At 41.9% G+C, this 72,089-nt stretch overlaps 2 protein-coding genes across 2 annotated transcripts; both read left to right on the forward strand.

Moving 5' to 3' along the window:
- Nucleotides 1–943: 943 nt before the first annotated feature.
- Nucleotides 944–11,147, forward strand: LOC133361382 (zinc finger protein OZF-like). The gene is made up of 2 exons (XM_061580311.1): nt 944–1,006; nt 5,981–11,147. The coding sequence occupies exon 2, from the start codon at nt 6,021–6,023 to the stop codon at nt 7,569–7,571; it is 1,551 nt and encodes a 516-aa protein (XP_061436295.1). The 5' UTR covers nt 944–1,006; nt 5,981–6,020; the 3' UTR covers nt 7,572–11,147.
- A 1,798-nt stretch (nt 11,148–12,945) lies between these two features.
- On the forward strand, nt 12,946–58,231 carry LOC133361383 (zinc finger protein ZFP2-like). Its single transcript, XM_061580313.1, has 2 exons — nt 12,946–12,986; nt 56,654–58,231. The coding sequence occupies exon 2, from the start codon at nt 56,664–56,666 to the stop codon at nt 58,203–58,205; it is 1,542 nt and encodes a 513-aa protein (XP_061436297.1). The 5' UTR covers nt 12,946–12,986; nt 56,654–56,663; the 3' UTR covers nt 58,206–58,231.
- The last annotated feature ends 13,858 nt before the right edge of the window (nt 58,232–72,089 follow it).

A 72,089-nucleotide genomic window follows, 5' to 3' on the forward strand; every position in this document is an offset into this window, starting at 1 on the left:
GGCTCTCGCAACTCTCTGGCCAGTGATCTACCTTTAGAAAGCCATCTCACTTCTGTGTTTTAAAGATGATGTGTGGTGAGTGCACTGCGCTACGAACCCGGCGATCCGAGTCCGATTCCCGCTCACGGCCACCACGATTATTTTTACTGGCCCTGGGCTTCCCCTAGGTCGTCTCAGCCTCAAACGAGTAACTGATGTGGTGTGTGAACATCGCCACTGGGGAGACAAAGGCGGCCGGGCGTGGTGAATCCAAGTCCCGGGCGAAGCTAGTCTTCAATATATGAAAGGAAAATTTGTGAATGTGTTGTCTGTTCAAAATGTTTAGCTGTACTTCCCGACATGCAACAAACTTGAAATTTGCCATGTGGGTACTTTGCAAAATGTACACCATGAAAAATTTATAAAAATATAAACTTTTGTTTTTTTTGGGGGGTGGGGGGGGATGGGGGGGGGATGACCATGAAGTGTGTGGTGAGAATCGATATCTGCTGAGCGTTTGTGGTATCGATTAAAAGGGAATAGGCCGATTCTAAATAAATCTACAACCTTCGATTCCTTTGCGCGATCTAAAGAATCGAATTTTGACGCGCGAGCGTAAGTTTATTTTCCACAGCGCGTTGGGATTTATTTACATTTTATAAAAAAAGTTATTCATAAGAATAATAATAAAAAAAATTCATTTGTATAAATTATGTTTTTAATTTTCTTGAGAAGTTTTTCAATACATTTTTCCCCCAGGCAGTACCTAATAAATGAAACAAACTATCAACTGGCGGTTAATTAACATAATTTATTCATAAATGCTATCGCTAGTTCATTGTGACTGGTTCAGCATCGACGACTCATCACTAGACATGAGCCCGTCTCATTAACATAAGTTATTCAGTTACACTGCCGCTCGTTGGGGGAGGGGATTGTGTTGAACACCGCAAGTGACGTCATGTCACCTCCTGCTGCCGCGTGACGTCACGAGCTGCTACACCGCGCTCGCTCTCCCAGATCCGAGGTGAGAAGTTAACATCGTTGTTGTTGTCGTGGTGGTTGTTGTTGTTTGCCCAGGTAGAGCCTCTCTCCGTCTCTCTCTCGTAGGGATATCAATTGAGTAGCAGCGAGTATGGAATCGATGTCCAGGTTGGAACATTACAACGCGGGGCCGAGCCACGCGGGGCCTTGCCTCCTGCCCTCGCCTGATTGCATTTGCTTTAATCCTCTGCTTAAGTTTAATTCGTCTTCATCTGGCTCACTACTTCATGGGACCTCCTTTGCCAGTAGCAACATATAAGAAGAGGTTTTTCCCCCCTTTCTTGGCAACAAAACAGGTGTTAAGATATTCTTGGTTCTTTCGGTAAAGTCACGCAGAAGGGAAATAATAAAGTGATACAATTTCTTGCTGTGGATTTCACAGCTGACGATGATTGCTCGTGTTGCAGTCAAAACGTGAGAATTTTTTAAATTTTTTAATTCTGTTTTTCTTCTACGTGACGGTGTGAAAAACAGCAAGAATTTATAAAAAAATTTTTATGAAATTTTCTTGCTCGTGTTGCAGTCGAAACGTCGTGAGAAATGTTTTTATTTTATAGTTTTTCTTCTACGTGACTTTAGGTGTGAAAAACAGCAATACATTTTTGCCGTGTTTTTCACACCCGACGCTGATTGCTCGTGTTGCAGTTGAAAAGTCGTGAGAAATGTTTTTAATTTATTGTTTTTCTTCAACGTGACTTTAGGTGTGAAAAACAGCAAGAAATTTTTTGAAAATTTCGGATGATTTTATTGCTGTGTTTATCACACCTGACGATGATTGCTCGTGTTGCAATCGAAACGTCGTGAGGATTTTAAATTGTTTCATATTTTACTTTACCGAAAGAATCAAGAATATGAATCCCTGCAGTCACGAAAGCTTTAAATAAAAATTTAGGTGTTAAGATGTTTAAACGCCGACCTGAAACCTTTTGCAAGCAATCGTGTCTGCATTAACCACAATATACTCGCGATCAATATGCAAACAAAACACATGCTGTGATAATCTGTGCATTGTCTGTGAAACTGATTGGTCCACACTAGAGACGGCTTTCTTTCGAGCCTAGTCTCTAACGGTGTTAGATCAGAGGACAGCGCCAAAAGGCGTACACAGCACAAAGACAACGCCACCATCAGAACAATGACAGCTCGGGGTGAGCAGTTACATCATGGGACCTCCTTTGCCAGTAGCAAAATATAAGAAGAGGCTTTTCCCCTTTTATCATTTAAAGATTTGTACAATTTTTGTTTTGGGATATTTTTTGTATATGGTTTCTCCGTGTTTATTTCAACTGGTTGGACCATCTCTAGCTCCGCACACCTACCTTGATGCACCCATCTCAGGCCTATATAAGACCTTATCTCAGCAGCTTTTTCTCTCACCTGAAGACGATTGCTTGTTTTGCGATCGAAACGTCGTGATCTATTATTTTCTATGTACGCGACTTGACCAAAAGACCCAAAGAGTATTAATTCCTGCAGTCACGAAAGCTTTAAATCAATAAATAACTATGTAGTTTGAGAAGCTCCCAATGCACCATTGGAACCTCCTTTGCCAGTAGCAAAATATGATAATTGTTTTTTTACCCTTTTATCTGGCAACAAAACTGACACCTTTTTTTTTACCAGGAGTCATGTTTGCATTGACCACAATACCTGCGGTCAGAATGCAAACAAAAACACAACTCTGATAATGTATGCACTGTCCTTGAAATTGATTGGTCCACACCCGAGACAGCTTTTCTTAGAGCCTAGTCTCACATGCTGTTGGACCAGATGACGCCAAAAGGCGTACAACTCAAAGACAATGCACCATCAGAGTATGAGAGCTCGGGGTAAGAATTTACACCATTGGAACCTCCTTTGCCAGTAGCAAAATATGATCATTGTTTTTTTACCCTTTTATCTGGCAACAAAACTGACACCTTTTTTGAGTTGTACGCCTTTTGGCGTCATCTGGTCCAACACCATATTAACTGCCCTGCTGGTATGCTGCAGGGCAGTTAATATATATTTTCTCTGCAACAACGATGAGGTCGGAAGAGCGACGCCCACATGAATAGGTGGAGCGCTGGGTTCCTAAAACCCAGCAAGACAGTTGGGAACACAGCTGGTTCATCTGTCAGTCATCCCTTGACACCTGGATCATTCCCATTACCTCCTGACAAGGAATCCGCACTTACATGGCCTTAAATTGCACCTATCATGGCATTAGCACAGGGATAAGGTTACTTGCAATTCGTCATGAATGGTGGATTTTTGTTTATATATGTTAATGATGCATGTGAAATGTATGTGTATTTAAGAGTTTATCTTTGTGGGGAGCTGTGGTGCAGTTATTTCACTGCATTATGAACTCAACAATTAGTTTGATTATCACCGACAGCAAACATGATTGATAAGTGAAAGCTGAACTGCTTGTGGGCCTCTGCTATGTTGATTGATCTTAAATTAATTACATGATGAAGGGAGGAAGCGTCAATACTGAGCAGATGAAGGCGGCCAGACATGGTTCTGGACACACCACCACTTTTTACCATGTGTGACAGTGTCAAGTTTGTATTTGCAGTAAATTATATTAACTATTGAACATGGAGGTGAAATTAAAACAATCGTTTATTTTAGTTTCCCTCTGGAACTTTTTGGAAGAATGGAAACAGGAAATTAACAGCACATATGCTGCTGAATTAAGATCTGTTCATCCAAGCATTCAAGCAAATCTGAGCCTGGCTTCACACCTCTAAAGTTGAGATTGAACATTTATTGATGCATTTCTGCATAATACAAATAGTATTATTCCCAACGGCCTTTGCTATGTTAGCTGAAATTTGCTTTTATAAATACTACTTTTGCAGCCAATAAGCCGAAATTGTGTGCTTGGTGTTGTTGTATATGCCGGATTATGAAATTTTGATAAAGAATAAAAGAAATTAATGACATTTTAAACAATGCGTAAATCACATAAATTATGTTAATGTATGTAATTATATTAATACATTATGATAATTGATATAATCGTATTAATGTATGCAAATGCATGTGATTATGTTAATGTTTATGTAATGTTAGGTCTCCAAATTCATATCTCATCGCAGGTTACATTTCTTATGAATAAGAAAGTTTTGCATGGACTGGGAAAGAAGCACTCGAACACTTGGTGTTAAGCAATTTTAATTCTAAACAACATATGACACTAATATGCAAAGGCAAAAGTATTCGTCAATAGATTCATTGGCAAGATTATGCAATTAACGAAAATAAATGTATCAAACATTTCGCATTCATGTAACTCGACGGCAGCAACTGCTTTGCACAATCAGTTGATATTGAATGCACCGCCTTGAAATGGCAACCCTTTTTGAAACACAAAGATAACTTTTTGAAATTCTTATTCGTGTGCGTGTTGTGTGTGCGTTGTCCCCTTGTAAAATTAATATTTTAAGCCGAGGCAAGGCGCTGTGTGGGAGCTTGTGGGGTGGGGGAGGGGATACAACCAGCTCTTCAGAGGTTACTTCTCGCTTGGGCGTGGCCGCAGCGAGCCCGTCCTGCTTTCTCTCTCCACTGCTAGATTGAGCGGCGTCGGCACGACGCTCGCCGTCGTGGCGTGCAATGATTCCGTCGTCGGATAGCGCCGTTCCTCCACTGCTGGATGACGAGTCGGCACGACGCTCAGTGACGCCCGGGTGTGCTGCTCGTGCACTCTCTCCACCGCTTGATGAGTGGCGTCGGCACAACGCTCACCGTCGTGGTGCGCGATGATTCCGTCGTCAGATAGCGCGCAGCTCCTCCGCCGCTGGATGACGAGTCGGCACGGCGCTCCCTGTCGTGGTGCGCGATGATTCCGTCGTCGCTGCTGGACGTCTTGTTTGTTTTCACTGGGTGTTGGTCGGTGTGTGTGTGTGTGTATCAAACACACGGCGCATTCGATGGCGCTCTCTCTCTTGGTGGCAGCTCCAGTCTTCTCCACTGCTGTATGATTGTTGAGTCGGCACTATGCTCACCTTCGGTGGTGCCCAATAGCGCTCGCAGCTCATCCGCAGGTCGTCAGTGCTGACACTCTTTCTCCCTTGGCGTGCAGCTACCAGCTTCACGCGGGTACTCGCTGATGCCTCTCCCACCCTCACTTCAGGGGTTTCGTTGGGTCAGGTTCTCTCACGAGAATGATAGCTGGAATTTCGCAAGCTTCACTCGCACTTAACCACACCTCGCCACTTCGTTCTGCGAGAAGCGACACCGGCCATTGGTATCAGACTTCTGCGACTCCAACGACCCCTCCTCGTTCCATCTTTCCTCAAAGCACGATGCGCCCCAGCTCCCCTTGCGAGCCCCGTCGCAACGCCGCGTCGCAAGCCGAGTCCCGAGACTGAGCACGACTCGAACCAGACTGCTCACAGACTTCTGTGCGTTTGTGCTTAAACTCAAAAACGTGAACCCCTCCCCTCTGCGCATTTCTTGCGAGAGAGACAACAAACCGAAAAAAAACCAGACACCCTCCCGACCCCTCCTCGCGACCCTTTCTAACCCCCTAAGTATTTATGGTGCCATCTGTTTGTGCCGGACCGTTGGAGACAAAGGTGGCTGGGGGAGGTCCTGACGTTTGCAGTTTCTTTTGGTGGCATTCCACTTTCCCAGATGTCTGTCGTGGAACGTGGCGAGTAGTGGGTTGTTTTCATGATTTAATAATAAATAAATAAATATGTAAATTTGTTGCCCTATTTATTCTTAATCTTCATTTTTGGAAAACAGGGCATATGTACAACAGTGTTTTGGGTTAACATTTATTTTGAAGATACTAGGGCTTCCAGGCATATTTATAACCATTTGCCCTCTCATTGTGTGTCTGAACATCCCGCGTGATGAATTGGGGATAATCTTGAATATATGAATAAAGATAGATGTGTAAGTCATTACTCTGTGCCTCGATACTGATGAAGATGGTGTGGACATTTTTTTCTGTCTGCAGCTGATGCTTCTGCTGATGCTTCCTCTGCAGAATTGGTCTGATGGAGCAAAGGCACACAGCGCGGCTCGGTAGACAAAGACAACAATGGGACCAGTATGCAAGCAGCATGGATTCTACTGGAAATGTTAAACAGGACCAGAGATCTCCAACGGGAGAGAAACCCTTCAAGTGCAGTGTGTGTGGGAAGGCATTTTCATATTCATCTTATCTTAAAATACACCAGAGAACACACACAGGAGAGAAACCCTTCAAGTGCAGTGTGTGTGAGATGGCATTTTCACAGTCATCTTATCTTAAAATACACCAGAGAACACACACAGGAGAGAAACCCTTCAAGTGCAGTGTGTGTTGTAAGACATTTTCAAGATCAATTTATCTTAAAAAACACCAGAGAACACACACAGGAGAGAAGGCCTTCAAGTGCAGTGTGTGTGAGATGGCATTTTTAGATTCATCAAATCTTAAAATGCACCAGAGAACGCACACAGGAGAGAAACCCTTTACGTGCAATGTGTGTGGGAAGGCATTTTCAAGTTCGTCTTATCTTAAAATACACCAGAGAATACACACAGGAGAGAAACCCTTCAAGTGCAGTGTGTGTGAGTTGGCATTTTCAAGTTCATCTAATCTTAAAATCCACCAGAGAACGCACAAAGCAGAGAACCCCTTCAAGTGCAATGTGTGTGAGAAGGCATTTTCAAGTTCATCTTATCTTAAAATACACCAGAGAACACACACAGGAGAGAAACCCTTCAAGTGCAGTGTGTGTTGGAAGACATTTTCAAGTTCATTTTATCTTAAAAAACACCAGATAACACACACAGGAGAGAAACCCTTCAAGTGCAGTGTGTGTGAGATGGCATTTTCACAGTCATCACATCTTATAATGCACCAGAGAACGCACACAGGAGAGAAACCCTTTACATGCAGTGTGTGCGGGAAGGCATTTTCAAGTTCGTCTTATCTTAAAATACACCAGAGAATACACACAGGAGAGAAACCCTTCAAGTGCAGTGTGTGTGAGATGGCATATTCATATTCATCAAATCTTAAAATACACCAGAGAATACACACAGGAGAGAAACCCTTCAAGTGTTCTCTGTGCGGGAAGGCGTTTGCACAGTCAACACAGCTTAATACACACCAGATAACACACTGGCATCAGAAGACCCCCAAGGAGTGTAGTCTGAAATCGACTTGTGAAAGTCAAAGTGCTGCAATGAGCCCATCCCTCCTGAAAAAAGAACCAGAAGTAAATTCCAGCTTGGACACTATGAAATGTATCAAGATGAAATTTGAAGAGGCGAAGGTGAAATTTGAAGAGGCGACGGTGAAGAGCGAAGAAGTGACAGTGAAGAGCGAAGAAGTGAAGGTAAAATGTGAAGATGAACATTCAACTCCAAAATCGGACCTTCACATCAATGGAGGCACTCCAAAATCGGACCTTCACATCAATGGAGGCACCGTGAAGCAGGAGGAGAATTCTGACTGTGAGGCAGAGCGAGGCAACTCCCAGCAGTTTGTGGAAGTGGAGGTGTGGGTGGACTTCTTAGACAATACAAAGTCAAATGGAGAACCTGTAGATGTGTAAGCTTGGGACAATGAAGCTGCAATAGAACGTGAAGTTGAACACTCCATTCCTAGGTTCAACCTGCAGAGTAAGAGCGGTCAGTATTTGTGGACCTGTGGGTTGGGTAGATCTCTAATTAGGAGCGAGAGCCAATAAGCTCCCAAGCATTCACTATGTTATAAACAGGACCCTGCGGGGTGGGCTGGTAGGAACGAATAACCAAAGAATATAAACAATGTATTATTACACTTGTTTAGCCAGGAAAGCCCCACCGAGTCTAAAGGTTTTTGTAGGGTCCTGCCAAGTGTTTGCAGTAGGGGGCGATGTTGCTACACCTAATCGGACGATCCGAAGGGAGATTTTGAGGCCTAGTTCTAGGCTTTAGGCCTATCTGTAGGCTTTAAGGCGCTGTGACCTAATTTGTAATTTAAATGTTTTAATTGTTAATGTATAATTTTAATGTTTTAATTATTAATGTAAAAGCTTTAAATGTAAATGTTTTTTTATTTTTAAACATCAGGGAATGTAACATTGTTAAACATTAACTCCCTTTCACACACGCGGGGGTACGATACGAAGGGAGACTGTGAGGCCTAGTTCTAGGCGTTAGGCCTAGCTGTAGGCTTTAGGGCGCTGTGAGTTTTTTTTATTTAATTTCAAAGTTTTAATTATAATTATTAATGTATAATTTAAATGCTTTAATTATTAATGTAAAAGCTTTAAATGTTAATGTTTCTATTTTAAAACATCAGGGAATGTAACATTGTTAAACATTAACTCCCTTTCACACACGCGGGGGTACGATACGAAGGGAGACTGTGAGGCCTAGTTCTAGGCTTTAAGCCTAGCTGTAAGCGTTAGGCCGCTGTGAGTTAATTTTTTATTTAAATATTTTAATGATTTATGTAAAAGCTTTAAATTTAAATGTTTCTATTTAAAAACATCAGGGAATGTAACATTGTTAAACATTAACTGCCTTGCACACACGCGGGGGTACGATACGAAGGGAGATTTTTTGGCGTATTTCGAGGCTTTAGGCCTAGCTGTAGGCTTTAGGGCGCTGTGAGTTAAATTTGAATTTAAAAGTTTTAATTAAAAGCTATCTCAGGGAATTATAAGGTAATGTTACACTTGTTTAGCCAGGAAAGCCTCATTAATTTAAATGTTTTAATTAAAAGCTATCTGAGGGAATTATAAGGGAATGTTACACTTGTTTAGCCAGGAAAGCGTCACTGAGTCTAAAGGTTTTTGTAGGGTCATGCCAAGTGTTTGCAGTAGGGGGCGATGTTGCTACACGGACGGACGGTCGGACGGACGGTCAGGCGGACGGACGAAATCATCTATTGTAGGCTGGTCCACTTCGTTCCTACCAGTATACTATTAACATTTATATGGTGCTTGCTTAATTGCCTCAGCAACTCGGAGTTTTCTATCATATCTCATCACAAACACTCAAAGAGCACGCCTTTTGGCGTCCTCTGGATTAACACCGTTTGATACTAGGCTCGAAAGAAAGCTGTCTCTGGTGTGGACCAATCAGTTTCAAAGACAATGCATATGTTGTGTCCTATGACTAGCCACACAATGATCCGAGGGGAGAGAAATTCACGTAAAGACAGAGACACGACCCATACATCGAGACTACTGCAAGTTACAGAAGACTACAAGCGACAGAGAGTACTGCGACGGGCAGACTCCGGGGCATGTGTCTCGCAGAGAAGAGGGGCGAGGTGATGCTTGGTGCTGAGTTCGGCATGGACTGACAGTATCGCTGAGAGTTTCATTCTACATTTATCCTGATGTTTTGAGTCGCATGCAAAGTCAAGGATTGCGATGAGTTGTATTGTAATAAGCTTTCACAGTTGTTTAAGAGGTGTGCAAATACAATTTACAAGTTTTGAGAGTGAGTTCCAGCTCCCATGAGCAGCTGCGATCGGCAGGCTCCGGGGAAACTGCCCCCGTGACTGGCACATCGTCAACGAGCTGCACCAGCAGAAGCCACGAGTCTACGAAATAAACACAAAGAGTTACTTACTGCAAGCAGCAAGATCTGGGGTGGGACTCTAGCAATGGTTCACCGAGTACGAGCTCGGCGCTGACAGAAGAAGTATCTCTCAAAGTTATTCTACACTGAGTGCCAGCTCCCACGAGCAGCTGCAGCCCAGGAGATAGAGTGACGAGCAACGACGAGCAATCAACCGGGAGAAAGGGTGGACGCCCAAGCATCGACCAAGCCAGCATCGCAGAGAACCAGCTGCACGGTCAACCAGGCATCGCCAGAGAGCACGGAGCCGGAGAGAGAGCGTAGCAGCGCCACCGAGCAAGGGTGTCAGCTGCCAGCGGACAAGCGGCGAGCGCTGTCGAGCACCTTCAAAGACAAACATCGTGCCGACTCTGCTCATCCAGCAGGGTAAAGAGCCTGACCAGCTGCCCGTGAGGAGGAGGAGAGCGCCAGCGAGAGCGCCGTGGGTTCGACCCACACACACCGACCAGCACCAGCTGTGAACCAAGACACGAGTGAGGAACGGCGACCTGCAGACGAGCTGCGGGCGCTATCTGACGACGGAATCATCGCGCACCGCCGACGGCGAGAGTCGTGCAGACTCTTCACCCAGCAGTGGGCAGCAGCTCCAGCTGTCGCCGAGCAAGAGAGAGAGCGAGGAAGCTGTGTACATGACTCTCCCCCACACTCGCATACCACGTATCATCCAGCGTCTTCTTGACGCAAAGAATTGATCAAGGAGACAAAACCACCAAACACACACATACCGCACATACCGGGACTAATAATAATAAAAATAATGATAAGAGTGTGTCAAGTATTATCTGATAGTGAAGAACATTGCTGCCCATTGAGTCACGTGGATACGGTCGTTGAGAAGTTTTTTTAGTCGTTCTTTTTGTTAATTTTAACTGTACCGATGAATTCATTGACGAAACTAAACGTTTAGAAACCTACGTTACGAATCCACACACTCACAGGGAGACTCTTGTGTTGAAATCTTTCTTTTGATCACAGAATCTTGCCCGCTATTTTATTGAAGCCTTAGCCAATTGATAAGCATTTGCTGAAGCAGGCACACTGTGCCGCACACCATTGTTCCAAGACATTTAGTTAATTAAATATTCTACCAATGAATTCATTAAGGTCTATATTTGCATTCGGGACATGTTTCTTTATTGCCGTTTGTATGAATATCGTCACATTAATTTTTAAGGACTTTATCCTATGCTCGCGTTACTCTGAGGAATTAACCGATTGCTCTGTTACCCAGTTTAACAACGTAATCATTGAGGGTTAAATGTAAGGATCAATGAGGAGCACATCTCCAGGAGTACAGTGTTGACAATTCCAAGCATAAGAGTTCGCATATTAGAGTTATGTTTTTGTTTAGAAATTAAAGTTGCTTAACACAGAAGTGTCTGAATGGTTCCTTCCTAAGTTCATGCATAATGATCTTATTTATAAGAACTGTATCCTTTGGCGAGATCTGAATTCTGAGACCTGATAGAATTACACTAAAACATAATCAGTAAAAGTTAAAGCGAGAATCTTTGTGTTATCACGATTAGTAAGAAGACGATTTTTTCACGGACCAGCGGGGGGGGGGGGGGGGGGGGGTTGCAGGGATGGTTTCATGATGATTCAAGAACATATTTATTGTGCACTTTATTTATATTATTACATTGTAGTATGAAATAATTATACAACTCGCCATAATGCAGAATCAGTGGGAGCCCTGAGCTTGTTTTCCTGTAACGAGATGGTGGGAGACGGTGACAACCGAAGTGTGTTGCATATGTCCAGTCTACTCCATAATCTCGTTTTGGTTGCTGTCACTGCAGAAAACCCTGCTTCACAAAGATAGGATGTTGGAAATGGAAGCAGGCTTTTCAGTGCTTTTGTGACAATCTCAGGATATTCCGCCTTGACTTTAATCCAGAACGTATAGAGATTTGAAGTGGTCTCAAAACATACTTTTAAGGCCACCTTCGTTTGCGATCTCAAGCAGTTGATCCTCTTCTAGCACAGACAAAGTCGATTTACCTGGCTTATTCACAAATGGGTCGCGGGTCCATTCCTTCCCAGTTCGGGGGTCTTTTGTGGTTGGGAAGTAATGCTCAAACTCTTTTAAAAGCTGAGATAGGTTTTAATGCACCAGCTGGGAGAAAGGCCCTGGCTCAGTCTCTTTCAAAATCTCTGCTAGTGTTTGAAACATGTCAAAAGCTCCAATGTTCACTCGTCGCCCCCATAATTCCAGTGTGGCTTTGAATGCAGCCACTTTATCTGCCGAATTGAACAGAGTTGTCGATCTCCCTTGAAATGACATTGATTACGTTGAGCAGGCTTAACATGTCACACAAGTTAGCAAGTTTTTGGACCCATTCTGTGTCACTGAAATGTGCTGCCAGTGGTGACTGTTTTTCTAAAAGATGTCTCTGGAGTGGCTCTCGCAACTCAAAAACTCTGGCCAGTGATCTACCTTTAGAAAGCCATCTCACTTCTGTGTTTTAGAGATGATGTGTGGTGAGCGCACTGCGCTACGAATCCGGCGATCCGAGTTCGATTCCCGCTCACGGCCACCACGATTATTTTTACTGGTCCTGGGCTTCCCCTAGGTCGACTCAGCCTCAAACGAGTAACTGATGTGGTGTGTGAACATCGCCACTGGGGAGACAAAGGCGGCCGGGCGTGGTGAATCCAAGTCCCGGGCGAAGCCGGGTAGTCAAGCTAGTCTTCTATATATGAAAGGAAAATTTGTGAATGTGTTGTCCGTTCAAAATGTTTAGCTGTACTTCCCGACATGCAACGAACTTGAAATTTGCAATGTGGGTACTTTGCAAAATGTACACCATGAAAAAATTATAAAAAAAATAAACTTTTGTTTTTTTTTGGGGGGGGGGGGGGGGATGACCATGAAGTGTGTGGCGAGAATCGATATCTGCTGAGCGTTTGTGGTATTGATTAAAAGGGAATAGGCCGATTCTAAATAAATCTACAACCTTCGATTCCTTTGTGCGATCTAAAGAATCGAATTTTTCCACCGCGCGTTGGGATTTATTTACATTTTATTAAAAAAATTATTCATAAGAATAATAAAAAAAAAATTATTTGTATATGTTATGTTTTTAATTTTCTTGAGAAGTTTTTCAATAAAATTTTCCCCCAGGCAGTACCTTATAAATGAAACAAACTATCAACTGGCGAACCATTAACATAATTTATTCATAAATGCTATCGCTAGTTCATTGTGACTGGTTCAGCATCGACGACTCATCACTGGACATGAGCCCGTCTCATTAACATAATTTATTCAGTTACACTGCCGCTCGTTGTGGGAGGAAATTGTGTTGAACACCGCAAGTGACGTCATGTCACCTGCTGCCGCGTGACGTCACGAGCTGCAACACCGCGCTCGCTCTCACAGATCCGAGGTGAGAAGTTAACATCGTGGTTGTTGTTGTCGTGGTGGTTGTTGTTGTTTGCCCAGGTAGAGCCTCTCTCGTAGGGATATCAATTGAGTAGCAGCGAGTATGGAATCGATGTCCAGGTTGGAACATTACAACGCGGGGCCGAGCCACGCGGGGCCTTGCCTCCTGCCCTCGCCTGATTGCATTTGCTTTAATCCTCTGCTTAAGTTTAATTCGTCTTCATCTGCCTCACTACTTCATGGGACCTCCTTTGCCAGTAGCAACATATAAGAAGAGGTTTTTTCCCCTTTTTTGGCAACAAAGCAGGTGTTAAGATATTCTTGGTTCTTTCGGTAAAGTCACATAGAAGGGAAATAATAAAGTAATACAATTTCTTGCTGTGGATTTCACACCTAACGATGATTGCTCGTGTTGCAGTCAAAACGTCGTGAGAATTTGTATTTATTTTATTTTTCTTCTACGTGACTTTAGGTGTTAAAAACAGCAAGAAAATTTTTCTAAATTTTGGAAAATTGTCTTGCTGTGTTTTTCACAGCTGATGATGATTGCTCGTGTTACAGTTGAAACGTCGTGACATGTTTTATTTTTTTATTTGATTGTTTTTCTTCTACGTGACTTTAGGTGTGAAAAACAGCAAGACATTTTTAGAAAATTTTGGATAATTTTCTTGCTGTGTTTATCACACCTGACGATGATTGCTCGTATTGCAGTCGACACGTGAGAATTTTTATGTTATTTTTATTTTATTGTTTTTCTTCTACGTGACTTTAGGTGTGAAAAACAGCAAGAAATTTTTGGAAAATTTTCTTGTAGTGTTTTTCACACCCGACGATGATTGCTCGTGTTGCAGTCGAAACGTCGTGAGCATTTTTATTTATACAGGTAGGAACAATGTTCCACACTACCCACCAGGGATTTATTGTCTGTCTGTCTGACTGTTTGTTTGTCGTGCATAAATAAATATATAACATAAACAGCTCTTTGATTGGTGGAGACCTACTTCCGGGTACGGGAGAGGGGAGGTGCCTAAGGGAGGAGGGTCAGGGGAGGGGCCTAAGGAAGGGGGGAGTCAGGAAAGGGGCCTGAGGGGGGGGTCAGCGGAGGGGCCTGAGGGAGGGGCCTAAAGGAGGGGGGGGTCAGGGGAGGGGCCTAAGGGAGGCGGGTGCGATAGTTATTAAGGGGGCTGTCTGCCTGGCTACCTAAAGTCAAGTTATTTTTTTATACATACAGGTAGGAACAACAAGTTCCACACTGCCCACCAGGGATTTGTCCGTCGTGCATCTTATTCGCTGCGTTAACTCTTTCATGCCACTCGAGGCCATCTTGGTGCCAGTCCTTTCTCACCCCACCACCTCTGTGCTCTCTCCCTCCCACACCGATGGTGCTTCAAACAATGGTGCTTCAAACAATGGCGAATAGGCTTCAACGTTAATATTAAGAGTCTGCTATTAAGAGTCTTCAAGGCGGTACGTGACTCCACAGATATTTGCTTTATTACTAAAAACACCATGAGTATATTGATATGCTTTTTTCTCGTATCTCTTGACGCAGAATAAGCTGCCTATGCACATATAATATCGTATTGTAAGTTAGAGTACTGGCGAAGCGTACTCAGTGTTTTGTATCTCCTGCACTTTTATTATCGATTTGTACCGTTTGCTTATGGAATATTGTATTGATTCCTAAGTCATGGAATCTATAATCTACTTTTTGAGTACTTGACCAAACTGCTTGGTGCATGGCACGCATTTTTACAGACGCATGTTGCAATGTCATTGTTCTGATCATTATAGATACAATATAAACAATATAATAAACGTACACCACTTGGTCAAGCCACTGCTAGATGAAGGCCTAACCATGCCATGTCAGTCATTGAGCTTGTTTTGACCATACTTCACTCCGGTCATTGTGGGTGTGCTGAAGATTGGTAATGCGTTTTTTTAATAGGCTTTTGTGCATGCAATTATCGCAACACCCTTAAAAATTCAATGAACATCCCTAACTGGACATGTGTGCATGGTGGCAATGGCTGCCTGTGACCATGTTTACGATTCAACTGGAGTCCCCCCCCACTCCCAGCACACTTTCCAGTTTTTCAATTAATTGTGATAGATTTACAGTCATTATTTCATTATTTTTATTTCATTTTGACCATCTCTATTTTAATTCATACAGTTATTTTTTGGTTACTTTACTTTCTCCTCAATGCAACATTGCAAAAATGCAAGTAGAGTTTTAATTAGGCTTGGCCAAGACACATCGTGGCTAAAAGGGATAATAGCAAGTGGACAGAACTTGGGATGCAATGTCAACCGATGGAGAAAACACGTGTGAGAAAATAACCACCACAGAGATGAAGCAATGAGATCATTTCATGCGCATGAGCTGGGTGGATCACAAGATCATGAGGGATGGTGACAATATCGGGGAAAATATTGGGGAACCTTTTCTCCCAGCAGTAGATTGAGCATGGCTGATGATGATGATGAACATTAGCATGTAATGTACATGCATTGTAAATAATCTAATCTCACGTGACTTGTTTATTTGTCAGGAGCATAATAAATTTCAGTTGATGAATTTATTTTACGTGCCTACTCAACGCTTTGGGTAGTTGCTACATTTGTGGGTAAGACACGAGGTTGCCATTTCTTAATTTGAAAAAAATAGGTTTGGCATTTCTTATTTATAAATTATTCTGACATGATACATATGTAACGGGTTCCGGAGACACTTCTAGATGTACTTCTTTATTACAATACAACACTCCAACAGTACTCCAACTCTCCAACAGTCCTGATACTCTGTTACAGCCTAGGTACACAGCCTAGCTACACAGCCTAGATACACAGCCTAGATACTCTACTCTGGCTACGCTCCGGAACTCGCCCTCACAAGGCCGTAGAGTCGGGAGTTCCAGAGTCCCAGCGCTGGCTCTCACAGCATCCCAGGGTCTTCAGATGGCTGGTCGTGGGTCTTGGGTCTTGAGTTACAACTGCCCCGATCGTCCAGGGAGCTCTCCTTTTATGCCTGGTCCGACGAGGGGTGGGGCCGTGTGCGCCACCAGACATCCCACAGAGCACACACAGCCCCCCCCCCCCCCCGTTGGCGGCGCCAAAAAGGCTTAAGCGCCTGGGAACCCAACGCCTGGCGCCCAAAGGCTTAAAAGCGTCTGGACCCCCTGGGAACCCAGTGCCTGGCGCCCAGAGGCTTACGCGTCTGGACCCACCTGGGAACCCAGAGCCTACAGCAGCCCCTCCCTTCTTATGTCACTACATTACCCCCCTCTACGTAGCCTCCAGCCGACCCGGCTGTCAAAAAAAAATACAATTGTACAAGAAATTATTTGTTAACCATCAGAATGAGTGTGTGACAATCAAGAAAAAATAATGAGAAGAAAGCGCCTCTTTCCCTCCTGTGGTCACCGATGCAGAACAACACTGTATAAACACATATATGCAGGATGAACGCACGCCCCAATCGCCCACTATACATGATGGCAAGGTGAGTGGCGTCGCGGTGGGACGAGAGTTCGTGGGCGGGGGTCATGAAAATCGTTTGAGTTTTGAGCGAGTCCGAGTGGCAGGTCCATCGGTCGCGACGGAGGCGGGAGGGGACCGACGACCCGCTGTTGCGCTTGTGTCCTGGGTCGCTGATCCCGCGGGCAAGCTTGTTCTCGCTTGGTCGGCCGTGGCGGATTTCATTCCCAAGGCACCTGAGGGCGGGACAGCGGGACCTGCCCGAGAGTTAGAAGCAGGATCATCGCGGCGCGGCTAGTCATGCATTTCGCGCTCTCGGCCCCGGAGAAGTGAAGGAGGTGTGTAGGGTTGAATGTAAGGTTTTAGATGTGACGGGTGCACGAACCAACGTCGCTTGCCATGCTGGATCCTGACACACTGCGGGCGGAGAACGCGAATAATAACAACCGGGCCTCTCCAAGGCTTAAGCAGTTTTGAGGAAGTAGCCAATGGTACCTGCGGGCAGTGGAGCCAGGCGCGGTCCCCTTCCACCCAAACGTGGCGGGATGTGTGGAGATTCCGCAGCCGCTCGTTGGCAAGCTGACGGGCTTCTGAGTTATTTTGAGCAGCCTCCCGGGCATCCATGAGACGACGCACATTAGCACGGATGTGGTCGGCAATCTTAGCCTTAGGTGCGGGCTGTTTAATGTGCAATTGTACGTCGATTGGGGGGCAAACGTCCCTACCATACATAAGATAGAATGGCGAGTACCCCGTGGCAGCATGGGGCGCCATTCTATAGGCGGCCAAGACACCAGGTATGTGGAGATCCCAATCAGTCTGTGACTCAGACACCTGGTGGCTTAGCATGGAGGTAAGTGTCCTATGTAATCGCTCGACCATACCGTCAGTCTGGGGGTGATATGGCGAGGTGCGAATTTTGTGTGTCCCTAGCAGGTTGCACACATCCCGCAACAGCGTGGAAGAGAAATTTTTCCCTTGGTCGGTCAGCAGGCGTTCGGGAGCACCCTTGTCCAGGACGTAGCCCTGGAAAAAGGCCTCCGTAATGGCTGCTGCAGACTGGTTGGGGATTGGCCAGGCCATGGCCCATCGGGTAAAATATTCGACCCCAACCAAAAGGTACTTACTACCCCGAGGAGTAGCGGGAAACGGACCCAAAATATCCAATGCGACGATCTCATTGACCCGGGAAACTTTAATGGATTGGAGCGGCGGGCAGGACGGCCTAGCAGGTGGTTTCCGCCGTGCACATTCTGTGCAACCTTGCACAAGGTCAGCCACATCGTTTGCCATGCCCGGCCAGAAAAAGTCCAATTGGATTTTAGCTAGTGTTTTCTGAACACCCAAGTGCAAGAGGCGACTGGGTTTCCCACACAAGTCGCCCCCGCAGGGAGGTGGGCACCACCAATGTGTGGGATTGGGACCCCCCATCCCAATGCATGAGGACGCCTTCCCGGATGACATATGATACGGGGCCCCCCTGCCCCCTGTGACCCTCGGCATCCCTAGCGCGGCGTCTCAATTTGAGGAGGGAGACGTCTTCCATCTGAAGACGTCCCCAGACGTCCAACCCGAGGCCCAGCAATGCGTCCTGCGGAACTTGCGTGGAGGGAGCCCCGTGGTCCCCGACCCCATCCCCGGCCGCAGCCGCAAGGGATGGGGGCGGTACCCCGTCAGGCTGCCTACAACGCCCCGCACCCAAAAAACAAGCACAGCGCCCATTGTTCGGCAGTCGCGACAACCCGTCGGCGTTCCCGTGTTAAATCCCCTTGCGGTAAATGACAGTGAACGCAAAGTCCTGGAGGATCTCGAGCCAATGCGAGAGCTGTCCAGATGGTTGGTCCACTCGCAAGGCGTATTGTAGCGCCGCGTGGTCGGAGCGTACTGTGAAATGCCTGCCATACACGTATGGCCTGTACTGCTTTACGAAAAAAACGATAGCAAGCAATTCGCGGCGCGTCACGCAGTAACGTTGCTCCGCGGGCGACAGCACCCTGCTGCCATAGGCGACGACGCGCTCCACTCCATTGACAATTTGCGACAGCACCCCTCCAATTCCGGTGTTGCTGGCGTCTGTATCCAGAATGAACGGAGTGGTAAAATCTGGATAAGACAGGGTAGGAGCATCGACCAGTGCTTTTCGGACGGCATTGAAAGATGCCTGTTCTAACTCTCCCCAGCGGAATTTGACCCCTTTGGCCGTTAATGCGTGGAGGGGCTTCGCGATGGATGCGAATCCCGCAACAAATCGTCGATAATATGAGGCGAAGCCGATAAAACTCCGCACCTCCCCAACAGAGGTAGGAGTTGGCCATGAGCGCACGCAATTTGTCTTTTCGGGGTCCGTGGCAATTCCCGAGCGGCTGACAATATGGCCCAAATAACGAACCGAATCCCTCATGAGGTGGCACTTTTGCGGTTTGAATTTGAGGTTAGCCGCTCGCATTTTAAGGAAAACTGCCTTCAATCGCGTGAGGTGTTCATCAAAAGTTTTGCTGAACACGATTACATCGTCGAGGTAGATTAGGCAAGAATCCCACTGGAGCCCAGCGAGGACCAGCTCCATCAGGCGCTGGAACGTCGCCGGGGCCGAGTGAAGACCCATGGGAAGTCTGTTGAATTGGAACAGTCCCTGCGGCGTGCGAAAGGCCGTCTTTGGTTTGGATGCGTCATCAAGGGGTAGCTGCCAAAACCCCGAGAGGAGATCCAAGGTGGAGAAGTAATGCGCACCTGCTAAGGCATCGAGCGACTCGTCCATCCTGGGAAGCGGGTAGGCGTCGGCCACAGAAATCTTATTAAGTTTCCTGAAGTCAACACAAAAGCGGAGGCTCCCGTCGTGCTTCTTAACAAGAACGATCGGCGCCCCCCATGGGCTATTTGATGGCGCAATGACATCGGCCGCCAACATATTGTTGACGGCCACCCGTACATGTTCCTTTTCGGCCGGGCTCAACCGGAATGGGTTTTGACGAATTGGAGCGGCATCACCCGTGTCGATGTGGTGGCTTAGCAATTTAGTGCAGCCAATGTCGAATTTGCTTTGACTGAAAACGTCAGCGAAATCGCTCAGCAGCGTGCGTAATTTAGCATGCTGTAATGGTGACAAATCGGCAGAAGTGGAGCAAAGCGCGTCGAGCCATCCTGTGTCAGGACCTGGCTTGGCAACGGAAGAGAACTCGCCCCCTACGTGACCCACGATCACATCTTCTGGCGGGGCTGGCGTCGCGTGAGCAAGCACCATTCCCTGACAGATAACGGCCGTTTCCAATCCCGCGTTAAAGACCTGGATAAAGGGGTCGTGGTCGCTTCGCACGAGCGTTTGTGCACACACGAGGTCCGGCACCCGCTCAGCTGAACGCGAAGGCCCGATCACAGCACCCCCCATGAACGCCGCCAACGCCTGCACCGTCGTAGATGCGGAGTGCAACCGAGTGGGTGTGGGTAGGAAGGCCATGCGTCGGCCGGAGGGGAGCTCAATACACCCTTTGTTAATGAGAATTTTAATGGGCATCTTCCCCAAGAAATCTGTTCCGAGGAGGCACGGAACGGCGAGGGTTGATGAGACCAAAATGGGCCCAACTAATTGGACGTCAGCAATGCGGATCTGAGCATTGATCCGTCCGGTGATGCCCAACGAACCCCCATTTGCGGCATAGCATGGCACATCAGCTGGCTGCAAGGGACGGCATGTATCGGGCAAAATGTTATAAATTATGTCTGAAATGATGGTCGCCGACGCACCCGTATCGATCAACATACGAACATCAACGCCCTCGATGGAACCCACTACGGCAGAGGACCCCGCCGCAGCGGCAACGACCCTATGGGCCAATTCGGACCATTGACCCGGTCCGAGCGCCCGGTTGTTCAATGATGGGCCCGAATCCCCCTCCTTCGAAGCATGACCCCCCTGTGTGGTGTGAGGGTGCGTGCTTGTTGTAAGTGGGGGCCGAGAGTGCGAGATGTCGTGACTCGCCTGGGTATGCCGAGGATAAGGTGGTGGCCGAGGCGCCAGAGGTCCTGAAGTCCGGCGTCGGGGGACCCGGCAGCCGGACGCCACATGGCCCCGAAGGCCACAGTTGTGGCAGACGATGGACGCTCCGTCCTGGCGCGAGGTTGGCCGGTCCCGCTGGTGGTGATCTCGCTGGGATCGCCAGTTGGACGATCCGCGATTTTCTGTTGCTGCGAAGGCCTGATGAGGCCCCGAATGCACGTCATAGGCTTGTGCATCAGGTGGGCCTGCGCAGGCGGCGATGGTCGTGTCCTCATCGCAATGTAGGTGTGCTTGGATGCACCTGGCAGCACGTAGCGACGTGAAGTCGTCGTCGTCGTCGGCTGTCGGCATGGCAACTCGAAGCTGGCGGGCCAAGCTCATGAGCTTCTGCAGCACGAGTGACTCCACAGCGTCTTCATCCATGCGAGGGTAGGCAACCTTCGCCATGGCCAGCAGCGCGCTGCGGTACCCCATCGCCGACTCGGAGGCCTTCTTCCTCCTCGCATCGAAGCGGTGACGTGCTTCGGATGGGGGTCCATAAATCAGCCGCATCTGATGAAGGGCATCCGTGAGCGTGGCATGTTTCGCGCGTGGCACAGCAAGGAGTGCTGCGAGGGAGTCGTCGTCGAGCATGGCCGGGAGGCCCTGGAGCGCTTCATACTCCGACCAGCCGGACGTCTCTATAAGAGAGACGAACCGGCGTTCGAACGCTGCCCACTCACCCCCCTCTGAAGAAAATGCCTTGAGTGCCGGCAGGCGTTGCTGGACGTGAGCCAAGCTTCCGTTGCCTGGCAACCCGGCTAAAGCTGGCTGCGCGTTCGCAGCGCTCTCACTCGGCGGTTGCCAACAGCTGTCACCCGGCGGTGAGGCACGCAGCGCTGACGACGCGGCGTCCTCGGGATGGCCCACGCTGGGCCCGGAAGTGACGTCGCTCCCAGCGGCCACTGCTCCCTCCGCAGAAGTGACGACACACCCGGATGTGTTTGTGTTGGAGCCGGCGGAATGGCGCGGCCGCTGCGCCGCCTCTCTCCCTCCTGCCTCCGCCTGTGAGCGACGCATGTCGTCCAGGATGGAGACGGTGGCGTGGAGCAGCTCGGTGAGGCGAAGCAGCGTTTCCTCCATTGCTGCTCCCGACGCTGGAGGAGGATCGGCAGGTGTGGTGGACGCCTGCTCAGCCGGCGGTGCGGCGTCGTTGTCGGCCCGAGTTGGCTGCCCCGTCGCCGCTTGCTCCTCAACATCGCCGTCAGGACTGAAGGTACGTGGCTTACTTCTTGTCTCCATTGCCACCTCTGACGCCAAATGTAACGGGTTCCGGAGACACTTCTAGATGTACTTCTTTATTACAATACAACACTCCAACAGTACTCCAACTCTCCAACAGTCCTGATACTCTGTTACAGCCTAGGTACACAGCCTAGATACACAGCCTAGATACTCTACTCTGGCTACGCTCCGGAACTCGCCCTCACAAGGCTGTAGAGTCGGGAGTTCCAGAGTCCCAGCGCTGGCTCTCACAGCATCCCAGGGTCTTCAGATGGCTGGTCGTGGGTCTTGGGTCTTGAGTTACAACTGCCCCGATCGTCCAGGGAGCTCTCCTTTTATGCCTGGTCCGACGAGGGGTGGGGCCGTGTGCGCCACCAGACATCCCACAGAGCACACACAGCCCCCCCCCCCCCCCCCCCCCCCGTTGGCGGCGCCAAAAAGGCTTAAGCGCCTGGGAACCCACCTGGGAACCCAGAGCCTACAGCAGCCCCTCCCTTCTTATGTCACTACACATACATCGTGAGTGTGATAAAGGATAATTGGCAGTATTTTATTATTATACAGCTATTATTGACAGTATTTGAATCTTATACAGGGAGGAACAACAGGTTCCACACTGCCCACCAAGGATTATTTGGCTGTCTGTCGTGCATATTTGTCTGTCGTGCACTCTGCGCAGTTCAGTGACTGTGACTGTCTTGGCATATTGCAGTTTGCTTGACTGCAAAAGTTTTCTGGCGCGATCGCCGACGTTCAGTGCAACCATCGGCGGTGTGGAGAAAGTGGGGATGTTCGCAACCATCGGCGACGTCTGGCCACAGTACGGCGGCGGGCGCACAATAAAGGACGAGATGCCCGAAGATCGTGCTGCCCGACTGGAGCGCGCGCGCGTCTCGTTGGCTGCCCGACGTGCCGCGCCCCAGACGCCCGAAGAGCGTGTTGCCCGACTGGAGCGCGCGCGCGTCGCGAAGGCCGAGGAGCGCGCGCGCGTCGCGAAGGCCGAGAAGCGACGCGTCAGCATCGATACTAAGGACGCCATGCTGGCGTCTCTGGCTGAGACCGCTCTCGCTGAGCAGGACCCTAGTGAGGAGACCGTCAGGTTCCTGGCGAAGTCGCAAAATTTCGCGAAGGATCCGCGTCTGGCGCTGCTGTATTTCCACCTGTGCGCAAACCATCCCGATGCCTTTGTTTTCAATGATGAGAGCCTGCATAGGCCTAATGGACCCGCGGTCTGCGAGCGGATCCTACGAGCCATTGGCGGCGCGGTAGGCCACGACGATGCTGTGCACTGTCAGCGCAGTGCGGCTGCCCGTGACCCCGGCACGGGACACATCGCGGCGTGCGCGTCGTGCAATGAGTTTCTCTTTGATGCAAATAAGACCATCGTCGACGCCGGCCCCGTCGAACAGCTTCCCATTGTGTTCCGCCTCACCAATGAGCAAGTCGCCGAGCAGTGCACCCTGCCGGAGCATCTCATTGAACGGCACGTCTCCGTGCTGCGCGTGAACGACGTCCGGTACCATCTCAATCCGGATCTCGTGCCCGACATCAACAACGTCGTCCTGTGCTCGACCTGTGCGAAAAATCCGGCCGATCACGACTTCAGCCTCTACAACGGGCACGACTGTGGTCGGCGGGGGTCGCTGCCCAAAGTGAACAGCACGACGCTCAACGCGATTTTACCCGCCCGAGCCTTCAATATTGACATCTTGATAAGGGCCAGCCACTCAACGGGGAACGCCATTTGTTTCATGCAAGACGGTCCTGTCGAGGTGGCCAACGTGCTGCCCCGGGTTTCCCCGGTGTGACACCCGCAGGTGACCTTTCTCGGGCCGCGCGACGCCTGGCGGAAGGCGCAGGCTCGTTTCCGCGACATGTACAACATCGACGTCACCGGAGCGTACCAGTGGCTCGAGTTCTGGACCGGGGTCAAACATCCGCGATTCGACGGCATTACCATCGACAATTCCTCCGAAATGCGCCGACGCCTGGACGAGGAGGGTGCCGCCATCGAGAACGACGCCATCTGCAATGACGATGTTGACGTCGCTGCAATGAATGCGCACGTGGACGATGACGACGTCAACAACGACGTGCCAGAGTCACGGCGGTCTTGCCCAAACAATCTCTCCTCAGTGGCGGTGTCAACCTGGCGCTGCAGGCGCTGAACTACATCATTCACCCCGACGACAAGAATTCCGGAGATCGTGTTCCCCCTCCTATCGCAGTGGTTTCACGCGGCGAAGACCCAATCGTCAAGTGGGACGAGAACGATGTCCTCATATCGGCGGTTTTCGCGTCTTTGTTCCTTCTGGGCAAGGGATTGTCCAAGGGCACGTTGCGGCCAAATATACATTTGACGAAATGGCGAATGGACATTGGCAAAAACGGCATGTGGCAACCACGCGTGGGACCACAGGCTCGCAAGCCACTCGTCCCGCGCGGGAAACGGTCGCGGCCGGAGGAGCCAGCTCCGACGCCGCAAGAGTCTGCTGTGGCGGTGAAGCGGCGACCAAGCCCACCTCCGCCCGGCGTCACTCCACGTTGTCCGCCCCCTGTCTCGGTCGAACACGTTGTCTTCGTTCCGGGATACGGAAGGCTGTTCCCGAACGACTTCCGCTGCTTACAACCTGGCCAGTGGTTGAACGACACCATCATCAACCTGTTCGGGCAGTTCTACTGCCTGCTGCGAGCGGCATACGTCCACCTGTTTAACACGTTCCTGTACACAAAGTTCTTGGCGGGCCATCTCGACGACTTGAATTGCATCTTCGATGGCGTGTCTTCCAGGCCGGTGTGGATCATACCGATCCACGACCAGTCGCACTGGCAGATCTTGGTCATCGTCAACGCCACGTGCCACCAAGGTCGACTGCCATGCTGTTAGACTCAATGGCTGCGTGCGGGCAGTCGTGCAACGCCAAAAACATCGCGGCCTTCGCCAGCACGGTGGTGGACTGGGTCGTGCGCGCCGAATCGGTGAGCACGCCGGTGGCGATCACCACCGTGGCAATCACCACGGTGCTTGTGCCGCAGCAACCGAACGGCTACGACTGCGGCGTCTACGCCCTGCTCAACATCATGCACCTGGTGCGCCATTACGACAACATCGTGGCCGTTCAAGGACCAGGTCAGGTGGATTGGCGCGCGTGGTACACGCAGGAGGCGGCGTCACAGCACAGGCGCGACCTGCTGCAACAACTACATGAACTTAAAGACCTACACCAATAAATCAACAATCATCATCTGATGCAATAGTAACAGCTACAACTTCCAACACGACTACGATATCCAACACGGATCGCACGAATGCGCTGTCCAACCAAGTTCCTACCTGCTCACTCTGAAGGAACGTGTTTTCATTTTCTTCTAGGTGTGAAAAACAGCAAGAAATTTTTTCAAAATTTTGGAAAATTTTCGTGCTGTGTTTTTCACACCTGACGATGATTGCTCGTGTTGCAGTCTAAATGTCGTGAGAATTTTTTTTTATTTCATTGTTTTTCTTCTACATGACTAGGTGTGAAAAACAGCAAGAAAATTTTTCTAAATTTTGGAAAATTGTCTTTCTGTGTTTTTCACAGCTGACGATGATTGCTCGTGTTGCAGTCGAAACGTCGTGACATGTTTTATTTTTTTATTTTATTGTTTTTCTTCTACGTGGCTTTAGGTGTGAAAAACAGCGAGACATTTTTAGAAAATTTTGGATAATTTTCTTGCTGTGTTTATCACACCTGACGATGATTGCTCGTATTGCAGTCTAAACGTGAGAATTTTTATGTTATTTTTATGTTATTGTTTTTCTTCTACGTGACTTTAGGTGTGAAAAACAGCAAGAAATTTTTGGAAAATTTTCTTGCCGTGTTTTTCACACCCGACGATGATTGCTCGTGTTGCAGTCGAAACGTCGTGAGAATTTTTTTTTTATTTAATTTTTCTTCTACATGAATTTAGGTGTGGAAAACAGCAAGAAAATTTTTCTAAATTTTGGAAAATTGTCTTGCTGTGTTTTTCACAGCTGACGATGATTGCTCGTTTTGCAGTCGTAACGTGAGAATTTTTATGTTATTTTTATTTTATTGTTTTTCTTCTACGTGGCTTTAGGTGTGAAAAACAGCAAGACATTTTTAGAAAATTTTGGATAATTTTCTTGCTGTGTTTATCACACCTGACGATGATTGCTCGTATTGCAGTCGAAACGGGAGAATTTTTATGTTATTTTTATTTTATTGTTTTTCTTCTACGTGACTTTAGGTGTGAAAAACAGCAAGAAATTTTTGGAAAATTTTCTTGCCGTGTTTTTCACACCCGACGATGATTGCTCGTGTTGCAGTCGAAACGTCGTGAGAATTTTTTTTTTTTCATTTTTCTTCTACATGAATTTAGGTGTGGAAAACAGCAAGAAAATTTTTCTAAATTTTGGAAAATTGTCTTGCTGTGTTTTTCACAGCTGACAATGATTGCTCGTTTTGCAGTCGAAACGTGAGAATTTTTATGTTATTTTTATTTTATTGTTTTTCTTCTACGTGGGTTTAGGTGTGAAAAACAGCAAGACATTTTTAGAAAATTTTGGATAATTTTCTTGCTGTGTTTATCACACCTGACGATGATTGCTCGTATTGCAGTCGAAACGGGAGAATTTTGATGTTATTTTTATTTTATTGTTTTTCTTCTACGTGACTTTAGGTGTGAAAAACAGCAAGAAATTTTTGGAAAATTTTCTTGCCGTGTTTTTCACACCCGACGATGATTGCTCGTGTTGCAGTCGAAACGTCGTGAGCATTTTTATTTATTTCATTTTTCTTCTACGTGACTAGGTGTGAAAAACAGCAAGAATTTTTTTCAAAATTTTGGAAAATTTTCGTGCTGTGTTTTTCACACCTGACTGATTGCTCGTGTTGCAGTTGAAATGTCGTGAGAATTTTTTTTTTATTTCATTGTTTTTCTTCTACATGACTTTAGGTGTGAAAAACATCAATAAAATTTTTCTAAATTTTTGAAAATTGTCTTGCTGTGTTTTTCACAGCTGGCGATGATTGCTCGTGTTGCAGTCGAAACGTCGTGACATGTTTTATTTTTGTATTTTATTGTTTTTCTTCTACGTGACTTTAGGTGTGAAAACAGCAAGAAATTTTTGGAAAATTTTCTTGCCGTGTTTTTCACACCCGACGATGATTGCTCGTGTTGCAGTCGAAACGTCGTGAGAATTTTTTTCATTTTTCTTCTACATGAATTTAGGTGTGGAAAACAGCAAGAAAATTTTTCTAAATTTTGGAAAATTGTCTTGCTGTGTTTTTCACAGCTGACAATGATTGCTCGTTTTGCAGTCGAAACGTGAGAATTTTTATGTTATTTTTATTTTATTGTTTTTCTTCTACGTGGGTTTAGGTGTGAAAAACAGCAAGACATTTTTAGAAAATTTTGGATAATTTTCTTGCTGTGTTTATCACACCTGACGATGATTGCTCGTATTGCAGTCGAAACGGGAGAATTTTGATGTTATTTTTATTTTATTGTTTTTCTTCTACGTGACTTTAGGTGTGAAAAACAGCAAGAAATTTTTGGAAAATTTTCTTGCCGTGTTTTTCACACCCGACGATGATTGCTCGTGTTGCAGTCGAAACGTCGTGAGCATTTTTATTTATTTCATTTTTCTTCTACGTGACTAGGTGTGAAAAACAGCAAGAATTTTTTTCAAAATTTTGGAAAATTTTCGTGCTGTGTTTTTCACACCTGACTGATTGCTCGTGTTGCAGTTGAAATGTCGTGAGAATTTTTTTTTTATTTCATTGTTTTTCTTCTACATGACTTTAGGTGTGAAAAACATCAATAAAATTTTTCTAAATTTTTGAAAATTGTCTTGCTGTGTTTTTCACAGCTGGCGATGATTGCTCGTGTTGCAGTCGAAACGTCGTGACATGTTTTATTTTTGTATTTTATTGTTTTTCTTCTACGTGACTTTAGGTGTGAAAAACAGCAAGAAATTTTTGGAAAATTTTCTTGCCGTGTTTTTCACACCCGACGATGATTGCTCGTGTTGCAGTCGAAACGTCGTGAGAATTTTTTTCATTTTTCTTCTACATGAATTTAGGTGTGGAAAACAGCAAGAAAATTTTTCTAAATTTTGGAAAATTGTCTTGCTGTGTTTTTCACAGCTGACGATGATTGCTTGTTTTGCAGTCGAAACGTGAGAATTTTTATGTTATTTTTATTTTATTGTTTTTCCTCTACGTGGCTTTAGGTGTGAAAAACAGCAAGACATTTTTAGAACATTTTGGATAATTTTCTTGCTGTGTTTATCACACCTGACGATGATTGCTCGTATTGCAGTCGAAACGGGAGAATTTTTATGTTATTTTTATTTTATTGTTTTTCTTCTACGTGACTTTAGGTGTGAAAAACAGCAAGACATTTTTGGAAAATTTTCTTGCCGTGTTTTTCACACCCGACGATGATTGCTCGTGTTGCAGTCTTAACGTCGTGAGCATTTTTATTTATTTCATTTTTCTTCTACGTGACTAGGTGTGAAAAACAGCAAGAATTTTTTTCAAAATTTTGGAAAATTTTCGTGCTGTGTTTTTCACACCTGACTGATTGCTCGTGTTGCAGTTGAAATGTCGTGAGAAATTTTTTTTTATTTCATTGTTTTTCTTCTACATGACTTTAGGTGTGAAAAACATCAATAAAATTTTTCTAAATTTTGTAAAATTGTCTTGCTGTGTTTTTCACAGCTGGCGATGATTGCTCGTGTTGCAGTCGAAACGTCGTGACATGTTTTATTTTTGTATTTTATTGTTTTTCTTCTACGTGACTTTAGGTGTGAAAAACAGCAAGACATTTTTAGAAAATTTTGGATAATTTTCTTGCTGTGTTTTTTACACCTGACGATTGCTCGTGTTGCAGTCGAAACGTCGTGAGAATTTTTATTTATTTCATTTTTCTTCTACGTGACTAGGTGTGAAAAACAGAAAGAATTTTTTTCAAAATTTTGGAAAATTTTCGTGCTGTGTTGTTCACAGCTGACGATGATTGCTCGTGTTGCAGTCGAAACGTCGTGACATGTTTAATTTTTTATTTAGTTTTTCTTCTACGTGACTTTAGGTGTGAAAAACAACAAGACATTTTTAGAAAATTTTGGATAATTTTCTTGCCGTGTTTATCACACCTGACGATTGCTCGTATTGCAGTCGAAACGTGAGAATTTTTATGTTATTTTTATTTTATTGTTTTTCTTCTACGTGACTTTAGGTGTGAAAAACAGCAAAACATTTTAGGAAAATTTTCTTGCCGTGTTTTTCACACCCGATGATGATTGCTCGTGTTGCAGTCGAAACGTCGTGAGAATTTTTATTTATTTCATTTTTCTTCTACGTGACTAGGTATGAAAAACAGCAAGAATTTTTTTCAAAATTTTGGAAAATTTTCGTGCTGTGTTTTTCACACCTTGACGATGATTGCTCGTGTTGCAGTAGAAATGTCGTGAGAATTTTTATTTTTTTATTTCATTTTTCTTCTACATGAATTTAGGTGTGGAAAACAGCAAGAATTTTTTTCTAAATTTTGGAAAATTGTCTTGCTGTGTTTTTCACAGCTGACGATGATTGCTCGTGTTGCAGTCGAAACGTCGTGACATGTTTTATTTTTTTATTTTATTGTTTTTCTTCTACGTGGCTTTAGGTGTGGAATACAGCAAGAATTTTTTTCAAAATTTTGGAAAATTGTCTTGCTGTGTTTTTCACAGCTGACGATTATTGCCCGTATTGCAGTCGAAACGTGAGAATTTTTATGTTATTTTTATTTTATTGTTTTTCTTCTACGTGACTTTAGGTGTGAAAAACAGCAAAAAATTTTAGGAAAATTTTCTTGCCGTGTTTTTCACACCCGATGATGATTGCTCGTGTTGCAGTCGAAACGTTGTGAGAATTTTTATTTATTTCATTTTTCTTCTACGTGACGAGCTGTGAAAAACAGCAATAATTATTTTTCAAAATTTAGGAAAATTTTCGTGCTGTGTTTTTCACACTTGACTGATTGCTCGTGTTGCAGTCGAAATGTCGTGAGAAATGTTTTTATTTTATTGTTTTTCTTCTACGTGGCTTTAGGTGTGAAAAACAGCAAGACATTTTTAGAAAATTTTGGATAATTTTCTTGCTGTGTTTATCACACCTGACGATGATTGCTCGTATTGCAGTCGAAACGTGAGAATTTTTATGTTATTTTTTATTTTATTGTTTTTCTTCTACGTGACTTTAGGTGTGAAAAACAGCAAGACATTTTTGGAAAATTTTCTTGCCGTGTTTTTCACACCCGACGATGATTGCTCGTGTTGCAGTCGAAACGTCGTGAGAATTTTTATTTATTTCATTTTTCTTCTACGTGACTAGGTGTGAAAAACAGCAAGAATTTTTTTCAAAATTTTGGAAAATTTTCGTGCTGTGTTTTTCACACCTTGACGATGATTGCTCGTGTTGCAGTAGAAATGTCGTGAGAATTTTTATTTTTTTATTTCATTTTTCTTCTACATGAATTTAGGTGTGGAAAACAGCAAGAATTTTTTTCTAAATTTTGGAAAATTGTCTTGCTGTGTTTTTCACAGCTGACGATGATTGCTCGTGTTGCAGTCGAAACGTCGTGACATGTTTTATTTTTTTATTTTATTGTTTTTCTTCTACGTGGCTTTAGGTGTGGAATACAGCAAGAATTTTTTTCAAAATTTTGGAAAATTGTCTTGCTGTGTTTTTCACAGCTGACGATTATTGCCCGTATTGCAGTCGAAACGTGAGAATTTTTATGTTATTTTTATTTTATTGTTTTTCTTCTACGTGACTTTAGGTGTGAAAAACAGCAAAAAATTTTAGGAAAATTTTCTTGCCGTGTTTTTCACACCCGATGATGATTGCTCGTGTTGCAGTCGAAACGTTGTGAGAATTTTTATTTATTTCATTTTTCTTCTACGTGACGAGCTGTGAAAAACAGCAATAATTATTTTTCAAAATTTAGGAAAATTTTCGTGCTGTGTTTTTCACACTTGACTGATTGCTCGTGTTGCAGTCGAAATGTCGTGAGAAATGTTTTTATTTTATTGTTTTTCTTCTACGTGGCTTTAGGTGTGAAAAACAGCAAGACATTTTTAGAAAATTTTGGATAATTTTCTTGCTGTGTTTATCACACCTGACGATGATTGCTCGTATTGCAGTCGAAACGTGAGAATTTTTATGTTATTTTTTATTTTATTGTTTTTCTTCTACGTGACTTTAGGTGTGAAAAACAGCAAGACATTTTTGGAAAATTTTCTTGCCGTGTTTTTCACACCCGACGATGATTGCTCGTGTTGCAGTCGAAACGTCGTGAGAATTTTTATTTATTTCATTTTTCTTCTACGTGACTAGGTGTGAAAAACAGCAAGAATTTTTTTCAAAATTTTGGAAAATTTTCGTGCTGTGTTTTTCACACCTGACGATGATTGCTCGTGTTGCAGTCGAAATGTCGTGAGAATTTTTTTTTAATTTAATTGTTTTTCTTCTACGTGGCTTTAGGTGTGAAAAACAGCAAGACATTTTTTGAAAATTTTGGATAATTTTCTTGCTGTGTTTATCACACCTGACGATGATTGCTCGTATTGCAGTCGAAACGGGAGAATTTTTATGTTATTTTTATTTTATTGTTTTTCTTCTACGTGACTTTAGGTGTGAAAAACAGCAAAAAATTTTAGGAAAATTTTCTTGCCGTGTTTTTCACACCCGATGATGATTGCTCGTGTTGCAGTCGAAACGTCGTGAGAATTTTTATTTATTTCATTTTTCTTCTACGTGACTAGGTATGAAAAACAGCAAGAATTTTTTTCAAAATTTTGGAAAATTTTCGTGCTGTGTTTTTCACACCTTGACGATGATTGCTCGTGTTGCAGTAGAAATGTCGTGATAATTTTTATTTTTTTTATTTCATTTTTCTTTTACATGAATTTAGGTGTGGAAAACAGCAAGAATTTTTTTCTAAATTTTGGAAAATTGTCTTGCTGTGTTTTTCACAGCTGACGATGATTGCTCGTGTTGCAGTCGAAACGTCGTGACATGTTTTATTTTTTTATTTTATTGTTTTTCTTCTACGTGGCTTTAGGTGTGAAAAACAGCAAGACATTTTTAGAAAATTTTGGATAATTTTCTTGCTGTGTTTATCACACCTGACGATGATTGCTCGTATTGCAGTCGAAACGTGAGAATTTTTATGTTATTATTATTTTATTGTTTTCTTCTACGTGACTTTAGGTGTGAAAAACAGCAAGAAATTTTTGGAAAATTTTCTTGCCGTGTTTTTCACACCCGACGATGATTGCTCGTGTTGCAGTCGAAACGTCGTGAGAATTTTTATGTTATTTTTATTTTATTGTTTTTCTTCTACGTGGCTTTAGGTGTGAAAAACAGCAAGACATTTTTAGAAAATTTTGGATAATTTTCTTGCTGTGTTTATCACACCTGACGATGATTGCTCGTATTGCAGTCGAAACGGGAGAATTTTTATGTTATTTTTATTTTATTGTTTTTCTTCTACGTGACTTTAGGTGTGAAAAACAGCAAAAAATTTTAGGAAAATTTTCTTGCCGTGTTTTTCACACCCGATGATGATTGCTCGTGTTGCAGTCGAAACGTCGTGAGAATTTTTATTTATTTCATTTTTCTTCTACGTGACTAGGTATGAAAAACAGCAAGAATTTTTTTCAAAATTTTGGAAAATTTTCGTGCTGTGTTTTTCACACCTTGACGATGATTGCTCGTGTTGCAGTAGAAATGTCGTGAGAATTTTTATTTTTTTTATTTCATTTTTCTTCTACATGAATTTAGGTGTGGAAAACAGCAAGAATTTTTTTCTAAATTTTGGAAAATTGTCTTGCTGTGTTTTTCACAGCTGACGATGATTGCTCGTGTTGCAGTCGAAACGGGAGAATTTTTATGTTATTTTTATTTTATTGTTTTTCTTCTACGTGACTTTAGGTGTGAAAAACAGCAAAAAATTTTAGGAAAATTTTCTTGCCGTGTTTTTCACACCCGATGATGATTGCTCGTGTTGCAGTCGAAACGTTGTGAGAATTTTTATTTATTTCATTTTTCTTCTACGTGACGAGCTGTGAAAAACAGCAATAATTATTTTTCAAAATTTAGGAAAATTTTCGTGCTGTGTTTTTCACACTTGACTGATTGCTCGTGTTGCAGTCGAAATGTCGTGAGAAATGTTTTTATTTTATTGTTTTTCTTCTACGTGGCTTTAGGTGTGAAAAACAGCAAGACATTTTTAGAAAATTTTGGATAATTTTCTTGCTGTGTTTATCACACCTGACGATGATTGCTCGTATTGCAGTCGAAACGTGAGAATTTTTATGTTATTTTTTATTTTATTGTTTTTCTTCTACGTGACTTTAGGTGTGAAAAACAGCAAGACATTTTTGGAAAATTTTCTTGCCGTGTTTTTCACACCCGACGATGATTGCTCGTGTTGCAGTCGAAACGTCGTGAGAATTTTTATTTATTTCATTTTTCTTCTACGTGACTAGGTGTGAAAAACAGCAAGAATTTTTTTCAAAATTTTGGAAAATTTTCGTGCTGTGTTTTTCACACCTGACGATGATTGCTCGTGTTGCAGTCGAAATGTCGTGAGAATTTTTTTTTAATTTAATTGTTTTTCTTCTACGTGGCTTTAGGTGTGAAAAACAGCAAGACATTTTTTGAAAATTTTGGATAATTTTCTTGCTGTGTTTATCACACCTGACGATGATTGCTCGTATTGCAGTCGAAACGGGAGAATTTTTTATGTTATTTTTATTTTATTGTTTTTCTTCTACGTGACTTTAGGTGTGAAAAACAGCAAAAAATTTTAGGAAAATTTTCTTGCCGTGTTTTTCACACCCGATGATGATTGCTCGTGTTGCAGTCGAAACGTCGTGAGAATTTTTTATTTATTTCATTTTTCTTCTACGTGACTAGGTATGAAAAACAGCAAGAATTTTTTTCAAAATTTTGGAAAATTTTCGTGCTGTGTTTTTCACACCTTGACGATGATTGCTCGTGTTGCAGTAGAAATGTCGTGATAATTTTTATTTTTTTTATTTCATTTTTCTTTTACATGAATTTAGGTGTGGAAAACAGCAAGAATTTTTTTCTAAATTTTGGAAAATTGTCTTGCTGTGTTTTTCACAGCTGACGATGATTGCTCGTGTTGCAGTCGAAACGTCGTGACATGTTTTATTTTTTTATTTTATTGTTTTTCTTCTACGTGGCTTTAGGTGTGAAAAACAGCAAGACATTTTTAGAAAATTTTGGATAATTTTCTTGCTGTGTTTATCACACCTGACGATGATTGCTCGTATTGCAGTCGAAACGTGAGAATTTTTATGTTATTATTATTTTATTGTTTTCTTCTACGTGACTTTAGGTGTGAAAAACAGCAAGAAATTTTTGGAAAATTTTCTTGCCGTGTTTTTCACACCCGACGATGATTGCTCGTGTTGCAGTCGAAACGTCGTGAGAATTTTTATGTTATTTTTATTTTATTGTTTTTCTTCTACGTGGCTTTAGGTGTGAAAAACAGCAAGACATTTTTAGAAAATTTTGGATAATTTTCTTGCTGTGTTTATCACACCTGACGATGATTGCTCGTATTGCAGTCGAAACGGGAGAATTTTTATGTTATTTTTATTTTATTGTTTTTCTTCTACGTGACTTTAGGTGTGAAAAACAGCAAAAAATTTTAGGAAAATTTTCTTGCCGTGTTTTTCACACCCGATGATGATTGCTCGTGTTGCAGTCGAAACGTCGTGAGAATTTTTATTTATTTCATTTTTCTTCTACGTGACTAGGTATGAAAAACAGCAAGAATTTTTTTCAAAATTTTGGAAAATTTTCGTGCTGTGTTTTTCACACCTTGACGATGATTGCTCGTGTTGCAGTAGAAATGTCGTGAGAATTTTTATTTTTTTTATTTCATTTTTCTTCTACATGAATTTAGGTGTGGAAAACAGCAAGAATTTTTTTCTAAATTTTGGAAAATTGTCTTGCTGTGTTTTTCACAGCTGACGATGATTGCTCGTATTGCAGTCGAAACGTCGTGACATGTTTTATTTTTTTATTTTATTGTTTTTCTTCTACGTGGCTTTAGGTGTGGAATACAGCAAGAATTTTTTTCAAAATTTTGGAAAATTGTCTTGCTGTGTTTTTCACAGCTGACGATGATTGCTCGTATTGCAGTCGAAACGTGAGAATTTTTATGTTATTTTTATTTTGTTGTTTTTCTTCTACGTGACTTTAGGTTGTGAAAAACAGCAAAAAAATTTAGGAAAATTTTCTTGCCGTGTTTTTCACACCCGATGATGATTGCTCGTGTTGCAGTCGAAACGTTGTGAGAATTTTTATTTATTTCATTTTTCTTCTACATGACGAGGTGTGAAAAACAGCAATAATTATTTTTCAAAATTTAGGAAAATTTTCGTGCTGTGTTTTTCACACCTGACTGATTGCTCGTGTTGCAGTCGAAATGTCGTGAGAAATGTTTTTATTTTATTGTTTTTCTTCTACGTGGCTTTAGGTGTGAAAAACAGCAAGACATTTTTTGAAAATTTTGGATAATTTTCTTGCTGTGTTTATCACACCTGACGATGATTGCTCGTATTGCAGTCGAAACGTGAGAATTTGTATGTTATTTTTTATTTAATTGTTTTTCTTCTACGTGACTTTAGGTGTGAAAAACAGCAAGACATTTTTGGAAAATTTTCTTGCCGTGTTTTTCACACCCGACGATGATTGCTCGTGTTGCAGTCGAAACGTCGTGAGAATTTTTATTTATTTCATTTTTCTTCTACGTGACTAGGTGTGAAAAACAGCAAGAATTTTTTTCAAAATTTTGGAAAATTTTCGTGCTGTGTTTTTCACACCTGACGATGATTGCTCGTGTTGCAGTCGAAATGTCGTGAGAATTTTTTTTTTATTTAATTGTTTTTCTTCTACGTGACTTTAGGTGTGGAAAACAGCAAGAAACTTTTTCTAAATTTTTGAAAATTGTCTTGCTGTGTTTTTCACAGCTGATGATGATTGCTCGTGTTACACTTGAAACGTCGTGACATGTTTTATTTTTTTATTTAATTGTTTTTCTTCTACGTGGCTTTAGGTGTGAAAAACAGCAAGACATTTTTAGAAAATTTTGGATAATTTTCTTGCTGTGTTTATCACACCTGACGAGGATTGCTCGTATTGCAGTCGAAACGTGAGAATTGTTACGTTATTTTTAATTTCATTGGTTTTCTTCTACGTGACTTTAGGTGTGAAAAACAGCAAAAAATTTTAGGAAAATTTTCTTGCCGTGTTTTTCACACCCGATGATGATTGCTCGTGTTGCAGTCGAAACGTTGTGAGAATTTTTATTTATTTCATTTTTCTTCTACGTGACGAGGTGTGAAAAACAGCAATAATTATTTTTCAAAATTTAGGAAAATTTTCGTGCTGTGTTTTTCACACCTGACTGATTGCTCGTGTTGCAGTCGAAATGTCGTGAGAAATGTTTTTATTTTATTGTTTTTCTTCTACGTGGCTTTAGGTGTGAAAAACAGCAAGACATTTTTTGAAAAATTTGGATAATTTTCTTGCTGTGTTTATCACACCTGACGATGATTGCTCGTATTGCAGTCGAAACGTGAGAATTTTTATGTTATTTTTTATTTTATTGTTTTTCTTCTACGTGACTTTAGGTGTGAAAAACAGCAAGAAATTTTTGGAAAATTTTCGTGCCGTGTTTTTCACACCCGACGATGATTGCTCGTGTTGCAGTCGAAATGTCGTGAGAAATGTTTTTATTTTATTGTTTTTCTTCTACGTGGCTTTAGGTGTGAAAAACAGCAAGACATTTTTCGAAAATTTTGGATAATTTTCTTGTTGTGTTTTTCACACCTGACGATTGCTCGTGTTGCAGTCGAAACGTCGTGAGCATTTTTATTTATTTCATTTTTCTTCTACGTGACTAGGTGTGAAAAACAGCAAGAATTTTTTTCAAAATTTTGGAAAATTTTCGTGCTGTGTTTTTCACACCTGACTGATTGCTCGTGTTGCAGTTGAAATGTCGTGAGAATTTTTATTTTTTTTATTTCATTGTTTTTCTTCTACATGACTTTAGGTGTGAAAAACATCAAGACATTTTTAGAAAATTTTGGATAATTTTCTTGCTGTGTTTTTTACACCTGACGATTGCTCGTGTTGCAGTCGAAACGTCGTGAGAATTTTTTTTTTTTCATTTTTCTTCTACATGAATTTAGGTGTGGAAAACAGCAAGAAAATTTTTCTAAATTTTGGAAAATTGTCTTGCTGTGTTTTTCACAGCTGACAATGATTGCTCGTTTTGCAGTCGAAACGTGAGAATTTTTATGTTATTTTTATTTTATTGTTTTTCTTCTACGTGGGTTTAGGTGTGAAAAACAGCAAGACATTTTTAGAAAATTTTGGATAATTTTCTTGCTGTGTTTATCACACCTGACGATGATTGCTCGTATTGCAGTCGAAACGGGAGAATTTTGATGTTATTTTTATTTTATTGTTTTTCTTCTACGTGACTTTAGGTGTGAAAAACAGCAAGAAATTTTTGGAAAATTTTCTTGCCGTGTTTTTCACACCCGACGATGATTGCTCGTGTTGCAGTCGAAACGTCGTGAGCATTTTTATTTATTTCATTTTTCTTCTACGTGACTAGGTGTGAAAAACAGCAAGAATTTTTTTCAAAATTTTGGAAAATTTTCGTGCTGTGTTTTTCACACCTGACTGATTGCTCGTGTTGCAGTTGAAATGTCGTGAGAATTTTTTTTTTATTTCATTGTTTTTCTTCTACATGACTTTAGGTGTGAAAAACATCAATAAAATTTTTCTAAATTTTTGAAAATTGTCTTGCTGTGTTTTTCACAGCTGGCGATGATTGCTCGTGTTGCAGTCGAAACGTCGTGACATGTTTTATTTTTGTATTTTATTGTTTTTCTTCTACGTGACTTTAGGTGTGAAAACAGCAAGAAATTTTTGGAAAATTTTCTTGCCGTGTTTTTCACACCCGACGATGATTGCTCGTGTTGCAGTCGAAACGTCGTGAGAATTTTTTTCATTTTTCTTCTACATGAATTTAGGTGTGGAAAACAGCAAGAAAATTTTTCTAAATTTTGGAAAATTGTCTTGCTGTGTTTTTCACAGCTGACAATGATTGCTCGTTTTGCAGTCGAAACGTGAGAATTTTTATGTTATTTTTATTTTATTGTTTTTCTTCTACGTGGGTTTAGGTGTGAAAAACAGCAAGACATTTTTAGAAAATTTTGGATAATTTTCTTGCTGTGTTTATCACACCTGACGATGATTGCTCGTATTGCAGTCGAAACGGGAGAATTTTGATGTTATTTTTATTTTATTGTTTTTCTTCTACGTGACTTTAGGTGTGAAAAACAGCAAGAAATTTTTGGAAAATTTTCTTGCCGTGTTTTTCACACCCGACGATGATTGCTCGTGTTGCAGTCGAAACGTCGTGAGCATTTTTATTTATTTCATTTTTCTTCTACGTGACTAGGTGTGAAAAACAGCAAGAATTTTTTTCAAAATTTTGGAAAATTTTCGTGCTGTGTTTTTCACACCTGACTGATTGCTCGTGTTGCAGTTGAAATGTCGTGAGAATTTTTTTTTTATTTCATTGTTTTTCTTCTACATGACTTTAGGTGTGAAAAACATCAATAAAATTTTTCTAAATTTTTGAAAATTGTCTTGCTGTGTTTTTCACAGCTGGCGATGATTGCTCGTGTTGCAGTCGAAACGTCGTGACATGTTTTATTTTGTATTTTATTGTTTTTCTTCTACGTGACTTTAGGTGTGAAAACAGCAAGAAATTTTTGGAAAATTTTCTTGCCGTGTTTTTCACACCCGACGATGATTGCTCGTGTTGCAGTCGAAACGTCGTGAGAATTTTTTTCATTTTTCTTCTACATGAATTTAGGTGTGGAAAATAGCAAGAAAATTTTTCTAAATTTTGGAAAATTGTCTTGCTGTGTTTTTCACAGCTGACGATGATTGCTTGTTTTGCAGTCGAAACGTGAGAATTTTTATGTTATTTTTATTTTATTGTTTTTCCTCTACGTGGCTTTAGGTGTGAAAAACAGCAAGACATTTTTAGAACATTTTGGATAATTTTCTTGCTGTGTTTATCACACCTGACGATGATTGCTCGTATTGCAGTCGAAACGGGAGAATTTTTATGTTATTTTTATTTTATTGTTTTTCTTCTACGTGACTTTAGGTGTGAAAAACAGCAAGACATTTTTGGAAAATTTTCTTGCCGTGTTTTTCACACCCGACGATGATTGCTCGTGTTGCAGTCTTAACGTCGTGAGCATTTTTATTTATTTCATTTTTCTTCTACGTGACTAGGTGTGAAAAACAGCAAGAATTTTTTTCAAAATTTTGGAAAATTTTCGTGCTGTGTTTTTCACACCTGACTGATTGCTCGTGTTGCAGTTGAAATGTCGTGAGAAATTTTTTTTTATTTCATTGTTTTTCTTCTACATGACTTTAGGTGTGAAAAACATCAATAAAATTTTTCTAAATTTTGTAAAATTGTCTTGCTGTGTTTTTCACAGCTGGCGATGATTGCTCGTGTTGCAGTCGAAACGTCGTGACATGTTTTATTTTTGTATTTTATTGTTTTTCTTCTACGTGACTTTAGGTGTGAAAAACAGCAAGACATTTTTAGAAAATTTTGGATAATTTTCTTGCTGTGTTTTTTACACCTGACGATTGCTCGTGTTGCAGTCGAAACGTCGTGAGAATTTTTATTTATTTCATTTTTCTTCTACGTGACTAGGTGTGAAAAACAGAAAGAATTTTTTTCAAAATTTTGGAAAATTTTCGTGCTGTGTTGTTCACAGCTGACGATGATTGCTCGTGTTGCAGTCGAAACGTCGTGACATGTTTAATTTTTTATTTAGTTTTTCTTCTACGTGACTTTAGGTGTGAAAAACAACAAGACATTTTTAGAAAATTTTGGATAATTTTCTTGCCGTGTTTATCACACCTGACGATTGCTCGTATTGCAGTCGAAACGTGAGAATTTTTATGTTATTTTTATTTTATTGTTTTTCTTCTACGTGACTTTAGGTGTGAAAAACAGCAAAACATTTTAGGAAAATTTTCTTGCCGTGTTTTTCACACCCGATGATGATTGCTCGTGTTGCAGTCGAAACGTCGTGAGAATTTTTATTTATTTCATTTTTCTTCTACGTGACTAGGTATGAAAAACAGCAAGAATTTTTTTCAAAATTTTGGAAAATTTTCGTGCTGTGTTTTTCACACCTTGACGATGATTGCTCGTGTTGCAGTAGAAATGTCGTGAGAATTTTTATTTTTTTATTTCATTTTTCTTCTACATGAATTTAGGTGTGGAAAACAGCAAGAATTTTTTTCTAAATTTTGGAAAATTGTCTTGCTGTGTTTTTCACAGCTGACGATGATTGCTCGTGTTGCAGTCGAAACGTCGTGAGCATTTTTATTTATTTCATTTTTCTTCTACGTGACTAGGTGTGAAAAACAGCAAGAATTTTTTTCAAAATTTTGGAAAATTTTCGTGCTGTGTTTTTCACACCTGACTGATTGCTCGTGTTGCAGTTGAAATGTCGTGAGAATTTTTTTTTTATTTCATTGTTTTTCTTCTACATGACTTTAGGTGTGAAAAACATCAATAAAATTTTTCTAAATTTTTGAAAATTGTCTTGCTGTGTTTTTCACAGCTGGCGATGATTGCTCGTGTTGCAGTCGAAACGTCGTGACATGTTTTATTTTTGTATTTTATTGTTTTTCTTCTACGTGACTTTAGGTGTGAAAACAGCAAGAAATTTTTGGAAAATTTTCTTGCCGTGTTTTTCACACCCGACGATGATTGCTCGTGTTGCAGTCGAAACGTCGTGAGAATTTTTTTCATTTTTCTTCTACATGAATTTAGGTGTGGAAAACAGCAAGAAAATTTTTCTAAATTTTGGAAAATTGTCTTGCTGTGTTTTTCACAGCTGACAATGATTGCTCGTTTTGCAGTCGAAACGTGAGAATTTTTATGTTATTTTTATTTTATTGTTTTTCTTCTACGTGGGTTTAGGTGTGAAAAACAGCAAGACATTTTTAGAAAATTTTGGATAATTTTCTTGCTGTGTTTATCACACCTGACGATGATTGCTCGTATTGCAGTCGAAACGGGAGAATTTTGATGTTATTTTTATTTTATTGTTTTTCTTCTACGTGACTTTAGGTGTGAAAAACAGCAAGAAATTTTTGGAAAATTTTCTTGCCGTGTTTTTCACACCCGACGATGATTGCTCGTGTTGCAGTCGAAACGTCGTGAGCATTTTTATTTATTTCATTTTTCTTCTACGTGACTAGGTGTGAAAAACAGCAAGAATTTTTTTCAAAATTTTGGAAAATTTTCGTGCTGTGTTTTTCACACCTGACTGATTGCTCGTGTTGCAGTTGAAATGTCGTGAGAATTTTTTTTTTATTTCATTGTTTTTCTTCTACATGACTTTAGGTGTGAAAAACATCAATAAAATTTTTCTAAATTTTTGAAAATTGTCTTGCTGTGTTTTTCACAGCTGGCGATGATTGCTCGTGTTGCAGTCGAAACGTCGTGACATGTTTTATTTTTGTATTTTATTGTTTTTCTTCTACGTGACTTTAGGTGTGAAAACAGCAAGAAATTTTTGGAAAATTTTCTTGCCGTGTTTTTCACACCCGACGATGATTGCTCGTGTTGCAGTCGAAACGTCGTGAGAATTTTTTTCATTTTTCTTCTACATGAATTTAGGTGTGGAAAATAGCAAGAAAATTTTTCTAAATTTTGGAAAATTGTCTTGCTGTGTTTTTCACAGCTGACGATGATTGCTTGTTTTGCAGTCGAAACGTGAGAATTTTTATGTTATTTTTATTTTATTGTTTTTCCTCTACGTGGCTTTAGGTGTGAAAAACAGCAAGACATTTTTAGAACATTTTGGATAATTTTCTTGCTGTGTTTATCACACCTGACGATGATTGCTCGTATTGCAGTCGAAACGGGAGAATTTTTATGTTATTTTTATTTTATTGTTTTTCTTCTACGTGACTTTAGGTGTGAAAAACAGCAAGACATTTTTGGAAAATTTTCTTGCCGTGTTTTTCACACCCGACGATGATTGCTCGTGTTGCAGTCTTAACGTCGTGAGCATTTTTATTTATTTCATTTTTCTTCTACGTGACTAGGTGTGAAAAACAGCAAGAATTTTTTTCAAAATTTTGGAAAATTTTCGTGCTGTGTTTTTCACACCTGACTGATTGCTCGTGTTGCAGTTGAAATGTCGTGAGAATTTTTTTTTTATTTCATTGTTTTTCTTCTACATGACTTTAGGTGTGAAAAACATCAATAAAATTTTTCTAAATTTTGTAAAATTGTCTTGCTGTGTTTTTCACAGCTGGCGATGATTGCTCGTGTTGCAGTCGAAACGTCGTGACATGTTTTATTTTTGTATTTTATTGTTTTTCTTCTACGTGACTTTAGGTGTGAAAACAGCAAGAAATTTTTGGAAAATTTTCTTGCCGTGTTTTTCACACCCGACGATGATTGCTCGTGTTGCAGTCGAAACGTCGTGAGAATTTTTTTCATTTTTCTTCTACATGAATTTAGGTGTGGAAAATAGCAAGAAAATTTTTCTAAATTTTGGAAAATTGTCTTGCTGTGTTTTTCACAGCTGACGATGATTGCTTGTTTTGCAGTCGAAACGTGAGAATTTTTATGTTATTTTTATTTTATTGTTTTTCCTCTACGTGGCTTTAGGTGTGAAAAACAGCAAGACATTTTTAGAACATTTTGGATAATTTTCTTGCTGTGTTTATCACACCTGACGATGATTGCTCGTATTGCAGTCGAAACGGGAGAATTTTTATGTTATTTTTATTTTATTGTTTTTCTTCTACGTGACTTTAGGTGTGAAAAACAGCAAGACATTTTTGGAAAATTTTCTTGCCGTGTTTTTCACACCCGACGATGATTGCTCGTGTTGCAGTCTTAACGTCGTGAGCATTTTTATTTATTTCATTTTTCTTCTACGTGACTAGGTGTGAAAAACAGCAAGAATTTTTTTCAAAATTTTGGAAAATTTTCGTGCTGTGTTTTTCACACCTGACTGATTGCTCGTGTTGCAGTTGAAATGTCGTGAGAAATTTTTTTTTATTTCATTGTTTTTCTTCTACATGACTTTAGGTGTGAAAAACATCAATAAAATTTTTCTAAATTTTGTAAAATTGTCTTGCTGTGTTTTTCACAGCTGGCGATGATTGCTCGTGTTGCAGTCGAAACGTCGTGACATGTTTTATTTTTGTATTTTATTGTTTTTCTTCTACGTGACTTTAGGTGTGAAAAACAGCAAGACATTTTTAGAAAATTTTGGATAATTTTCTTGCTGTGTTTTTTACACCTGACGATTGCTCGTGTTGCAGTCGAAACGTCGTGAGAATTTTTATTTATTTCATTTTTCTTCTACGTGACTAGGTGTGAAAAACAGAAAGAATTTTTTTCAAAATTTTGGAAAATTTTCGTGCTGTGTTGTTCACAGCTGACGATGATTGCTCGTGTTGCAGTCGAAACGTCGTGACATGTTTAATTTTTTATTTAGTTTTTCTTCTACGTGACTTTAGGTGTGAAAAACAACAAGACATTTTTAGAAAATTTTGGATAATTTTCTTGCCGTGTTTATCACACCTGACGATTGCTCGTATTGCAGTCGAAACGTGAGAATTTTTATGTTATTTTTATTTTATTGTTTTTCTTCTACGTGACTTTAGGTGTGAAAAACAGCAAAACATTTTAGGAAAATTTTCTTGCCGTGTTTTTCACACCCGATGATGATTGCTCGTGTTGCAGTCGAAACGTCGTGAGAATTTTTATTTATTTCATTTTTCTTCTACGTGACTAGGTATGAAAAACAGCAAGAATTTTTTTCAAAATTTTGGAAAATTTTCGTGCTGTGTTTTTCACACCTTGACGATGATTGCTCGTGTTGCAGTAGAAATGTCGTGAGAATTTTTATTTTTTTATTTCATTTTTCTTCTACATGAATTTAGGTGTGGAAAACAGCAAGAATTTTTTTCTAAATTTTGGAAAATTGTCTTGCTGTGTTTTTCACAGCTGACGATGATTGCTCGTGTTGCAGTCGAAACGTCGTGAGCATTTTTATTTATTTCATTTTTCTTCTACGTGACTAGGTGTGAAAAACAGCAAGAATTTTTTTCAAAATTTTGGAAAATTTTCGTGCTGTGTTTTTCACACCTGACTGATTGCTCGTGTTGCAGTTGAAATGTCGTGAGAATTTTTTTTTTATTTCATTGTTTTTCTTCTACATGACTTTAGGTGTGAAAAACATCAATAAAATTTTTCTAAATTTTTGAAAATTGTCTTGCTGTGTTTTTCACAGCTGGCGATGATTGCTCGTGTTGCAGTCGAAACGTCGTGACATGTTTTATTTTTGTATTTTATTGTTTTTCTTCTACGTGACTTTAGGTGTGAAAACAGCAAGAAATTTTTGGAAAATTTTCTTGCCGTGTTTTTCACACCCGACGATGATTGCTCGTGTTGCAGTCGAAACGTCGTGAGAATTTTTTTCATTTTTCTTCTACATGAATTTAGGTGTGGAAAACAGCAAGAAAATTTTTCTAAATTTTGGAAAATTGTCTTGCTGTGTTTTTCACAGCTGACAATGATTGCTCGTTTTGCAGTCGAAACGTGAGAATTTTTATGTTATTTTTATTTTATTGTTTTTCTTCTACGTGGGTTTAGGTGTGAAAAACAGCAAGACATTTTTAGAAAATTTTGGATAATTTTCTTGCTGTGTTTATCACACCTGACGATGATTGCTCGTATTGCAGTCGAAACGGGAGAATTTTGATGTTATTTTTATTTTATTGTTTTTCTTCTACGTGACTTTAGGTGTGAAAAACAGCAAGAAATTTTTGGAAAATTTTCTTGCCGTGTTTTTCACACCCGACGATGATTGCTCGTGTTGCAGTCGAAACGTCGTGAGCATTTTTATTTATTTCATTTTTCTTCTACGTGACTAGGTGTGAAAAACAGCAAGAATTTTTTTCAAAATTTTGGAAAATTTTCGTGCTGTGTTTTTCACACCTGACTGATTGCTCGTGTTGCAGTTGAAATGTCGTGAGAATTTTTTTTTATTTCATTGTTTTTCTTCTACATGACTTTAGGTGTGAAAAACATCAATAAAATTTTTCTAAATTTTTGAAAATTGTCTTGCTGTGTTTTTCACAGCTGGCGATGATTGCTCGTGTTGCAGTCGAAACGTCGTGACATGTTTTATTTTTGTATTTTATTGTTTTTCTTCTACGTGACTTTAGGTGTGAAAACAGCAAGAAATTTTTGGAAAATTTTCTTGCCGTGTTTTTCACACCCGACGATGATTGCTCGTGTTGCAGTCGAAACGTCGTGAGAATTTTTTTCATTTTTCTTCTACATGAATTTAGGTGTGGAAAATAGCAAGAAAATTTTTCTAAATTTTGGAAAATTGTCTTGCTGTGTTTTTCACAGCTGACGATGATTGCTTGTTTTGCAGTCGAAACGTGAGAATTTTTATGTTATTTTTATTTTATTGTTTTTCCTCTACGTGGCTTTAGGTGTGAAAAACAGCAAGACATTTTTAGAACATTTTGGATAATTTTCTTGCTGTGTTTATCACACCTGACGATGATTGCTCGTATTGCAGTCGAAACGGGAGAATTTTTATGTTATTTTTATTTTATTGTTTTTCTTCTACGTGACTTTAGGTGTGAAAAACAGCAAGACATTTTTGGAAAATTTTCTTGCCGTGTTTTTCACACCCGACGATGATTGCTCGTGTTGCAGTCTTAACGTCGTGAGCATTTTTATTTATTTCATTTTTCTTCTACGTGACTAGGTGTGAAAAACAGCAAGAATTTTTTTCAAAATTTTGGAAAATTTTCGTGCTGTGTTTTTCACACCTGACTGATTGCTCGTGTTGCAGTTGAAATGTCGTGAGAAATTTTTTTTTATTTCATTGTTTTTCTTCTACATGACTTTAGGTGTGAAAAACATCAATAAAATTTTTCTAAATTTTGTAAAATTGTCTTGCTGTGTTTTTCACAGCTGGCGATGATTGCTCGTGTTGCAGTCGAAACGTCGTGACATGTTTTATTTTTGTATTTTATTGTTTTTCTTCTACGTGACTTTAGGTGTGAAAAACAGCAAGACATTTTTAGAAAATTTTGGATAATTTTCTTGCTGTGTTTTTTACACCTGACGATTGCTCGTGTTGCAGTCGAAACGTCGTGAGAATTTTTATTTATTTCATTTTTCTTCTACGTGACTAGGTGTGAAAAACAGAAAGAATTTTTTTCAAAATTTTGGAAAATTTTCGTGCTGTGTTGTTCACAGCTGACGATGATTGCTCGTGTTGCAGTCGAAACGTCGTGACATGTTTAATTTTTTATTTAGTTTTTCTTCTACGTGACTTTAGGTGTGAAAAACAACAAGACATTTTTAGAAAATTTTGGATAATTTTCTTGCCGTGTTTATCACACCTGACGATTGCTCGTATTGCAGTCGAAACGTGAGAATTTTTATGTTATTTTTATTTTATTGTTTTTCTTCTACGTGACTTTAGGTGTGAAAAACAGCAAAACATTTTAGGAAAATTTTCTTGCCGTGTTTTTCACACCCGATGATGATTGCTCGTGTTGCAGTCGAAACGTCGTGAGAATTTTTATTTATTTCATTTTTCTTCTACGTGACTAGGTATGAAAAACAGCAAGAATTTTTTCAAAATTTTGGAAAATTTTCGTGCTGTGTTTTTCACACCTTGACGATGATTGCTCGTGTTGCAGTAGAAATGTCGTGAGAATTTTTATTTTTTTATTTCATTTTTCTTCTACATGAATTTAGGTGTGGAAAACAGCAAGAATTTTTTTCTAAATTTTGGAAAATTGTCTTGCTGTGTTTTTCACAGCTGACGATGATTGCTCGTGTTGCAGTCGAAACGTCGTGAGAATTTTTATTTATTTCATTTTTCTTCTACGTGACTAGGTGTGAAAAACAGCAAGAATTTTTTTCAAAATTTTGGAAAATTTTCGTGCTGTGTTTTTCACACCTGACGATGATTGCTCGTGTTGCAGTCGAAATGTCGTGAGAATTTTTTTTAATTTAATTGTTTTTCTTCTACGTGGCTTTAGGTGTGAAAAACAGCAAGACATTTTTTGAAAATTTTGGATAATTTTCTTGCTGTGTTTATCACACCTGACGATGATTGCTCGTATTGCAGTCGAAACGGGAGAATTTTTATGTTATTTTTATTTTATTGTTTTTCTTCTACGTGACTTTAGGTGTGAAAAACAGCAAAAAATTTTAGGAAAATTTTCTTGCCGTGTTTTTCACACCCGATGATGATTGCTCGTGTTGCAGTCGAAACGTCGTGAGAATTTTTATTTATTTCATTTTTCTTCTACGTGACTAGGTATGAAAAACAGCAAGAATTTTTTTCAAAATTTTGGAAAATTTTCGTGCTGTGTTTTTCACACCTTGACGATGATTGCTCGTGTTGCAGTAGAAATGTCGTGATAATTTTTATTTTTTTATTTCATTTTTCTTTTACATGAATTTAGGTGTGGAAAACAGCAAGAATTTTTTTCTAAATTTTGGAAAATTGTCTTGCTGTGTTTTTCACAGCTGACGATGATTGCTCGTGTTGCAGTCGAAACGTCGTGACATGTTTTATTTTTTTATTTTATTGTTTTTCTTCTACGTGGCTTTAGGTGTGAAAAACAGCAAGACATTTTTAGAAAATTTTGGATAATTTTCTTGCTGTGTTTATCACACCTGACGATGATTGCTCGTATTGCAGTCGAAACGTGAGAATTTTTATGTTATTATTATTTTATTGTTTTCTTCTACGTGACTTTAGGTGTGAAAAACAGCAAGAAATTTTTGGAAAATTTTCTTGCCGTGTTTTTCACACCCGACGATGATTGCTCGTGTTGCAGTCGAAACGTCGTGAGAATTTTTATGTTATTTTTATTTTATTGTTTTTCTTCTACGTGGCTTTAGGTGTGAAAAACAGCAAGACATTTTTAGAAAATTTTGGATAATTTTCTTGCTGTGTTTATCACACCTGACGATGATTGCTCGTATTGCAGTCGAAACGGGAGAATTTTTATGTTATTTTTATTTTATTGTTTTTCTTCTACGTGACTTTAGGTGTGAAAAACAGCAAAAAATTTTAGGAAAATTTTCTTGCCGTGTTTTTCACACCCGATGATGATTGCTCGTGTTGCAGTCGAAACGTCGTGAGAATTTTTATTTATTTCATTTTTCTTCTACGTGACTAGGTATGAAAAACAGCAAGAATTTTTTTCAAAATTTTGGAAAATTTTCGTGCTGTGTTTTTCACACCTGACGATGATTGCTCGTGTTGCAGTCGAAATGTCGTGAGAATTTTTTTTTTATTTAATTGTTTTTCTTCTACGTGACTTTAGGTGTGGAAAACAGCAAGAAACTTTTTCTAAATTTTTGAAAATTGTCTTGCTGTTTTTCACAGCTGATGATGATTGCTCGTGTTACACTTGAAACGTCGTGACATGTTTTATTTTTTTATTTAATTGTTTTTCTTCTACGTGGCTTTAGGTGTGAAAAACAGCAAGACATTTTTAGAAAATTTTGGATAATTTTCTTGCTGTGTTTATCACACCTGACGAGGATTGCTCGTATTGCAGTCGAAACGTGAGAATTGTTACGTTATTTTTTATTTCATTGGTTTTCTTCTACGTGACTTTAGGTGTGAAAAACAGCAAAAAATTTTAGGAAAATTTTCTTGCCGTGTTTTTCACACCCGATGATGATTGCTCGTGTTGCAGTCGAAACGTTGTGAGAATTTTTATTTATTTCATTTTTCTTCTACGTGACGAGGTGTGAAAAACAGCAATAATTATTTTTCAAAATTTAGGAAAATTTTCGTGCTGTGTTTTTCACACCTGACTGATTGCTCGTGTTGCAGTCGAAATGTCGTGAGAAATGTTTTTATTTTATTGTTTTTCTTCTACGTGGCTTTAGGTGTGAAAAACAGCAAGACATTTTTTGAAAAATTTGGATAATTTTCTTGCTGTGTTTATCACACCTGACGATGATTGCTCGTATTGCAGTCGAAACGTGAGAATTTTTATGTTATTTTTTATTTTATTGTTTTTCTTCTACGTGACTTTAGGTGTGAAAAACAGCAAGAAATTTTTGGAAAATTTTCGTGCCGTGTTTTTCACACCCGACGATGATTGCTCGTGTTGCAGTCGAAATGTCGTGAGAAATGTTTTTATTTTATTGTTTTTCTTCTACGTGGCTTTAGGTGTGAAAAACAGCAAGACATTTTTCGAAAATTTTGGATAATTTTCTTGCTGTGTTTTTCACACCTGACGATTGCTCGTGTTGCAGTCGAAACGTCGTGAGCATTTTTATTTATTTCATTTTTCTTCTACGTGACTAGGTGTGAAAAACAGCAAGAATTTTTTTCAAAATTTTGGAAAATTTTCGTGCTGTGTTTTTCACACCTGACTGATTGCTCGTGTTGCAGTTGAAATGTCGTGAGAATTTTTATTTTTTTTATTTCATTGTTTTTCTTCTACATGACTTTAGGTGTGAAAAACATCAAGACATTTCTAGAAAATTTTGGATAATTTTCTTGCTGTGTTTTTTACACCTGACGATTGCTCGTGTTGCAGTCGAAACGTCGTGAGAATTTTTATTTATTTCATTTTTCTTCTACGTGACTAGGTGTGAAAAACAGAAAGAATTTTTTTCAAAATTTTGGAAAATTTTCGTGCTGTGTTGTTCACAGCTGACGATGATTGCTCGTTGCAGTCGAAACGTCGTGACATGTTTAATTTTTTATTTAGTTTTTCTTCTACGTGACTTTAGGTGTGAAAAACAACAAGACATTTTTAGAAAATTTTGGATAATTTTCTTGCCGTGTTTATCACACCTGACGATGATTGCTCGTATTGCAGTCGAAACGTGAGAATTTTTATGTTATTTTTATTTTATTGTTTTTCTTCTACGTGACTTTAGGTGTGAAAAACAGCAAAAAATTTTAGGAAAATTTTCTTGCCGTGTTTTTCACACCCGATGATGATTGCTCGTGTTGCAGTCGAAACGTCGTGAGAATTTTTATTTATTTCATTTTTCTTCTACGTGACTAGGTATGAAAAACAGCAAGAATTTTTTTCAAAATTTTGGAAAATTTTCGTGCTGTGTTTTTCACACCTTGACGATGATTGCTCGTGTTGCAGTAGAAATGTCGTGAGAATTTTTATTTTTTTATTTCATTTTTCTTCTACATGAATTTAGGTGTGGAAAACAGCAAGAATTTTTTTCTAAATTTTGGAAAATTGTCTTGCTGTGTTTTTCACAGCTGACGATGATTGCTCGTGTTGCAGTCGAAACGTCGTGACATGTTTTATTTTTTTATTTTATTGTTTTTCTTCTACGTGGCTTTAGGTGTGGAATACAGCAAGAATTTTTTTCAAAATTTTGGAAAATTGTCTTGCTGTGTTTTTCACAGCTGACGATTATTGCCCGTATTGCAGTCGAAACGTGAGAATTTTTATGTTATTTTTATTTTATTGTTTTTCTTCTACGTGACTTTAGGTGTGAAAAACAGCAAAAAATTTTAGGAAAATTTTCTTGCCGTGTTTTTCACACCCGATGATGATTGCTCGTGTTGCAGTCGAAACGTTGTGAGAATTTTTATTTATTTCATTTTTCTTCTACGTGACGAGGTGTGAGAAACAGCAATAATTATTTTTCAAAATTTAGGAAAATTTTCGTGCTGTGTTTTTCACACCTGACTGATTGCTCGTGTTGCAGTCGAAATGTCGTGAGAAATGTTTTTATTTTATTGTTTTTGTTCTACGTGGCTTTAGGTGTGAAAAACAGCAAGACATTTTTTGAAAATTTTGGATAATTTTCTTGCTGTGTTTATCACACCTGACGATGATTGCTCGTATTGCAGTCGAAACGTGAGAATTTTTATGTTATTTTTTATTTTATTGTTTTTCTTCTACGTGACTTTAGGTGTGAAAAACAGCAAGACATTTTTGGAAAATTTTCTTGCCGTGTTTTTCACACCCGACGATGATTGCTCGTGTTGCAGTCGAAACGTCGTGAGAATTTTTATTTATTTCATTTTTCTTCTACGTGACTAGGTGTGAAAAACAGCAAGAATTTTTTTCAAAATTTTGGAAAATTTTCGTGCTGTGTTTTTCACACCTGACGATGATTGCTCGTGTTGCAGTCGAAATGTCGTGAGAATTTTTTTTTAATTTAATTGTTTTTCTTCTACGTGGCTTTAGGTGTGAAAAACAGCAAGACATTTTTTGAAAATTTTGGATAATTTTCTTGCTGTGTTTATCACACCTGACGATGATTGCTCGTATTGCAGTCGAAACGGGAGAATTTTTATGTTATTTTTATTTTATTGTTTTTCTTCTACGTGACTTTAGGTGTGAAAAACAGCAAAAAATTTTAGGAAAATGTTCTTGCCGTGTTTTTCACACCCGATGATGATTGCTCGTGTTGCAGTCGAAACGTCGTGAGAATTTTTATTTATTTCATTTTTCTTCTACGTGACTAGGTATGAAAAACAGCAAGAATTTTTTTCAAAATTTTGGAAAATTTTCGTGCTGTGTTTTTCACACCTTGACGATGATTGCTCGTGTTGCAGTAGAAATGTCGTGAGAATTTTTATTTTTTTTATTTCATTTTTCTTTTACATGAATTTAGGTGTGTCAAACAGCAAGAATTTTTTTCTAAATTTTGGAAAATTGTCTTGCTGTGTTTTTCACAGCTGACGATGATTGCTCGTGTTGCAGTCGAAACGTCGTGACATGTTTTATTTTTTTATTTTATTGTTTTTCTTCTACGTGGCTTTACGTGTGAAAAACAGCAAGAAATTTTTGGAAAATTTTCTTGCCGTGTTTTTCACACCCGACGATGATTGCTCGTGTTGCAGTCGATACGTCGTGAGAATTTTTTTTTTTCATTTTTCGTCTACGTGAATTTAGGTGTGGAAAACAGCAAGGAACTTTTTCTAAATTTTTGAAAATTGTCTTGCTGTGTTTTTCACAGCTGATGATGATTGCTCGTGTTACAGTTGAAACGTCGTGACATGTTTTATTTTTTTATTTAATTGTTTTTCTTCTACGTGGCTTTAGGTGTGAAAAACAGCAAGACATTTTTGGAAAATTTTCTTGCCGTGTTTTTCACACCCGACGATGATTGCTCGTGTTGCAGTCGAAACGTCGTGAGAAATTTTTTTTTTATTTCATTTTTCTTCTACATGAATTTAGGTGTGGAAAACAGCAAGAAAATTTTTCTAAATTTTGGAAAATTGTCTTGCTGTGTTTTTCACAGCTGACGATGATTGCTCGTGTTGCAGTCGAAATGTCGTGAGAAATTTTTTTTTATTTAATTGTTTTTCTTCTACGTGACTTTAGGTGTGGAAAACAGCAAGAAACTTTTTCTAAATTTTTGAAAATTGTCTTGCTGTGTTTTTCACAGCTGATGATGATTGCTCGTGTTACAGTTGAAACGTCGTGACATGTTTTATTTTTTTATTTAATTGTTTTTCTTCTACGTGGCTTTAGGTGTGAAAAACAGCAAGACATTTTTAGAAAATTTTGGATAATTTTCTTGCTGTGTTTATCACACCTGACGATGATTGCTCGTATTGCAGTCGAAACGTGAGAATTTTTATGTTATTATTATTTTATTGTTTTCTTCTACGTGACTTTAGGTGTGAAAAACAGCAAGAAATTTTTGGAAAATTTTCTTGCCGTGTTTTTCACACCCGACGACTGATTGCTCGTGTTGCAGTCGAAATGTCGTGAGAATTTTTATTTATTTCATTTTTCTTCTACGTGACTAGGTGTGAAAAACAGCAAGAATTTTTTTCAAAATTTTGGAAAATTTTCGTGCTGTGTTTTTCACACCTGACTGATTGCTCGTGTGGCAGTCGAAATGTCGTGAGAATTTTTATTTTTTTTATTTCATTGTTTTTCTTCTACATGATTTTAGGTGTGAAAAACATCAATAAAATTTTTCTAAATTTTGGAAAATTGTCTTGCTGTGTTTTTCACAGCTGGCGATGATTGCTCGTGTTGCAGTCGAAACGTCGTGACATGTTTTATTTTGTATTTTATTGTTTTTCTTCTACGTGACTTTAGGTGTGAAAAACAGCAAGACATTTTTCGAAAATTTTGGATAATTTTCTTGCTGTGTTTTTCACACCTGACGATTGCTCGTGTTGCAGTCGAAACGTCGTGAGAATTTTTATTTATTTCATTTTTCTTCTACGTGACTAGGTGTGAAAAACAGCAAGAATTTTTTTCAAAATTTAGGAAAATTTTTCGTGCTGTGTTTTTCACACCCGACGATTGCTCGTGTTGCAGTCGAAACGTCGTGAGAATTTTTTTTTATTTCATTGTTTTTCTTCTACATGACGAGGTGTGAAAAACAGCAAGAAAATTTTTCTAAATTTTGGAAAATTGTCTTGCTGTGTTGTTCACAGCTGACGATGATTGCTCGTGTTGCAGTCGAAACGTCGTGAGAATTTTTATTTAGTTTTTCTTCTACGTGACTTTAGGTGTGAAAAACAACAAGACATTTTTAGAAAATTTCGTATAATTTTCTTGCTGTGTTTATCACACCTGACGAGGATTGCTCGTATTGCAGTCGAAACGTGAGAATTTTTACGTTATTTTTTATTTCATTGTTTTTCTTCTACGTGACTTTAGGTGTGAAAAACAGCAAAAAAGATTTGGAAAATTTTCTTGCTGTGTTTTTCACACTCGACGATGATTGCTCGTGTTGCAGTCGAAACGTCGTGACATGTTTTATTTTTTTATTTTATTGTTTTTCTTCTACGTGGCTTTAGGTGTGGAATACAGCAAGAATTTTTTTCTAAATTTTGGAAAATTGTCTTGCTGTGTTTTTCACAGCTGACGATGATTGCTCGTATTGCAGTCGAAACGTGAGAATTTTTATGTTATTATTATTTTATTGTTTTTCTTCTACGTGACTTTAGGTGTGAAAAACAGCAAAAAATTTTAGGAAAAATTTCTTGCTGTGTTTTTCACACCCGATGATGATTGCTCGTGTTGCAGTCGAAACGTTGTGAGAATTTTTATTTATTTCATTTTTCTTCTACGTGACGAGGTGTGAAAAACAGCAATAATTATTTTTCAAAATTTAGGAAAATTTTCGTGCTGTTTTTCACACCTGACTGATTGCTCGTGTTGCAGTCGAAATGTCGTGAGAAATGTTTTTATTTTATTGTTTTTCTTCTACGTGACTTTAGGTGTGAAAAACAGCAAGAAATTTTTGGAAAATTTTGGAAATTTTTCTAGCCGTGTTTTTCACACCCGACGATGATTGCTCATGTTGCAATCGAAACGTCGTTAGAAATTTTAATTGTTTCATATTTTTTTATTTCCCTTCTACTTGATGACTTTTCCAAAAGAACCAAGAATATGAATCCCTGCAGTCAGGAAAGCTTCAAATCAAAATTTAGGTGTTAAGATGTTAAAACGCCCAACTGAAACCTCTTGCAAGGAATCGTGTCTGCATTATCCACAATATACTCGCGATCAATATGCAAACAAAACACATACTCATAATCAACGTTTTTGGGTTTAGATCGCGTTATTTATAAATCTAAACCCAAAAACGTTGATTATGAATAATATTGGTCGCGACAGCCTACGTGTTAAAACACATGCTGTGATAATCTGTACATTTTCTGTGAAACTTATTTGTCCACACCAGAGACGGCTTTCTTTCAAGCCTAGTCTCAAACGGTGTTAGACCAGAGGACAGCGCCAAAAGGCGTACACAGCACAAAGACAACACCACCATCAGAACAATGACAGCTCGGGGTGAGCAGCTACATCATGGGACCTCCTTTGCCAGTAGCAAATATAAGAAGAGACTTTTCCCCTTTTATCATTTACAGATTAGTACTATTTTTAGTCTTGGGATATTTTTTGTATACGGTTTCTCCGTGTTTATTTCAATTGGTTGGACTATCTCTAGCTCCACCCACCTACCTTGATGCACCCATCTCAGGCCTATATAAGACCTTGTCTCAGCAGCTTTCTCTCTCACCTCAAGACGATTGCTTGTGTTGCGATCGAAACGTCGTGATCTATTATTTTCTATGTACGTGACTTGATCGAAGGACCCAAAGAGTATAATTTCTACAGTCACGAAAGCTTTAAATTAATAAATAACTACGTAGTTTGAGAAGCTCCCAATGCACCATCGGAACCTCCTTTGCCAGTGGCAAAATATTATAATTAATTTTTTACCCTTTTATCTGGCAACAAAACTGACACCTTTTTTTTACAAGGAGTCATGTTTGCATTGACCAAGATACCTGCGGTCAGAATGCAAACAAAAACACAACTCTGATAATGTATGCACTGTCCTTGAAATTGATTGGTCCACACCCGAGACAGCTTTTCGTATAGCCTAGTCTCACATGGTGTTGGACCAGATGACCTCAAAAGGCGTACAACTCAAAGATAATGCACCATCAGAGTATGAGAGCTCGGGGTAAGCATTTACACCATTGGAACCTCCTTTGCCAGTAGCAAAATTTGATAATAGTTTTTTTTACCCTTTTATCTGGCAACAAAACTGACACCATATTAACTGCCCTACAGGTATGCTGCAGGGCAGTTAATAGATATTTTATCTGCAACAACGATAAGGTCGGAAGAGCGACCCCCACATGAATAGTTAGAACGCTGGGTTCCTAAAACCCAGCAAGACAGTGGGAAGCACAGCTGGTTTATCTGTCAGTCATCCCTTGACACCTGGATCATTCCCATGACCTGATGACAAGGAATCCACACTTACATGGCCTTAAATTGCACCTATCATGGCATTAGCACTGAGATAAGGTTACTTGCAATTTGTCATGAATGGTGTATTTTTGTTTATATATATTAATGATGCATGTGAAATGTAGTGTGTATTTTAGAGTTTATCTTTGTGGGGATCTGTGGTGCAGTTATTTCACTGCATTATGAACTCAACAATTAGTTTGATTATCACCGACAGCAAACATGATTGATAAGTGAAAGCTGAACTGCTTGTGGGCCTCTGCTATGTTGATTGATCTTAAATTAATTACATGGTGAAGTGAGGAAGCGTCAGTACTGAGCAGATGAAGGCGGCCAGGCATGGTTCTGGACACACCACCACTTTTTACCATGCCAGTGTGTGACAGTGTCAAGTTTGTATTTGCAGTAAATTATATTAACTATTGAATATGGAGGTTAAATCAAAACGATCGTTTATTTTAGTTTCCCTCTGGAACTTTTTGGAAGAATGGAAACAGGAAATTAACAGCACATATGCTGCTGAAGTTGTATATGTTCATTCAAGCAAATCTGAGCCTGGCTTCACACCTATAAAGTTGCGATTAAACATTTATTTATGCATTTCTGCATAATATAAATAGCATTATTCCCAACAGCCTTTGCTATGTTAGCTGATATTTGCTTTTATAAATACTACTTTTGCAGCCAGGCAGCCAAAATTGTGTGCTTGGTGTTTTGGGCTAACATGTATTTTGAAGATACTAGGGCTTTCAGGCATATTTATAACCATTTGCCCTCTTATTATCAGCCCGTGTGATGAATTAGGGATAATCTTGAATATATGGATAAATATAGATGCGTAAGTCATGTGTGACTTTGTATATATTCATTCCTCTGTGCCTCGATACTGATGAAGATGGTGTGGACATTTTTTTCTGTCCGCAGCTAATGCTTCTTTTGATGCTTCCTCTGCAGAATTGGTCTGATGGAGCAAAAGCACTCAGCGCAGCTCGGTAGACAAAGACAACGATGGGACCAGTATGCAAACAGCATGGATTGTACTGGAAATTTTACACAGGACCAGAGATCTCCAACGGGAGAGAAAGTCTTCAAGTGTACTGTATGTGGGAAGCAATTTTCAAGTTCATCTTATCTTAAAATACACCAGAGAACACACACAGGAGAGAAACCCTTCAAGTGCACTGTGTGTGAGAAGGCATTTACAAATTCATCTTATCTTAAAAAACACCAGAGAACACACACAGGAGAGAAACCCTTCAGGTGCACTGTGTGTGAGAAGGCATTTTCAAGTTCATGTTACCTTAAAATACACCAGAGAACACACACAGGAGAGAAACCCTTCAGGTGCACTGTGTGTGGGAAGGCATTTTCACGTGCATTGTATCTTAAAAAACACCAGAGGACACACACAGGAGAGAAACCCTTCAAGTGCAGTGTGTGTGGGAAGGCATTTGCACAGTCACCACAGCTTCATAGCCACCAGAGAACACACACAGTAGAGAAAGCTTTCAAGTGCACTGTGTGTGGGAATGCATTTTCAAGTTCATCTTATCTTAAAATACACCAGAGAACACACACAGGAGAGATACCCTTCAAGTGCACTGTGTGTGAGAAGGCATTTACATGGTCATCAGGTTTAAAGATCCACCAGAGAACACACACGGGAGAGAACCCCTTCAGGTGTAGTGTGTGTGGGAAGGCTTTTTCAAGTTCGTCTTATCTTAAAATACACCAGAGAACACACACAGGACATGAACCCTTCAAGTGCAGTGTGTGTGAGATGGAATTTTCACATCCATCAAATCTTAAAATGCACCGGAGAATGCACACAGGAGAGAAATCCTTTAAGTGCAGTGTGTGTGAGAAGGCGTTTTCAAGTTCATATTATCTTAAAATACACCAGAGAACACACACAGGAGAGAAACCCTTCAAATGCATTGTGTGTTGGAAGGCATTTTCAAGTTCATTTTATCTTAAAATACACCAGAGAACACACACTGGAGAGAAACCCTTCAAGTGCAGTGTGTGTGAGATGGCATTTTCAAGTTCGTCTCATCTTAAAATACACCAGAGAACACACACAGGGGAGAACCCCTTCAAGTGCACTCTGTGCGGGAAGGCATTTGAACGGTCACCACATCTTCATAGACACCAGAGAACACACAGGCATCAGAAGACCCCCAAGGAGTGTAGTCTGAAAACGACTTGTGAAAATCAGAGTGCTGCAATGAGCCCATCCCTCCTGAAAAAAGAACCAGAAGTAAATTCCAGCTTGGACACTATGAAATGTATCAAGGTGAAATTTGAAGAGGCGACGGTGAAGAGCGAAGAAGTGACAGTGAAGAGCGAAGAAGTGAAGATAAAATGTGAAGATGAAGATTCAACTCCAAAATCGGACCTTCACATCAATGGAGGCAACATGAAGCAGGAGGAGAATTCTGACTGTGAGGCAGAGCGAAGCAACTCCCAGCAGTTTGTGGAAGTGGAGGTGTGGGTGGACTTCTAAAACAATACAAAGTCAAATGGAGAACCTGTAGATGTGTAAGCTTGAGACAATGAAGCTCCAATAGATTCACATTTGTCACAGGCCTTTAATGAAAAGAACGTGAAGTTGAACACTCCATCCCTACGTTCAACCAGCAGAGTAAAAGCGCGGTCAGTATTTGTGGACCTGTGGGTTGGGTAGATCTCTAACTAGGATCAAGAGCCAATAAGCTCCCAAGCATTCACTATGTCATAATAATGTAATGTGAGGTTACACCTGGATGATAATGATTGGCTCTGCCGGCCTCAGCCCACAACCAATGGGGAGTCGAGCTAGGGGCCTGGCCTTGGAGCTGTACAGTAGCTTCTGGAAAGTTCCAGGGGTGTGGCAGAGGATTGGCTGCGGGGCATCACGTGTGCCAGGGATTAAAAGGGGCGGAGAAGGACAGCACGTGGTCAGTGTGCGGAGGAACGAAGGGGGAAGCCACGCTAGTGCCGTGGTCCAGGGCCTGCCACGTAGCGGGCCGCGGCAGTCTCTGTCTCCCTCTCACGCTGTCAACCAACAAGTTCATGTATTAGGTGTAGCCCTGTGAGCCATTCGGCTCTTGAATTGGGTGCAACCGCAACAAACAAAAAAACAAAAACATGAACAAGAAAACAGCTTAAAGTGAATATGTGACTGAGTGCAAACAGAAAATCCAAGAAGAGACAGCAAAATATTGCAGAAAAATCACCGTACACACCAACGCTGTGTGCAAAAATCCCAGTGGGATGCAAGTCAAACAACAACAACAACCAGAAGACAACTTAGATTAAGGCCATCAGTCTAACTCTGTACTACAACAAACAAACATAACTAAACCAATACACTTTTCGAAATCACCAAAATAAAGCCATGAAAGCAATGAAACAGTGATCATAGGAACTGTGACGGAATTTTCACAATAAACAACATGTACTACCAAAACCCTGCAGCCATAGCTGGCTGAATGACTCACTCCACAACAGCAGGAGCATCAATCGGAGTATTATAATTTTTCAATGCACCTTTAACAGCGTGAGAGGGAGCAAGAGAAGTGGAAGAACGAATGTAGTGAAAGCTGTGAACAAAACTTAATAAAGAATTCTCAATTCCCGACGTCTCAACGGGGTTTATTACATTGGAGTCAGAAGTCCATTTTGAGACCGCTTGGACCATCATCCACGATGTCCAAGCACCTCAAAAAGAGAAACCCACCGGACCCGCCGTCGGACGACGACAACGATGCCGACGAGCTTCTGGGCGCAACGGGACCGCTGCCGCCGACTGCTGCTCTCCCCGCCGCCGCGCCAAAAACAACAGGCCGGCGCGGAGGCGACTCCAGCTGCGGACGAAGGGTGGCAACGAGTGGCAGTTACATTGGAAAAACCAAACGACATGTCTCGGACCGCATCCGTGAACATAAAGCAGACTTGAAACACGGTAGGACAAACACCTCAGCCGTGGCAGATCACTGTTACTATTCAGTCGGCTCACATGATATTGACTTCTCCAAGACAGAGGTTCTCTGCAAGCCATCTGGCTACCATGAGAGATTCGTTCATGAGGCGATCCACATATACAAACACAGACAATTTCAACCGAGAAGATGGATTCTGGCTCAGCAATGATTGGAAGGACGTATTACACCATTTCGGATCTTAACTGATTGTGTTCACATTTACGATGACTTTCAGACCGCAGTCCACTCACTGACATTGACTATATAGCTTGTATTCTCCGCAGGGAATGGATTCTTTGCTCCGCTGCAAGCTTCCTATCACCACTCTCCCATTGACATATTTCGTTGCTTCCTCTTAGTACCTTTCACGCGACGGTCAATGGTATAGTGCAGGGGTCGGCAACCAAAATAACAAGAAGAGCCATTTCTTTCCAATTCGGTAAAAAATTCAGTATTTCAAGAACCGCAATGCATCTGAGTACATACGTACTCATCGTCAAGAAGCAGCCCGTAAAGAGCCGCATGCGGCTCCAGAGCCGTAGGTTGCCGACCCCTGGTATAGTGTATCACATATTGTATAATAATAAATAGTATTAAAGTGTAATGTTTAATACAATGTATAAGGTAATATATAGTATCGTAATTGTATAGTGAATATATAGCAGTGTGGTATACAGTTGGGTGGGTAGAATAATACATAGTGTAATATTACAATGTATAGACTATAAGCATATTAGTTGCTGCGGCGCCATATTATTAACATTTCTTCCCTTTATTAATTCTAACCTTACTCCCTCCCTTTGATACTGCTAATCCTGCATAATGCATGGGCATAATGACTTTAAACCCCTCGCTAAACCTCCTACGCATTTCACAAGTAGTGCTAATCGCATATCTGCATTTCCTATAAATATGCTAAATTCCTCTTGATATGCAAATTATTTTGTCAAGATGCTCTTCGCCCCTCCATCCCAGCATAAATAGTCACTCCAAGCCTGGGGCGTGCCATCCAGACTGTCTCCTCGACAGACCTGTTCTCCACCTGAAGACATTTTAAATATTTTATTATTTTCCTTCTACGTGACTTTACCGAAAGAACCAAGAAGATGAATCCCTGCAGTCACGAAAGCTTTAAATCGAAAATTCAAGAATTTGTCGCCGGAGGTGACTGGAGCGCATTTACGTGGAGATTCGAATCCGCCTTCCGATCGGTGCGGTGGACGGACTCCGAGGCACTGGAGGCTCTACCTACGCTGTTGGATGACGTGTCCCTGGCCATTTTCCGCTCCATCCCGTCGAGTAGGAAGAAGACGCTAAAGGACGCCTTCGCTGAAATGGCGGAATTTTACGAGCCGCCATCGGCTGCCCACAGAAAATGTATGCAGCGACGTCGGGGGCCGGAAGAAACGCCTCTGGTGTACCGTGGTACGCTATTAGCGCTCGCTATGGCCGCCTACCCCGAGTCCTCCGCCGACCTCCTGGACTCTCTCATTCTTGCAAGAATGATTGAGCTATCGCATCTCACTGCCGGTGTGCGGCCATGAGCCGCTGACGTCTCGCTGGGCGGCGCGATGTTTAGACGCCAAATTAAATTTGCGACGTTGGGACCAAATGGCGGCATGGACGGGGGGGCCCCAAAAAGGACGGTGAACCGCTGGGATGGGCCCCGCGTCGCGTCATGCACATTCCGGACGAGTCCAGCGACGACGACTTGGTGGCTGTTGCTCCTCGCTGGACCCCGCAACGCCGGCAGGACACGCAGCGCGACGGGGCCGGACGGTCACGAGCGGGGGCCGAGGCGACCGACCGTTGGGCGGCCGCCACATGCTTCAAGTGTGGCCGACTGGGCCACTTGGCCCGCGATTGTAGGAGGCGGTTAAGACCTCCGCAGCTCCCGTCGGCCCTTCCTCCATCTCCTCCACCGAACGCGGATCGACATCATTCTCGGGCAAGTCGGCACGCATCGGGCACCCGGCAGGTCCCAAAACCTCAGGCATCCACTCGCACCCCCGTAGGCTTATCGGATATTAATTGTCGGCATGCTGATTCGGTACCGCACACGGTTACTCGGTGGAAGAAATTGGCTCGAAGGGTGGTTGCAGCCGCATCGGGGTCCTCCAAGGTGCTGGGCACTATTCAAGGGGTAGACGTGCGTGTTTTGGTGGATACCGGTTCATCGGCAACCATCATTTCGGATTAAATTTTTCATTTGTTATCCATCCCTGCGTCGCGGATCCAGCCGGCTAACGACGCATGCATTGCCGCTAATGGGGGTGGCATGGGTATCATAGGACGGGTAGATGTCCACATTGCCATAGGGAATGTTGCCGTGTTGGGTTCGATTCTTATTTCACGATCGTTGGCAGTTCCATGTCTGTTTGGGCACCGATTTTCTTCGTCGGATGCCTGTTAAAATCCTTGTTGATCAGGGTTGTTTAGAGATGCCAGGGGGCCGTAGGATGTCTTTCCTGCCATCCCTGTGGGGCCGGCCGCCTCCGGGGAATGCCGTTCACGCGCTTGCCGATGTCACTGTGGAGATACCCCCGGGTACACAGATGCTCATCCCGCTGCGTTACCGGAAGCAGTTGGAGGCCGCGGATGGGACGGCGGGTGTGTTACTGTCCCCGTCGAACTCCGTGGCTAAGGCCTTCTCCCTTGTCGCGGCTCAAACTATCGTTCGGGCTGGGCAAGCCCCGTTTTTACAAGTGTTGAATGGTGGCCCGGAACGAGTGGTCGTTCCGGCTGGTGCGGTACTGGCCCATGCCACTACCGACTTCACTAGCCTGGATGGGGACCAACTGAGAGTAATGTCTGCCGGCATGTCTCGGGCCACTTATTCGAACGATCGATGGATCACCGAATTGTGCCGTGAGAATACGTCTTTGGCCTCCACGCAGCGGAACGCATTGCGTTCACTACTATCGAAATACGCCGACGTCTTCAGTAAAGATGACTTTGATTTGCGCCATACCTCGCTCTTGTCACACCATATTGACACCGGTGCGGCAGGACCGATATGTATACACCCGCACCGCATGAGCCCTGCGGAAAGGGAACACGTGCGTGGCGTGGTGGACGACATATTGGCGGCCGACAGTCCTTGGGGCGCACCAGTGGTGTTGGTTAAAAAGGACGGCGAATTGAGGTTTTGTGTTGACTTTCGGCGGTTGAATAAAATATCCGTGGCAGACGCGTACCCCTTGCCACGGATGGACGATTCGTTGGACGCCTTGTCGGGGGCCATTTTCTTTTCTTCTCTTGACCTCTCGTCGAGTTTTTGGCAACTCCCCCTCGATGATGCGTCGAAGCCGAAAACGACGTTTCGCATGACGCAGGGCTTGTTTGAATTTAATCGCCTACCCATGGGCTTCAATGCCGCGCCGGCGACGTTCCAGCGCCTGATGGAGTTGGTACTAGCAGAGTTACAGTGGGAGACATGCCTCATATTTGGATGACATTGTATTCAGTCGCACCTTCGAAGAACACCTTCAATGGCTGAAGGCTGTCTTTCAAAGAATGCGATCGGCCGACCTCAAATTTAAACCGAAAAAATGCCATTTGTTGCAACGTTCTGTTCGTTACCTAGGACACATCGTCAGCTCTCGCGGTGTGTCCACTGACCCTCACAAGACGTCATGTGTTTGTGAGTGGCCGACGCCCACTTCCGTGGTTGACGTGCGACGGTTCATACGCTTTGCATCCTATTATCGCCGGTTTGTTAAGAATTTCGTGACGCTGGCAAAGCCCTCTGCATGTCCCGACGGGAAAGAATCAGAGATTAAAATGGGGTGCGGAAGAGGAACTGGCTTTCCAGTCTCTCCGGGATCGCTTGGCCACCGCGCCGACACTCGACTACCCCGATTTTTCGCAACCGTTCATCCTGGACACGGATGCTAGCGACACCGTCATCGGTGCAGTTTTGTCGCAGCGGAAGGACGGTGTTGGAACGAGTGGTGGCATATGGCAGCAGGGTTTTGTCTCCCGCCGAAACGCGCTATTGCGTCACTCGTCGGGAGTTGCTGGCAATCATCCATTTTGTTCGCCAGTACCGGCCGTACATGTATGGTAGAAAATTCCTCGTGCGCACTGACCATGCTGCCTTGCAATACTCGTTAAAATTGGAACAACCGTTCGGACAATTAGCTCGATGGTTGGAATTGTTGCAGGAATTTTTTTTTTATATCACATACCGTAAAGGTACCCGCAACGGCAATGCAGACGCTCTTTCCAGATTGCCCTTGAACCTTCCCTGCGCCTGTTTGACTGACGGGCACACAGCGCTGCGCAGCGCCACCCACCCCGCCCTGTCCGGTTATGGGTGCGATGCCAAAAGATGACGCCCGGTGTACACCCGTTGGGGCCGATGGCACGCTGCATTTGCCGCACTCGGTGTGGCTGCGTCAACAAAGGGCGGATGCCTCGTTGGCTCCACTGCGGGATCTGGTCAGAAAGCCGAGATCTCACTTGTCGGGCAGGATATCGCAGTTTTTTACTGACCGGGAAGGGTTGCTAATGTGCACAGATAGTTTGTCGGATCGTTCACGCCTTGTTGTGCCATCATCCTTTCGCCATGATCTTATTCGCGCGCTGCACGCCGACAAGTTGATGCATCTCGGCGTTCAGAAGACATTGCTCACGATGCAGCAGGATTTCTTTTGGTCAAGTATGACGGCGGATATCACCAGCTCTATCCGGTCATGCCAAGATTGTGCGAGGAGGAAACCACTACGTCAAAATTACGTTCCACCCTTGCAATCGATCGAGGTATCTCGTATTAATGAGCTGGTTGCTCTAGATATCCTCGGCCCGTTTTCCCCATCGGCTAGGGGTAATAAGTACCTCTTGGTCGGGGTGGAATATTTTTCTCGTTGGCCTATGGCCTGGCCTCTACCCGACCAATCGGCTTCGTCCATCTCCGAGGCTTTCCTGAATGAATACGTGATGGATAAGGGGGCTCCTGAGAAATTACTCACGGATCAAGGCCGTAACTTCTCTAAATTGCTCCGGGACGTATGCGCTGCTTTGGGTACGAAGAAAATCCGCACTTCCCCTTACCACCCGCAGATGGATGGAATGGTGGAACGATTTAACCGCACCCTTTCGACCATGCTTTGTCACACGGTGAGCGAAAAGCAGACCGACTGGGACTTGCACATATCGGGCGTTCTGTCGGCGTACCGCATGGTTCCGCACGCATCCACGGGGTATTCGCCATATTTTTTCTTATATACGGACGGGAAAACGTGCCTCCGATTGATGTGCAACTCGGTCCAGCGGGAAAGGAATCCTCCCCTTCCTTGCCTGACCACGTCCGTGACTCGCTTGGGCGTGTTACGGAGGCGCGGGAAGCCGCCCGGAGTGCAACGGCCCGTACACAGGCACGGAACGAGAGATACGCGCGTCCGTCGCGACGTGACATGCCTTGGGCGGTGGGCGACGCGGCGTGGCTCCATTGCCCTCAGGTGCCTGTGGGCACGTCCCCTAAACTGCACAGGCCTAGGCGAGGGCCTGTGCAACTAATAGAAGTCCGGAATCCCCAAAGTGTTCGCATCCAGTACGGGCTGCGTCGTTGGTACGTGCACTCGCCGCGACTGAAACCTTATTTCGAACCACGCACTGGCCCCTTCATCCCCACTCGTTGACCTGCCGGGGTCTGATGTGCCTGACGTGCCACTTGCCTCGCCAATTGGATGTTGCAACTGGTTTTGCTGTGCTGTGTTAAATCAGATATTTGCATGACTGCTTTTGTTTTATTTTGTGGATAGCAAAAAACATTCATCCCCATAATACATAGTGTTTTATTGGTCGCTCGTCCATTTCACTTCCCACAGCTTAACCACTCATATATTTGGATGCCTCTCGACGAGGCGAGCAGTTCGAGTACCACCTTGATGCGACGTTTCCTTCCAGAGTTATTGCCAAAAAAACACAAACATCCCAGAATCCTCTCGGTTTGGGGTCTAAATGTTGTCGCTTATTATATCCCATGAGAAACATCGCATCTAATAGATGTGATTGAATTCTCCCCGCCTGGACGAGCGGGGGGGATGTGTTCTACCCCCCGCAGACGCACAGGCCTTGAAGAGCGTCGAGGGGCCTCCGACAAGACTGGTTCCATCCACGGAGGACTCCGAACCCGCTCCTCCTCCGCTGCCCCCTCCTGCTGAGCAGTCGGCGAGACGACCACCACGCTCCATGGGGGCAGAGGGGACCGGTGTCGCGCACGCGATCAAAGTCGCTCCCATTTCGCTCCCATTTCGTTAACGCCGTTGCCATGTTGTACCTGTAACCCCTTCTGTTATGCCGCACTACAGTTGGTGCCCTAATGTTGTATTGCTCCCACATTGCACATTTATTCCGTGCCCTTAAGTTAATAATGTTTATTTTCGACCGGGCGTTGTTCGGCGCCCTAACAACCTTAGCTCGTTACGCGTCATTGGCGCCCTAAATGTTAGTCGCAGGGGTTAGTGCATCACCCTTTTCCCAGCCGAGACGGCTGACTTTTTACACGGGGGGGGGGGGGTGATGTGAGGTTACACCTGGGTGATAAATGGGTTATAAATTTATTTGCATTTTAATGAGGGAAATAAGTATTTGACCCCTCTGCAAAACATGACTTAGTACTTGGTGGCAAAACCCTTGTTGGCAATCACAGAGGTCAGACGTTTCTTGTAGTTGGCCACCAGGTTTGCACACATCTCAGGAGGGATTTTGGCCCACTCCTCTTTGCAGATCTTCTCCAAGTCATTAAGGTTTCGAGGCTGACGTTTGGCAACTCGAACCTTCAGCTCCCTCCACAGATTTTCTATGGGATTAAGGTCTGGAGACTGGCTAGGCCATTCCAGGACCTTAATGTGCTTCTTCTTGAGCCACTCCTTTCTTGCCTTGGCCGTGTGTTTTGGGTCATTGTCATGCTGGAATACCCATCCACGACCCATTTTCAATGCCCTGGCTGAGGGAAGGAGGTTTTCACCCAAGATTTGACGGTACATGGTCCCGTCCATCGTCCCTTTGATGCGGTGAAGTTGTCCTGTCCCCTTAGCAGAAAAACACCCCCAAAGCATAATATTTCCACCTCCATGTTTGACGGTGGGGATGGTGTTCTTGGGGTCATAGGCAGCATTCCTCCTCCAAACACGGCGAGTTGAGTTGATGCCAAAGAGCTCTATTTTGGTCTCATCTGACCACAACACTTTCACCCAGTTGTCCTCTGAATCATTCAGATGTTCATTGGCAAACTTCAGACGGGCATGTATATGTGCTTTCTTGAGCAGGGGGACCTTGCAGGCGTTGCAGGATTTCAGTCCTTCACGGCGTAGTGTGTTACCAACTGTTTTCTTGGTGACTATGGTCCCAGCTGCCTTGAGATAATTGACAAGATCCTCCCATGTAGTTCTGGGCTGATTCCTCACCATTCTCATGATCATTGCATGGAGCCCCAGGCCGAGGGAGATTGACAGTTCTTTTGTGTTTCTTCCATTTGCGAATAATCGCACCAACTGTTGTCACCTTCTCACCAAGCTGCTTGGCAATGGTCTTGTAGCCCAATCCAGCCTTGTGTAGGTCTACAATCTTGTCCCTGACATCCTTGGAGAGCTCTTTGGTCTTGGCCATGGTGGAGAGTTTGATTGATTGCTTCTGTGAACAGGTGTCTTTTATACAGGTAACAAGCTTAGATTAGGAGCACTCCCTTTAAGAGTGTGCTCCTAATCTCAGCTCGTTACCTGTATAAAAGACACCTGGGAGTCGGAAATCTTTCTGATTGAGAGGGGATCAAATACTTATTTCTCTCATTAAAATGCAAATCAATTTATAGCATTTTTGACATGCGTTTTTCTGGATTTTGTTGTTATTCTGTCTCTCACTGTTCAAATAAACCTACCATTAAAATTATAGACTGATCATTTCTTTGTCAGTGGGCAAATACATTTTTTCCTCACTGTATTTAATGTGGCGCTGCACTCTGATGTTGTAGGAGTGTTATAACAATTTTATACTTATTTAAAGATGCGCATTTTGCCGTGACGTCACATTTCTCAAACCCACCCTCCCCCTCGTCACACATCGCCACAAATGTCTGACCCCCCCCACCCCCCCTAGGTCCTTGACGTAATTTATGGACGGCCCCTTAGCACGTACTGTCCATCTATCGCTCCGTACTGTCTTTAGGGGCCGTCCATAAATGACGTCACTCACCTGGGGGGGGTCAGACGTTTGTGACGATGTGTCACGAGGAGGGGGGGGGTGGTGAGAAATGTGACGTCACGTAAAAATGCGCAACTTTAAATAAATATAGACAACACGTTCTACTTAATTAAATAGACTTTTCAATAAATGTTTTCTCCTACAACATCAGAGTGCAGCGCCACATTAAATACGCACTACAATGACAATAGTTTAAAGCGATTTGAAGCATGTTTTATTTTGGGGGGGTGGCGGGGGGGGCACAGCTTCTTGACGTCATATTTGAGGTGGAGGGGGGGGGTCTGACTTTTTCTGACGCCGTGTGACGAGGGGGGTCCAAAATTGCGTGACGTCATTTATGGACGGCTCCTTACACTAATGTTGCGATCGAAACATCGTATTTTTTAATCCTTTATATTAAGTTCGCTTGCTTGCGTGCTTGCTTGCTTATGACCGTGAAAATCTTTCGGTCGTTTTTTAACCCACTTCCCGTGATCCAATCGAGCTGACATTTTGCACACAGACTCGTGCGAGACAATGTTCGTGAAATTTTTTTTCCAAAATTTTACACTGTTTAGGGAAAACAAATTAAATATTTAATTACCAATTGCTTAATACTGCCAGACAATCATCTGACCCATAGGTGGCAGCCATCTCAAGCCAGAGGACGAGAGGACTCTAGCCGCCACGCATATAAAGGATTTATAGTGAAAAACTTAGTTTTTACGGGTTATACTTGTTTGCTTATTGGCCTCCCCAAGCCAATGCAATCCAATGATGGATGATACCAAGTCGCCAATAGCAGAGGGGTGTTAGCTATCGATTTCTACGTGCAATTGCACACTTTCCTTACACCCCTATTTTGTTTTTCGATTTAAAGCTTTCGTGACTGCAGGGGTTCATCTTCTTGGTCCTTTTGGTAAAGTCACGTAGAATGGAAATAATAAAATAATAAAAATAAAACATAAAATAACACACCCCAGACTTGGAGCGACTATTTAAGCTGCTTAAATAGTCGATCCAAGCCTGGGGTGTGTCATTCAGACGCTGTCTTCTCGACAGACCTGTTCTTCACCTGAGGACGGCTGCTTGCGTTGTGGCCGAAACGTCGTGAGAATTATTTAATGTTTTATTTTATTATTTTATTATTTCCATTCTACGTGACTTTACCAAAAGGACCAAGAAGATGAACCCCTATTTTGCTTCTCACTGGGTTCTCCCTCCCCTAACATTCCAATGACGGACGGTACCAAGTTGGTGATATTGAAGAGGGGTTTCGAGTGACCAACACAGGCACAAGAAGGTGGTGGGTCCTGGAAATTACGTATCACACACACCCCTATTTCTACATTGTGGACTCTCCTAGCCAATCGAATCCAATGACCGACTATACTAAGTCGGCGATAACAAAGGGGGGTTCATAGTACCAACCACGGGCAAAAAGGGCAGGTAGGGTGATTGAAATGATCAAGGGAACACCCCTATTTTCTAGGTAGTGGACTCTCCCAGTCAATAAAATCCAACGAGAGAACATACCAAGTTGACGATAACGAAGGGGTGTTTTAAATTGATTTTGAAGCGCAATCAAGCACTTTCCTCACACCCCTATCTTGCTAATTAGTGGTTTCTCCCTCCGCATGCAATGCAATGACGGACGATACCAAGTTGGTGATAACAGAGGGGTGTTCTAAATTGATTTTGAAGCGCAATCACGCACTTTCACCACACCCCTATCATACTAATTAGTGGTTTCTCCCTCCGCATGCAATGCAATGACGGACGATACCAAGTTGGCGATAACGAAGGGGTTCATCTTCTTGGTTCTTTCGGTAAAGTCACGTAGAAGGGAAGTAATAAAATAATAAAAATAAAACATAATAAAATTATTCTCACGACGTTTCGGCCACAACGCAAGCAGCCGTCCTCAGGTGAAAACCAGGTCCGTCGAGGCGACAGAGTCTGAATGAAACAGCACACGAGCTTGGAGCATATATATAAGCTGGGCGCCTTGACAAAGGAATTTGCATATCAATAGGAATTTAGCATATTTATGGGAAATGCAGGAATGTGGTTAGTACTACATATGCATGCGCATTATGCAGGATTAACAGCATCAAAGGGAGCTGCAGTTGCTGCTGCTGCTGCAGTTGCTGCTGTTTTATTTTTATTATTTTATTACATCCCTTCTACGTGACTTTACCGAAAGAACGAAGGGGTGTTTTACATTGATTTTGAAGCACAATCACGCACTTTTCTCACACCCCTACCTTACTAATTAGTGGTTTCTCCCTCCGCATACAATGCAATGACGGACGAAACCAAGTTGGCGATAACAGAGGGGGTTGTTAGTATTCAACACGGGCACAAGGGGAAGGTGGGGAGGGGCTGTGGGGGGGGGCATTTGAAATAACCTAAAAAACACCCCTATTTTCAACGCAGTGGACTCTACCGCCAAAAGCAATCTAATGGCAGACGATACCAAGTCGGTAATACCGGAGGGGTGTATGCTTTCTGCTATCCAAGCGCAATTTCGCACTTTAATAACACCCCTACATTACTACTCAGTGGTTTCTCCCTCCGCATACAATAACATAACAGACGATACCAAGTTGGCGATGACGGAGGGGTGTTTTACATTGATTTCAACGCGCAATCACGCACTTGCCTCACACCCCTATCTTGCTAATTAGTGGTTTCTCCCTCCACAAGTTGGTGATATCGAAGGGGGCTTTTAGTACACAACACGGGCACAAGGGGAAAGTGTAGGGGGGCTGTGGGGGAACTTGAAATTATCTATCGAACACCCCTATTTTCTACGCAGTGGACTCTCCCAGCCTATACAACCCAATAACAGAAGATACCAAGTCGGCGAATGTGGAGGGGTTTTTGCTTTTGCCTCTCGAAACGTAATTCTGCACTTTTCTCACACCCCTATCTTACTAATTTCTGGTTTCTCCCTCCGCTTACAATGCAATGACGGACGAAACCAAGTTGGTGATAACGAAGGGGTGTTTTAAATTGATTTCCACGATCAATTGAGCACTTTCCTCACCTCATATCTTAAAAATGTATTGCTTTTCTACTCGCTGTACAAGCCAATGACGGACTGTACCAAGTAAGTGACATCTAAGGCGGTATTAAGCAGCTACCACGCTCTCCAGGGGCAGGTACTGGAGTTCTCGAATAGATGAGTCGAACACCCCTAATCTCTACGCAATGGAATCTTCCAGCCAATACAATTCAATGAGAGGCGATACCAAGTCGGCCATAGTGGAGGGGGTATTCGAATGATTCTAGATTTGTACACGAAGCCATACAAATATACAAACACAGACATAATTTCAACCGTGATGATGGTTACAAACTGAGTAATCATTGGAAAGATGTGATTAACCATGCAAAAAAGATTTAACTACACTTATTTGGCCAATCTTATTTGACAGACAACTATTACAGGTTATTGATAGACAGCCAGGCTTGTTTAACCATGTTTAGTTGTTTTCTTCTTTTCACACTATTGTTAGGTAGGCCAGGTTGAGTCACAAACCGTACCTCTCCATAACAAAGGCTCACCCTCTTAAGCCTCAACTTACCATATGAATAATAAGTGTGCTGTACTTGGCCCTTTGCCCCTCTCCAACCATTATATAAACGGAGTGGTAGCTCCTGCAATCTCTCATTTACTTGATACAGCTGTCGTGGCTGTGACGGTTCCACCTGAAGACGGAAGCTTGTGTTGCCTCCGAAACGTCGTGATTTTTATTTTATTTTACTTTTATTAATTTTAATGTTTTACCTACGTGACTTTACCGAAAAAACCTAAGAATATGGTATTCGAATGTTTTGCAAAAAAAACTACATTACTCATTAGTGGCTTTTCAATCCCATAGATTCAAATTAAGAGGACCATACCAAGTCGGCAATAACAGAGGGGTGTTTTCAAAAGCTTTCCATGTACAAATCCGTTCTTTCAGAACACCCCTATCTTGCCTCATAGTGGTTTCTCCCTACCCATACAATCCAATAAAGGACGAGGCCAAGTAGGCAATAAGGGAGGGGGGATTTTATGGGTCTCTGTGTGGTGAGTCTGTGGGTCTCTGTGTGGTGAGTATATTGGTCTCTGTGTGGTGAGTCTATGGGGCTCTGTGTGGTGAGTCTGTGGGTATCTGTGTGGTGAGTCTGTGGGTATCTGTGTGGTGAATCTGTAGGTCTCTGTGTGGTGAGTCTGTGGGTCTCTGTGT

Source organism: Lethenteron reissneri, chromosome 72 (genome assembly GCF_015708825.2).
Source record: "Lethenteron reissneri isolate LAM-NWPU_2019-01 chromosome 72, ASM1570882v1, whole genome shotgun sequence".
Classification (NCBI taxonomy): domain Eukaryota; kingdom Metazoa; phylum Chordata; class Hyperoartia; order Petromyzontiformes; family Petromyzontidae; genus Lethenteron; species Lethenteron reissneri.

What these genes read in the sequence shown, in the direction of transcription:
- LOC133361382 (XM_061580311.1), top strand. Translation starts at nt 6,021, where the DNA reads ATGGAGCAAAGGCACACAGCGCGGCTCGGTAGACAAAGACAACAATGG.
- LOC133361383 (XM_061580313.1), top strand. Translation starts at nt 56,664, where the DNA reads ATGGAGCAAAAGCACTCAGCGCAGCTCGGTAGACAAAGACAACGATGG.